Here is a 72,089-nt window from a genome sequence, read left to right on the forward strand (position 1 = left end):
CCTTCAACTCAGGTCATGAGCTCGGTGTCTGGGATCGATTCCTACATTGGGCTCCTTGCTTAGCAGGGAGCCTGCTTCTCCCTCTGCCTGCCACTCCCCCTACTTGCTCAGTCTCTCTCTAACAAATAAATAAATAAAATCTTAAAAAAAAAAAAACCCAAAAACCCTCGCATTTCTGGAGCACCTGCCTGGTTTAGTCAGTGAAGCGTGCAACTCTTGATCTCAAGGTTGTGAGTTCAAGGACCATGTTGGGTGTAGAGATTACTTAAAAAACAAAACAAAATGAACAAACAAAAACCACCCACATTTCTAATTCCAGCAATATTTGGCATGTAAGAACAGAGGACAGATTTTTTTCTAGTCTCATATACAGTGTTATACATGTGTTGCTGGTCTTGCTATGCTCCCAACATTGGGGAAATATGATGAAAAGACTAGAAGATTTAATTTCTGACTTTTATTCCCTGCTAGGTCATTTAATGGACATCAGGCCTGGGGCAAAGGACCTTCCCAAGTTGAAATCTCCTCTTTATAAAGCAGGGGCAATGTGTTTGTTTTGTTGGGAAATAGGTAGATTCATTTTGTTGATGTTTATCTGAAAGTTTGAAGAAGCCTAAGAGATGCAAATTGTAATATTTTACTGCAATGAGAGAAATGCTAAAATTTAGAGACGTGAAGGACATAACATAACTTTAAAGCAGAGAATGGGAAAAAATGACGCACCATGGCTTTTTCCAGATACATTTCTTAGATAGCGCTGTCCGTTTATTTATCAGTCTGTTTACCTTCTCTGCCTCTGTTTCAGAGTTACGATAACATATAAGAGGCTTCTAAAAATACTTATCAAAATCAGTTGGACACAGTGCAGCGATTTAACTCCTAATGACAACCACCTCTAACTATGAATGACATATAATAAATTATGTTTGAACTGGATTTTCAGCTGCAGATCTGTATTCCGCCACCCAGACAGGCCTATAAAGTTGCACTTGTGGCCTTAATCCCACTTGGATGTGTGCCCCGCTGCCTCTACTTTCCATCATTCTGGTGCTTTAGTCTTCTTGAATAAGTGAACAATCTTTGTTTCTGTACCTTATTAGGCCAAAGACCATAACAGCTAGTGATGGCATCGGCAAGCCCTGCGGGCAGGATTCTCCGCAGACCCAGCCAACCTCCAACAAACCCCTTTTTATACTCCTGTTTCTAGGAAGAATTATGATGGCGGTGCCCTGCTGTTGATCAGTCAAATCTGTGGTAGGCCTAGAGATAAGTCCTGTAAGTGTGGTGTACTGTAAAACAGCGGCTCCCATTCATTAGTAGCTTGTGTGTAATAAACCACCAAAAAAGGGGGGTGGGGCGGGGCAGCAGCTGCAGCGTGCAAGGGCAAACAACGCATCTCATTCTTGGGAGCCAAAACTTTGTAATTTGCTACTGGGCAGCCTGCTCTGGCTGACATTCTTTCTGATAACATAGTAGTGCCCTATCTGTATTTACAGTTTGACTACTCACCCCACAGAGTCCATGTGGTAACTATGTATATATATATATATATATTATAACAGATTGTTAGTAAGGAAGACATGAAAATAATGTCCAGCCGGCTCTGGCAAACAAAATTGCGGAGTTAAAGAGACATTGTCCTCCACCAGCTGATAACCTTACAAACATTTATGTTAGCCATTGTTTTGAGAATACTGGCTTTATAAAGATGATACTTCAAGAGATAACCAGCCAACATGCACCCAGTGGGAACAGTTCTTCGGGATGAATTATGTTTCTTTGGAAATACGTTTTTTAGACATAAAAATGTTCATCAAATAGAAGGGTATTTGTGGGATGCTTTTTTTTTAAAAAATTAAAAACAGTCAATAAAAGGATAAACTCAATTTTATTTTTTGGCTAATTAAGGATCTAAGAAACACTAACTTTGCAACACTACTACAAATTACTTATCTGCCTAAACCAAAACGTAGGGGGCAATTTAATTGTGAGAGGAAGACAATATACCTGATGGGGAAAAAAACAATGAGCACACTCTCAATAGACCCTTTTCATTCAGGATGGGTTAACCTAATAAAAGGGAAACACACTTGAATTTGCTCACCACTGCTTAATGAGAAGATGCAAAAATGCTGCAGTTTCTGTCATAAACTCTTTCTTTTTAAGTCCAAAGCAGGTGCATGGCATTGTGATATCAACACTGTACTTGTTTCTCATCAGCCCCCCACCGCTCTTCCAAATGGGAAGGGACTACTGTCCATTCTAGGCATTTTTTCTTTGCCACTAGGGATTCAGGGTCAGGAGAGGGGCTATAGACCTGCCAGTTGTTTTGGAATTCTTGCAGGTGTTTAAGACGCAAAGGATTCTTTTCCGAGGCACATCTGCATTTGTCATATGTCATTTGTGCTAAAGCCTGTGGTGTTTTTGTTTGTTGGTTTGACAGATTGACATGTAACGGCCAGGACCATCGGGCGGCTGTTCCCCACAAAGTCATTCTGATGGCTGGAGTTCTCTAGAAATCAACCGCCCTGAATTACCCATGATTTTTCTCTGCCCTTCAAAGGAAAATGTGTTGTTCTGATGTTCTTTTGGCTTTTTGTTTGCTTTCCCAATTTTTTTTATGGTTACATTGTTTTAAATTCGAAGTTCAGATGAAAGAGGGACTTTGATAGGATGGTAATAGCCGGAGTTTTCAAAACCAACCCGTCCTTAAAATTTGCGCTGAAATTGTTCAAGAGATTTGTGGCATTTAAATATAGATTGGAATGTCATAATATTTAAAAGATTAAGAGAACACCTTCATGTCAGGGAGGAATAAGGGAACTTGAGAGAGGGGAGAACCACAACTTTTCAACTTTTAAATATTCTTAAACACCAAAATAAAGTCCTCGTTTCATTTTTGAAACCTCTTTTCCTTTCTCATATCAGCAATTAATATACCTGAGTTTCCATATAGGCCTGTGTCTTATCAGTCATGTTACCACCACGCCAAGTAAACACGTGTGAAAGCAAACTTTAGTACGGTGTCTTTTGTTGACGACGCGACCTCGGAAACTCTTATTAACATTCTCCAGACATAGGTAGTGTGTCACAGACATAAGAGTTCAAAGCTCACACTTGAAGTGTTAACTTTATCGTTGAGTAAGTTTCTGAATTTTTTAGGCTGCCGCGTCAGGCTGTTGCCCCGTCACCGCGGAAGACCTAAAATAACAAATGAATACCAAGTGTTAACGAAGCAGAAGCAGAATGTCACAGACCCGTCCGGAATACCACTTTGCGTTTACTCCATTGACCTTCACATGAACATGCCTCTCCCCTCGCCTACATAATACCGCTTTGCTGGGGGGAGCCATTCCTTTCGCGGGAGAATCTCCGCTTGGGTGTCCCAGTCGTCCGGCTGGTGTCCGCGCCACAGGTCCGTGTGCATACTCCAGTTTCCATGGAGCCCTGCCCTGGGAGAAAGAGGAAAGGCAAAACAAAACAAAACCGTTCCAGGCCTGGTTGTGGCTGGCTCAGAGCTGGCCGAGGGAACCTGGAAACAGCACATCGCCATGGTGTGGGTGCGAGATTATTAAACACCGAAGCCACGTGGCTAACTGTGAAATGGGAAAAGGGCAGTTGCTTTCCCTGTGATAGCGATAAGTCACGTTCTGGGTATTTGAGACAATTTAATAACATGAATCTCATGTATTAATTTTTTACAAAAACTTTCTGAAATAAGGATTCCTGCCCTTTGACCACCATGGGAACTTGGGCTAAAGGGCATAGGAATGAAACATACTCAGGTTTTGACTGTTTGCATTAGGTTGCCAGATTCAGCCAAAAAAGAAGGAAAAAAAAAAAAAAGGAATGAATCAGTTATTTAAAATTTCAATTTCTATTTAAATTTTAGATAAACAACAATTTTCCAGTATGATATTGCATGGGACTTCCTTACACTAAAAAATATTTGTTATTCATCTGATATTCAGATTTAACCGAGAGTCCTGTTTTTTCTTTTTAATCTGGCAACCCTATTTGTAGCCATTTGATTAATGACAAATTCATGACCCAAAACCTCACAGTTTGAAGGGCTTAGGGTGTTTTTTTTTAATTAGGTTTTATTTTCCTGGGGTTTATAATTTTCTTAAGAATTTCTGTTACCTATTTAGAGTAATGGGATTAATTTAATAGCTGTTAGGATTGGGCACCTGCCCAAATGCTCCATTTATTATCTTACTTAGTCCTCACAGCAACCAGAGGAGGCAGATGATGATAACCCCATTTTGCAGATGAGAAAACTGAGGCCCACAGACATTACATAATTTTTCCAGAGTTAGAAGTAATAAGTATAAGAAGTAGGACTGGAAACCAGGTCTATCAGCTTCCAGGCAGAGGACTGTCGGGAAAGGACTCTTCCTTTTATCTGCACTAACTTGTTAAATGGGGAACTTTGTGAAAATCACAAATAATGGTGGAATCTGCTAACTACAATCCATAATGATCAGTGTCATATTGCTAGTCTCTTGTCAGTATGTGTCCTTTCTTTCTTGCTGATTTCCAAGACTGTGTCAGTGTCTCCTATTTCTTAGTATCTTCCATTAGATAAGTAGTGACATAATTTTATATAAAATGTCATTTTAGTTAAAATAGTTTGGATTGAACCAAGTGTGTCTTCATTATTATTCCAAACTTAAAGCATATTGTCACAATAACCCTCACTCGGTCAACAACCTCTGACTCTATTTGTCCATTGTCTGTATATTCTGTATTGTTGCACTTCCAAAGTTTTACTTGCTTTATAAACTCCTCACAAAGCTCGAACATCAGCATTTCCCTTGCCAAAATACCAAAATAGACACAATTAGTGCTTCCACGCCGCATCCTTTCTTGCCTTGGATGGGCCAGCGCCATAAAGTATTGAATTTTAGGCTCCTCTCCCCCTAAAGATACTTCAACCTGTGTTTACCTTCACCTGCGGTGACTTGTATGATGTAAATACTGTTACACAATGACGCCTTTCCCCTTAGTCCTTTTATGGTTCTTTGATATTACTTAGAAGGTGATTACATAGCTTCATTTATTTCTTTGAATGCATAGGTTTCATGGTCATTAAAATAATCACAGACTCATCAGCTCTCCCCATGTTTAAATAAGATCAATACAAACCAGAACAAGGGGCTTCTTCACTCCTCTGTTCTGAGATTTCTCTTTTCCTTCTTTCACTCCCCCTCTCCCTCTACTCTAAATCCTTCCCCTCTTTCCCTACCCTCAAACCCGGCATATAGGAAAATACAGTAATTTTTCCTAGTTCTTTCTGTAATGGGTCACAACGTATATTCACCTGTTTTCCAAGACACAGTGAAGCTTTGCCTTCACACAAACTGTTAGAAGCAGCAGTAGCAATTTGGGTGTTTGCTAAAGAAAAAAAAAAAAAAAAAGAAGAAGAAGAAGAAGAAGTCTGCTGGCCTTGCCTTACAAACCAGTTCAGCAATGAAATGGTTAATGGGATGAGTAAAGGCTATTTTTAAGTCTGGCTCCCCTCTCTGATGCACTCTTGAAAATTCACCCTGTACTGCAGAAATCCTAAATTGCAGTGCCCTGCACCCCACTGAAACTCTTCAGTCTGCTGTAAGTAAGCCTCAGCATGGGCAAGATTGGGGGTGAACAGCTGGAGGAGGGGCTCAAGCCCTGGGCCTTTGTAATGGAGGGGCGAAACACTGAGATCCTGCCGAGAAGGAACACAGAAACCCTCAAGGCACAGAGAAATAGACCCAGACAAAAGCCCCGTTACATGGTTGCAAATCACCCCACTGCTGTTATTTTATTTATTGTGGTCTGCAGGAGGATTGTTTTCTCTCTGCAAAATTTTTAAGCTTCATGGGCTTTTCTCCTCCACAACAGCGGTCACTTATACCACAGTGCCACATAGAGACCGTCTTCACCTTCGGTTTTCTTAAGGAAAGGGGGGAAAATCTTGCCTAGTCAGGAGGCAACAGAGACTGAAATTGGTGAATTTCTAGTCTTCCAGTTCTTTTCCCAGGATGACAGATTGAAATACTGTGTTTTTAAAATACTGTCTTATATTGGGTCTCTTGGTGTGATTTTGCTCTGTGTTTTTCTGGCTTTATTTGATTATTTTTCTTAAAGATGACACCTGCATTCATGCTTTTGGACTTAGGTTTATTTAGATGTGGGAAGGAAAGACAAGGCAACAAAAATTTTGTATTGAATCAATTACAGTTATATAAATGAGTAAACATTTTTCTCCAGCAAGAAACATTTTTTTTTTTTTTTCAGTTTCAAAATTGATAGAAATACCATCCTGTCACTGAGGCCAGACATACGCTTGAGTTTGAGGTTTTTTTTCTGTTGGAGGGTTATGAGAGGAGGAAGGCTGACAGAAACAGTTATTTTCAAATCTGAAGGGAAAAAAGTGAGTGCCATTCTCTTTTGTACAAGCTGTTTCGGGTATTTGCAAAAAGGGGCTCTTGCCTCCCTGCAGAGGGAGGGAGAGAGGCCCTGGAAGAAAAAGCAGCTTACTTCTCTGTATAGAAATATGTGGCTGACTTTGGTAAACATTTCTCTACAACTGAGCCAGAGCTGCAAGCTATGCCTCTGGGGAGCTGAGGAGGAGAGAGCATCACTTCCCTGTAACCAGAGCAGCAGAAGGCCTTTATTGTCACGATTGGGAAGTTAAAGGGGAACTTACAATAAGTGTGCTCAATTTAAGAAAAATTAAAAAAAGTGAAATTTTCCTGTGACAAATCCACGGAGGTATTTATAAGGTGTTTGAGCAGGTAATTAGCACCCAAGCCAGGTTTCAGGAAATAGTTCTGGTCACCTCAAATGAAGAATATATAATGAGCTGAAGAGCTTGATTTTCAATGGATGATTTACCCAGGACAATAGGCCAAACAGAACCGGGTAAAGGGTTTACAAATGGTAACTTGAGAAGCAGTAGGCTTCCTTCCTGGGAGCTTAATTCTGTCCCCGTCTTCTAGTGCCCTGTCCCTTCTCTTCAGTGTCTCTTCTTCCATCACAAATACACAGAAACCATAAGTTTCCTTGAAAGATTGAATGAAGTCCTTAAAAAAAATTCTGTCAAAGAAACATGGAGCGTATACAAAAAATACAGAGTAAAATGTGTCTGTTGGCGTCTACATCTGGAGTACCTGAAACTTTGGAGACTGCATTTTAGCTTCCGTGCTGAGGGAGGTTGTAGAGTCTTTCCCTATTGGTCTCTTGCACTGAATAACAAGTGAGGCTGAAAAGATAACTTATTCTTTCCCAAGGCTGTTCCAGGACTGACAATACCGGGAACTGCAGATGACCATGTTCAAAATGGTTCAACATTTAACCGACATCGTTACATGATTTTGTCAGTTGAAGAAGGACTCCTCCTACCACAGGCTCAACGGTTTGCTCTGCTGCAAGCATTAGTATTTCTAGTAACATAGTAAAAAAAATGCCACAGTAACTCTGGTAACAAAATGAACACTAGCAGTTACCTTTCACCTACTGAGCCTCTTGTATACGGAGAGGTGAATTTTACTTGATCATCATCTAAAATGTTTTCATGATTCTTATTTTGCTCATTTACGTTTAAGTTCTCCCCTACCTCCCAGTTACCTTGGGTACACATTGAAGGCTAAAAGAAGATAGCTTAGATGTCATGTTATAAACTAGGAAATAGATTTAGAAAGTTCAGCTTACTGCCCAAGATCACTTAGTGTCACAACTTAGACCAAAATCAAGATTTCCTAATTTCTAATTTTGACTGCCCCCCCCCCCAGGGCATTCGACCATCTTCCTATGCGGTTAATAATATATGAGAGCTGCCTAAGAATACCAATTTCTACTGAGGCATGTTCTCTGTCATTAAGTGCTCCAGCAAACTGTTAATTAAGATTGTTTTGAGCTGTTTACCAATTTAGGTGATGTCAGATACTTCTTCTCTTGGATTCTGTTAGCCTCTTGGGATGGCAGAAAATTCTGTTGATTCTGCTGCCTGCGGTTTGGCCATCTGTTCTAAATCATGATTGCGGCTCCCATTTGGAAATCCATAATCTGACACCGTTACCAGAATTGTACATTTAAATGCATTAGGCTCTGTGAGAGTCACAAGTCCTTCATAAGATCCCCTCAATTTTATAGGATGTCCACAGAGAGTGCTAAATTTTAAAGTTGAGGGGTATAGTGAAGAAGTTCTACTCTTGTTCTCCTCGCTAGGCATTTTGTTAAAGAGGTCTGAGATAGAAAATAAAACATTGGAAGGTACAGTGTGATTACTAAGCACAAAATGGTCAGGAAGGGTCAGAAATAGAAATGAAATCATAGGTATTTCAGTCAGGCTTACAAAGTTCTCCCTCAAGGCACCCTGGAAATGATCAACACGATTCTATGTGCATTGATTTATGGAAGACTTTCGAGAAGTATTCTGTCTTAATATAAATGTTTAGTTAAAGAAACAAATTTGGATGTCGCATTTTGCAATTGCCAGAGTTAATTCGTAGTTCCTTAATCTTCCTAATATTCTTTATCATTTGACTTAACTATTAAGCCCTTAAGGGTTAAAACTTCTTCTGATATAGTGAGTTAATACCAAGAAAATATGTAGAACACTGTCGGATACATAGTAAGTGTTCTGTAAATGTTTGCCATGATTATTCATTTGTTCATGTACCATTTACTGGGTGTGATTCTAGTCACTGGAGACTCACTAAAGGAGAGTCCTTAATAATGAATGAGGTCCTGCCCTCAGGGAGTTTATAGTGACCTGAAAGAGGCAGGTAAGTAGGTTATGACACAGATACCCAGAATAGTCTACAGAAGATGTTGTGGGAATACGGGGCACCTGGGTGACTTAGTTGTTAAGCATCTGCCTTTGGCTGGGGTCATGATCCCAGAGTCCTGGGATCTAGCCCTGTGTTGGGCTCCCTACTCAGGGGGGAGCCTGTTTCTCCCTCTTCCCCTCCCCCTCCCCCTGCTTGTGCGCCTGCTCTGTCAAATAAATAATCTTTTAAAAAAAAAATTATGTTGCGGGAAACAGGAGGGGCAAGCAGATTTCCTGCGCCCACCCTAGATTTGCTAAATCTCAACATTAAACTCCTCAGGCAATCCCAAGGTAGCCTGGGGTGTTTCCCTAATCTCAATTAGGCTGGAAGAAAATTTCTGGGAGAGCTATTCTAGTGAAGTTGGAATCTGGAAGAATGGACCCAGGCTGAGGGAAAGTTGTTCAAACAAAAGTAGTTAAGAGCCTCTCTTATTTGGAGACCTGCTGGTAGGTGGGTGTGGCTGGAGGGAAGGACTTGTGGGAAAGGCTCTTCGTGAGCCTGCCTGAGCCGTACAGGTAGGATGACCACAGGTATCATTACACACATTAGGATACTTCTGAGAATTAAAGAAGGTGTTATTAATAATTATGTGGGAGAGGAGTTACCCTCTGTAGGAGATGATGCAAGGGAGCACACAAGAGCTCGAAAGAGATCTCCGGGGTCCTTCAGAGTGCAGCTGTGGAGTATTGCCCAAAGTGATGGCCGCCATTGAAGAATGGAGCAGGCTGGCGACAAGATGAGAATCTGTACCTCAGAGTTCTTCCTGCTGTCTTGCCAATGGGATATTATTCTGAGCGAAATTGTCAATTTTGGAGAATAGTTCATGTTTATATAATTTGAGTATGTCATGGTTATTCTTTTGTTTTTCTTTTAAGATTTTATTTATTTATTTGACACACAGAGAGAGAGATCACAACTAGGCAGAGAGGCAGGCAGAGAGAGAGGAGGAAGCAGGCTCCCCGCTGAGCAGAGAGCCCGATGCGGGGCTCGATCCCAGGACTCTGAGACCATGACCTGAGCTGAAGGCAGAGACTTTAACCCACTGAGCCACCCAGATGCCCCTCTGGTTATTCTTTATAAGGATCCTAATGTAATGCTGAAAATGAATTTAGCAATTAAAAATCAGATGTAAAGGTGACAGTCTGGGAAATCCACGGTGCTAGCTAATAACTGGTCCTAGAATACTATAATTTCATTTGTAGAATAATACCCACATTCACTCATTCATTATTTAGTAAACACCTACTATAATTTCTTTTTAATTTTTAAAGATTTATTTATTTATTTGAGAGAGAGAGAGAAAGAGCCAGCACTGGGTGGGGGTTGGGGGGATGGCGCAGAGAGATAGGGAGAGAGAGAATCCCAAGCAGAATCCTCACTGAGTGTAGAGCCTGATGCTGGGGTGGACCAGGACCTGAACCAAAATCAAAAGTCATACACTTAACTGACTAAGTCATCCAGGTGCCTCTAAATACCTACTATTTACTATTCATTCCTTTAAGTACTGGGAAACAGAATGAATAAGCAGATGAAGTCCCTGTCTTTATGAAGCTTACATTCTAGCAGAAGAGATAGACAGTAAATAAATAAATATGTAATATAATTTCAGATATTGTTAAGTGTTGAGGAAAAAATCCAATTAAGATAAGAAGCTAAAGGATTAGAGAGTGACTAGTAGTCATGGAGATGGCATTTTAATTAATTTGGTTATAGACAGCCTCCTAGAATGGCACTGCATGCAGTGAGGGAATGAGCCGTGTGACCACCTGAGGTTCACAGTTCAAGCAGAGGGAGAGGAAGTGCAAAGGCCCCAAGGTAGGAGCAAGCTCAATGAGTTGGAGAAGCAGAAAGAAGAACCTCAACGTGCTTCTGATCAGGTGACTCCGAACTACACGTCATGGCCTACAAGGCTTCACGAGTTCTGGCCTGTATCCACCTATCCCTACCTCCTAAGTTTGGGATGGAGCTATGGCCTATATGTGGACAGTCCTTGAGAAGTGTGAGGGAATCCTGGTAAGTCAGCTTTCCTTAACCTGAGTCTTCTAACTCTGTTATTTTGAAAGCATTTTTTTTTTCAAGAAAAAGAAAATAATTCTAACATTGAGCATGTATAATCTACTGGCAGAGTGCTTTACGAATGTCATTTATTGAAGCCTTACACCAGCCCTTGTGGGATTAGCAATATTGTCACCATTTTGTAGATGAGGAAACAAACCCAAAGAGGTTAAATAACTTTTGCATGGTTAGATTCTATTAAAAGGTGATTTCAGATCTTTTTGCCACAAAATGTCTTTCAGTTCTGTGTAGCCATAAGTAATATGAAATAGGGTATATCGGTAGTACACTCTACCTAAGCATTGGTTCCTGACAGCAGCTCCAAAGCACAGTTTATAGGATGGTACCTTTTTTTCTGCATGAGGAAATCTCAAAGACTAGTATATAAACCTTGTACAGAATGTAATATCCCATTTCCTCCCTCAAAAGTAGCCCATAATAAATAAGAAAGCCAGATTTTAATTCTGGTGCTATCACTAATTAGGCCTGTGACCTTGGTGTGTCCTTTGGTCCATCTGAGTCAAGTTTTCTGATCTGTAAAATGGGTGCTATAATTTAAATCTAGCAAAAGTGCTTTGAAATGGGAATGAAATACACATAAAAGGAATTACAACTTTACTGTAAATATATTTGGCCAATTTAAAAAAACTGCCCTAGTGAATGAATGATGGGCTCAATTTCCGAGGTTGGGAATATTAAAGCATACATAAACACAAACAACTGTTGGAGTGATAAATAACTGTAAATTTCTGTTAGCTTAACAGGCTATTTTCACCCTTCATTCTTTTTCATCTTTGAACTTGAAAGTCTCTATAAAGGGAGATGACTTCACCTGGAGCTTGTATTGCTGCAGGCGGGTTATCCAAGACAATGGCCAAGAACAAACTAAAAGGGCAGAAGTCCAGGAATGTATTTCATATAGCCAGCCAAAAAAATTATAAGACTAAAAACAAAGCAAAACCAGTTATCACGAATCTTAAGAAGATAAACACTGTGAGTGATGAAAAAGTTAACAGAGTGAATAAAGCTTTCATAGATACACAAAGGGAACTTCCACATTTCTCAAAATTGAACCTTGAACCTGTACAGAATCAGGTGATTCCTCAGCATGACTTTCAGTCATGAAAATGAGCCAGTTAATGTTGATGAAGCAACAAGATTAATGTCTCAGCTATAATACCCTGCAGATACATCAAATAACCCCAAAAGAGCAATATATTAAATGTTTTGTACAGTTTTATTAAAAAAAAAGAAAAAGTCGGTGGGGGTTGGTGCCTGGGTAGCTCAGTTGGTTAAGCCTCCAACTCTTGATCTCAGCTCGGGTCTTGATCTAAAGGTTATGGACTCAGGTTCCACGATGGCCTCCACTCTGGGTGTGGAGCCTACTTAAAAAAAGGCTATACAGAAAGGGTGAGGAGCTGTTGAGGCTACTGCCAAGTGAGATGAGCTGTGGGGTGCCTTCATTTTAGGCAGTAGAAAAAGAACAATTATTTCTAGAAACCAAAAATAAAAGACAAAAGGAAAGAAAAGAGAATCGAGGGCAGATAAGAACAAAAAATTTCCATCTATCTAGGGCCATTTGGCCTTCTGTGGAGTGACTTAATTTTAATCAGCTGGTTTGGGACAGTTGTGGTCTACCTAACCTATAGTCAGAGGTAGGCACGGAATAGAACCCGATGCCTTAGTGCCGTTGCTATTCTAAGGTGCTGTCCATTTACATCTACCCAGCGAAGAAGTCTTTAGCCTCCGTAGGCACTAGGACTCCTGGGTTGGACTTACAGAGGCTCTCACCATCCTTTCTGCAGTCCAGGGAGGGAGGCTGAACTAGCAACAGAAAAGGTTCACTTAGGAAGAGTGGGGTTTGGGGAAGGCTGTAAGATGTGGAGCTGGTAGAGAAAGATCAGTTAATACAGGAGATGGCTATAGTCTTTCAAAACAAGGTCTGAACGATGGAACTTTCTTTCCTAACTTTTTTCATAGTTTTAAATTTCTGTGTTTCCTCAGAAAAGTATAAGTGCTACTAAAAGAAAGGAGAATCCAAGTCCTCAAAAATGTCCCTGTCAACAGTAATCTTTTAAAACTGAAAAAGGAAGGTTGTCCCTAGAAGAGTCTAAATGGAAAGGAAGGTCTCCCACTATTAGACTGATATGCAAAAGATTGAGCAAGAAATTAATCATTGCAACATTTTTCTTCTCAAAAATGTCCCCTTTACTTGAAGAAGATCCCACGTAACCCTTGTGTTTTCAGATGAGGATTTGAGGTCTCTCCATGAGAACTAACTGGGTGCAGGGGGCTGTGGTGAGGCTGGACAAGAACATGGGCTCTGAAAACATACCATGGTTTAAATCCTCCTAGCTCTGTTACCATAGGGTGGTTATTGGTCCTCCTTGAGCCTCAGTATCCCCATCTAGGACACGAGACTATTCATGCCTGTCTACTAAATTAGGATTTAATAAGACAATGGGGAAAAAAGATGCAAAATCACCAAGATACATTCAATGAGGTAACGTGTATTAATTCCTTTTCTCTTTCTTCTTTATTTGGTAAAGCATGCACATGTCCTCGGTAACTCTTTCTAAAGGGTGATCAATAGGCAAGTTTTTTTTTTTTTTAAAGATCTTTATTTATTAGACAGACAGAGATCACAAGTAGGCAGAGAGAGAGGGGGAAGCAGGCTCCCTGCTGAGCAGAGAGCCCGATGCAGGGCTCGATCCCAGGACCCTGGGATCATGACCTGAGCCAAAGGCAGAGGCTTTAACCCACTGAGCCACCCAGGCACCCCAGTAGGCAAGTATTTTGATCTGAGATTTGCATAGCTAAATCTTTGAAGTTTTTCAAATTTTAGGGTCAGAGGCAAAAGGCAGGGGTTTTAGAATAATAATTCATTAGGCTGTAAATCCCTTAGCTTTGGGGAATTTTCCTTTCATACTTTCATATTAAAGCTATTCACTCAGTATGTATTGTGTGCCAAGAACTCGTTTTAAGTGAATTATATTTATTCTTTCACTTAATTCTCACACACCCTAAAATAAAGTCTCTCTCTTCCCATTTTAGAGGCAAGAAAACCAAGGCTCAAGCTTGTAAGCACTGGACAGCTTCCTTGGAATCTGATGTACAGTTGATACTCAGTAACTAATTCATGGTCAAATTAATACATTGCCCTGTTATACTTGTAGAGCACTTTCAATTTATACATCCTTTTCACATACAAGATCTTGTTTTATCCTGCTTTAGGCAATCAAATCATTCTTTCCTTCTTCTTTCACAGGCTGGGAGGGACCTCATTGCTCTTAGATACAAGTAAGAAACTTAAAATATTAAGGTTTTGAACAGAGTAAGACAGGTTTTCCAGTTCAGTCCTTCTGATTGGTAAAGTCTTCCAAAGGGGGGAGGGAGAAATTGGCAGGAGCGTGCCCGATTCTAAATAGCCCAAACCTGCTGCTTGTATGCTCTATTCCTTGCTAAGAGTGGAAAGCCAAATGACAAGACAAAAGATGAAAGTCAGTTTTGATGTTAAAGTCTGCTTTGGCGTCCTTGTAATATTGTCATAGATCATTTATATTAACTTAATATAATTACTTTAATAATGATGCATATTATAAGTAGACCACTCATCTTGAATGCAAACCGTAGAAATGAGACAAATGAAGTGTTTAGCTCAAAGGTTTTTTTTTTTTTTTTTTTTCCCTTCCTTCTCTTCTTCTTCTTCTTCTTCCTCTCCTTCTGTGTCTCTTCCTGAACACAGGCAGCCAGAGATTCAGGCCCCCAGATTTCTCTCTGCAGAGTGTACTTTACCTTTTGGATGGGACTTTAAAGACTTTAAACAGCTTGAGACTTATAGTTTGCCACAGGAGCATGTAGCAAATTCCTGTTTCTACTTTTTGAACCAGGAGCTGGAGTATAAGAGCCCCGCGCAGGAAGTCGCAGGTGGTGGGAAAGGGGAAACAAGGTCATTTTCAACCATGTACATTGAGGTTGTACCTTTAAAGTCAATTCTAAATTTAATTGAAAGCTGAGGGCAGAGAAGCCAAGATCGGAGCAATGTGGTGATTTATTCTGAAGCCTGTAAGAAGTCATGCGGCTGAATGTGGGATGAGCTGGGGCTTTAATAAAAATGGCACTGGGGAAGCCAGCGGGAAGAGGCACAAGAATGGAACTGGGTTAGATGAAGGATCTCCAGGCCTGAAAGGGAGCGGGGGTCTGAGAGAGCAGTGTTTGCCCAAACTCTGCTGTTTTTACCATGATGGATGCACATAAGTAATCCGCATCAAAAGCAAAAACCAAGATCAGACAGAAGCCACCAAGACTCTTCAGACAGTGAATTTTGCATGAAATCATTAAGGCGTCCAAATTGCAGAAAAGCTATGGAATGAAGGGCAATGAGAACTCACCTAATATTATTTCTAACTGAAATTTAGCTGAAGAAAAATGACACGTTCCTTTATTAAAACACTACAGGACTTGACAGCGAAGTGCCCACACATTTCTACGGGTGTTATTGTCTACTAAATTATACTGGACCATTGCTACAGAAAAATCTATAACGTGTTTTCAGAATCAAATCTGTGTTGACAAATGTTTAGGAACTATCTCTCCGAGATAAGGGGTGGGGGAGGAATAAACAGAAACTTGTTAGCAGATATTATATTAGAAAGGAACTGAGCTAGAAATTGTACTTCCTGCCTGGGTTCTAGGCTCTCCGATCTGAAGAAGGAGCTGTTTGTCCCTCCAGCAGTGGGGACTCCGTGTTCCCATGACTCTAATTTTTATAGTTTTTTTTTATGATCAACTTCACGTCCTATTCAGCATCACTATTATTGATCTTAATCTTTTGGCAAACATATTACATGCTCTTTGCAGAAAACTCAGACAATGCAAGAAAGAATCAAGAAAAAAATAAACATCAGTTGTAATCTTACCCTCCAGAGATAACCACTGTTAACATTTCAGTCAGTATCGCTCTGATTAAGATAATATTCAAAGGACCAGGAAGGTTTCACTTAGAGAACCAGGCACTGCTTCCTATTGAGGAGTAATTGTCACATTCAGCATTTGGACATGGTGGTGGTGGCTCTCGCACAAATCTTTAGATAAGTGACTGCTAACTTTGCGTCAGGCTTTTCCTCATTGCTCTTTTTTTTCTAGTTGGCTGGGTAGCTATGAAGATTTACATCTCCACAGATGAAGCCACAGGAGGGTCCATCTGGATTCTGTGAATCACATGCTTGTGACTACCAACTTTTGGCCCCCCCAAGTTTCAAATAACTTCCTAGGGGAGTTTAAATCTTTATTTGTGTGGTGTGTGTGTGTGTGTGTGTGTGTGTGTGTGCACGTACACATGCACGCTTTTTGGGTAATATTTGGGCAGGGACTGGATGGCAATAATAGAAACCTAAAAATAATTGATATGTTGTGGTACAAGAATGATGAGTGAAGTTTCTTCTAATTATTTCCTTTATTCTTGTCACAATATTTGTGGAACAAATGAAAATAGTAAGAAAAAAGGTGACAGGAAGAGGGGCAGATGAGGATGAGGGAGTGGGCATGAGCCAATTCTTTAAAGCAAGCAGTTTGGTAATGCGCAGACTTTCAGCTTTCTATGTTCAAAAAAAGTCACAATAGCAAGGCTTTTGCATTGACGTTTACTAAATTCAAAAACAAAAATCCGGGTTCCAATCCCACGGCTGGCTGCTGCTTAGTTGCTCTGAGCTTCCGTTTCTTCATCTACAAACGAGATTATAATACTGCTCTTACCTAATTGACTTTACAAAAATGTAAAAGGGAAGTTCGGATGAGGTAATTATGTGAAGAATAATGTCATTTTAGGATTCTGAGACCTTGTGTTTTATAATTATATTTGATGGTTAGAATTACTTTGATTTGCCATAGAATTTCTATGTTTCTAGGGGATTCCCCTCATGATAATGTTGCGTCTGTTATAGCTGATGGTATTTAAGTTCTTTTTTTCAGAGAGTCAGAGTAAAGCCCGGGGAGATTTAGGCATGAATTTTGAGAGGCCTTGAACAAGTAACTTAGACTCTCTGAAACTCAGTTTCCTGTCCTGTGAAATGGGGATAGCAGGACCTGCTTTTCAGGGCTGTTAAAAAAATGAGGAATAATGTGTATAAAACACCAGTTGGCCACAAAGTACCCTTTCTATGGTGGCTATTACTGTTATAACAGGTTCCATTTTTAAAATATTCCCCCTCAGCTCTCTAGTCTCACAGTTCATATGTAAAAACACAAGGACGTGTTGCTTAGAAACTCCTGACACACCACCCTTCCAGACTTTGGGAATTTCTTTTTCCTTAGGAAATTTTTCTAAAACTCAGTACTCTCAGAGCAAGGCCAATACCTTACTCTTCTAAGGGATTCTGTTTGCTGATGATTTTGTTTGGAGAAGGCAACCAATAAATACAGTCAAGATAAAGTTTAGTTTTACCAACAAATTCTGACCGCGCTATCAACTATTAGCCTAGAAATAAGACTAGAGAAACTCATGGCCATCTGCCCTCTTATACCAAGAGAAAACAGGCACATAGTCAAGAGATTTGTCAGTATGTTCTGCTTCTGCTTGTTTCCTCAAAAACATGTTGAACCCCTGCCATCCACCTCCCCTCTGGTAACCATCAGTTTGTTCTCTACATTAAGAGTCTCTTTCTTGGTTTGCCTCTCTCTGTTTTTTCTCCCTTAATCATTTGTTTTGTTTCTTAAATTCCTGTGGTCACTTTCAGTTTTAACTTTCAGGGTTGGTATGGGAAGGAAATGAGTTTGAATCCCAGTTTAGCAGCTTAGGGGACCACTGCTCTACGGGCTACTAGCTGAGCCACATTACGCCAACTGACCAATCTCTCTGAAAATGAAGTGTCTGCTTCCTGGACAAAAAAATGAGTTGAGAAAATGAGTTACTCCCTCTCCTCCCCTCCTGTCCGTCTTGTGCTCTGGGAAGGATGGGAAGCAACCATTTTCTTTTTATGGCTCTGCCTGGGTCTGCCGTCTGATAGGTACTCGGAAAATTATAATCGTGGTTGTTATTAGTCAACGATGAGATGGCGGGAAAAAGGACACGAATCCACCCCAAATAAAAGCTCATGTGTGCTTCAGTATTATGGAGATGGAGGTAATGCAGCCTGTGTGAAGAGAATAAGATCAGGGGAGGTTTTAAAAGAGATATTTGGGTCTCACCTGTGAAGATGGGTAGAAATTCTTCAAGAGGAGAGGGGAGAGGGTGATTGAGGCAGAGGAGGAAGCACAAAGTGGGCAAATGGGTACAAAGGAGGATGCTTGGGCAGGGGCGCTGTCCTGTGTCTTGAGTGGAGCACGGTCCCAGGGTTAAGAACGGTGGAAGGGCACTGTGGCTCCAGACTGGAGATGGCTTTGTATATACTGTGATGCTGGGCTTGGCTTCTTGAGCAGGAGACAGACAATGCAGTTGTGCTAGACATCCTCCTCTTGCTCCTCCAGATTCATCCTCCTACTGCTATCTGCTCATGACCTAGAGGGCTAACATGCTGTGGACCTCATCAACAGGCTCCCTTGACCTCTGGCTTCCAGGAGGATCTGGCCAGTGGGACACAGGGAAGAAATCAGAAGGAAGAAGGCTGAGATTATTTATTCCTTTGATGGAAGTCATAGCACCTGTCAGTTGGCTCTCCCACACAGCTCTCTACAAATACTCCTTCTATTACCCCTCCCTAATTTACCCAGTTTGAGATACCAAATGTTCTGTGCTAGGACCCCGACTGACACATAATTTAAATAAGTAATAAAAATCAATGTGTTTGTGGGGGTGGACAAGGGCAGAGAGACCATGGTGCTAATGCCGAAGGACATGAAATTCCAGGGCATACGATTAAAATAAAGAATAATGGATTGTCCGCTCCTGTGGTTGCTAGTCCGGAACAACATGGAGACATGGTATGGCTTCTTGGAAAGCATCCTCTTATCTCTAAGCAATAATGAGGACATGACTGATTCCTGACATGACTGAAGGGTGCACCCTGAAATGCTGTTCACCATCCCTGTGGGTGGACTGAGTTCAAGAGGAAGACTTTGAGATAAGCAATCTCATATCAAGATTGTGTTTTTATTAGGCTAGCCACAGAGGATAGATAAAAGGTAGAAGTGACTTTGGTGACTGAGGTGGCAGATTATGAAGACCCCCCCCCCAGGCCCAGTTTTCCTTTGCAAGGAACCCACAGAACTTCTCTTCTCCATCTCTGCTCTTCACCTCACCCTGGGTATGGAGGAACCATCTACTCCCTCTCCTCCCCTCCTGTCCGTCTTGTGCTCTGGGAAGGATGGGAGGCAACCATTTTCTTTTTATGGCTCTCCTCAGGAGTTTGAATTCTGAGCCTCAGCTTTAATTATGTAATAAAAACATATGTTTTCTGTTGCGAGAATTTTAGACAGCAGTGAGGAGGAGGAGGAAGGGGGAGGAGATGGGGTGAGGATGTGAGGGTAGACAGGACTAAGTGACTTCCACTGAGCAGTAATTGCAGTGGAGAGTAGAAGACCATTCTCAGACCTCTGGGGCATAGCTGGAAGCATTTCATTCAATAATCATTTCAGACCGAGAGCTGTGTATGCAGGGTACTGCTGGGCTTTGGGGAAATGCAAAGTGGAGTGGAGGGGGGATAACGTGGGGAGAGGATGAGACCTACACACATATATGTAAGTAGATGAAGGAGATGGGATGGGGTTCAGAAGACAAAGAGATGAGACCAGCTTGTGGGAACTGGACCACAGAGACAGTATTTGAATTGGGTCTTGGAATGTGGGCAGATGTGGAAATATCAGGGGATTTCTGGGCCCTTCTTCTTCATCCTTGCCACCTTTCTTGCCCTTTCCCCAAAGCAATGAATCTGCTTCATTTTGTGTAGAGAACAGTTTCAAATATTTAATGAATAAGTATTACATAGATAAAATTAACCGGGATACCTTTCAAGGCATATGTGGTCTAGCACAAATCGTATTTTGCATCAGTTACCTTCATCATCACCTCAACCACACCAGCAATGAATTAATATCTGCTTTTTTTTTTCTTAAAGATTTTATTTATTTATTTGACAGAGATCTCAAGTAGGCAGAAGACGCAGGCAAAGAAAGAGAGGAGGAAGCACGCTCCCTGCTAAGCAGAGAGCCAGATGTGGGGCTCCATCCCAGGACCCTGAGATCATGACCCGAGCCGAAGAGGCTTAACCCACTGAGCCACTCAGGGGCCCTTAATATCTGTTTCTAATTACAGAATTAATACATGAATACTTTTTGGTCTTTAAAAAATTGAACCATTTTAGTCATTACACAAGTTCCTGTTGAAATCGCCAGCCCCAAACCCATATTTACTTCTAGAAATACATTGTTCTGTGTGTGGGTCTGTGGTTACATAATGGTATCATACTGTGTGTTCATTCTGCAGTCTGCATTTATCACTCAGTATACCTTGGAGCTCATTCTGAGTTACTTCGCAGAGATCTACCCTCATTCTTTCTAATCCTGCCTGGCATCTGTTTGTTTCGAGAGTTTGGGAAACACTTTTCCTGAGTTTTTCCAAAACATTCCTGATTATAAAAATCACCCAGACCTATCCACGGCCTTTCCCAAGAGAATCTGTTTCTGTAGGACTGGAAAGGGAGTTGAAAAGATTATTTTCCAATATCCCAGGTGATTTTAACTTTCACTACGTCTGAAAACACCCTCACGGTTTATTTAACTATATCCCTGTCAAAGGGCATTTCAGTAGTTTGAATTTTTTTGTATTACAAATAATGCTGCAGTGTGCATCCTTATACCTTCTTCCTAGTGCTTGTGTATTTTCTGAGGTTGACACTGAGAAATGGAACTGATGGGTCATCGGGTATATGCATTTTAATATTATATTAAATTAATGTGGCTAGAGCAGTGTTTGGTCCTATCACTGTCTCAACATTTTTTTTCATCATATATTAAAAAGATGAATTGCATCTGCTTTTTCATTATGTCCTAACATCAAGTTGTGCCAGAAATTATCATCACACCTCTCCCAGTCTGTTCTTTACTATTCCAGTAAAAGGAACTAAAGCTCACCCTGCTACTGGCTGGCTTAGTCGGTGGAGCATGCAACGCTGATCTCAGGGTCGTGAGTTCAAGCCTCATGCTGGGTGTAGAGATTAGTAAAAACAAAAAAATAAATAAACTTAAAAAAAAAAAAAAGAAAGAAAAAGAAAAAAGAAAGCTTACCCAGATAGTTAAGCCAGAAATCTAGGAGGCTTCTTAGCTTCCTCTAACTTCTTCTCACTCCCCAGCACTAATTGGTCACAAAGATTTGGCAAATTTTATCACTTTATCATCTGACGACTCCTGCATGTCTCCCATCACTACATAATTCAATCTGCCTCCTTTTTTGTTTTTTTTTTTTTGCTTTAGACAATGTAATAAACTCCTCATGGATCTTTCTTCTCCTCCTTCCACAACCCCCTAATAGTCATACATATTAATTATATCAGCACACTGATTACAACTCTTTTTTTTTTTTTTTTTTATAGATTGCTGGGGGTGGAGGACGAATGGGGTGGCTGGATAATGGACATTGGGGAGGTTAAGTGCTATGGTGAGCGCTGTGAGTTGTGTAAAACTGATGCTTGAAACAAATAATACCTTATATGTTAATATAAAGCCCGGCAGGGACAAATAATAAAATAAAATAAAAAAAGATTTTATATTTTTGTTTGAGAGAGAGAGAGAACAAGTGAGGGAAGGGGCAGAAGGAGAGGGAGAAACAGACTCCCTGCTGAGCACGGAATCCCACTGAGGGCTGGATCTTAGGACGCTGGGATCATGACCTGAGCCAAAGGCAGACACTTAACCCACTGAGCCCCTGATTACAACTCTTTAATGCCTACCAATTACCACCCAAATCACCTTTGCACTTACGAATTTGCAAAGAATACAAAATCAACCAACCACTTTTTGTCCAATTCTTGTCAAAGTCCTGCTTGATAGAAATGTGATCTATGAAGAATTGCTTAAAGGACATGCAGTCTGTCTATTCTTCAAGCTAGTCTAGATTTTGGTTCATTAAAAAACCATACACAATACACTATTATAGTTCCCTGTAAAATTGCTTTCTATGAGTTATTTGCTTTGTGTATTTACTTTTAAGAAGCACATCAAAAACAAAACAAAACAAAAAACCCTCTCTATATTCTCAAAATCTAGACAGTGTTTTATTTACATAAATATTGTCATATATATATACACACATATATATCTACACACACACACACACACATCAAATTGAAACCAATAGGAAAAACCCAAACTTCAACATCTTCCCTAGGATGTCTTTTCTGGTTATTTTTACCTACTATACATTACGTAACCCCAGACCTACTTACTCTTCCCTGCGTGATCCAACCTTTGTTAAGCCTCTGTGCTATATCCTCTGCCTGGACTCCTTCCCCCGCCCCCCTTCTTGTCAAGCTGAGGACTCTATTCAGCCAAAAGACCAACTCAAAGTCACTCCAGGTAAGCTGAGTTGCTCCTTCCTCTGTGCAACCATAGCACATTATCTGTCAATCAGCACTCCTCACACTGCTTTGCGGTTACTTGCTTTTATGTCTATCCCCTCCTCTAGAAAATGTGTTTCTCGAAGTCAGGGCATGGGTCTTCTTCAACTTTATATCCCTCACACTGCCTAAGAGAAGCATGGAACTTCACACAGTAGTTGTTTAATAAGTATTTATGGAATAAATGAATGGATAGCACGGCTTTGTGGTATGAAAAGAGGCAACTCCTTTTAATCTTCCTTCCATCCAGTGCAGCAACCTGGAGCTCCTGAAATGGCCACGGTTACTCAAATTGTCATAACAGCTATGGACAGCTGTGATTGCAAAAAAGAGAAGTCTTGAGCTGTGAAGGACACTTTACCCCCTGGCCTTTGGCACAGAATATATGCGGCTGAATGTCTGTGGCCAGAGGACACAGCTTGCCATGTCTGAGATTATCCTTCTGCCTAAAAGCCTGGCTTTGGGGTATGAGCAGAGGCTGAGTTGGGGAAGTTTGGATATACTATATATTCTTTTCTTTTGATGGTGCCATGTCTTCCTACAGAAGGCTTAAAAACCTTGGAAACCTGTGTTTGTTTTTAATACATCAGAAACATATATACTAAATTAGATTAAAATACACAGATTTTTGGGGTGCCTGGGTGGCTCAGTTGCTTAAGTGTCTGCCTTTGGCTGAGATCATTCTGCATTGGGCTCCCTGCTCAGCGGGGAGTCTGCTTCTCCCTCTCCCCTTGCTAACCTCCTCAGCTGGTTCTCTCTCTCTCTCAAATAAATAAATAAAATCTCTTAAAAATTACATGGATATTTTTTAGCATCAAAGAAGTCAGTAAATATTTTCCATCATAAGGTGAAGTTGTGTCTTTTTAGCAATCAGATACCATGTATTTGGTTTTTGTCCCATGTGTCAGATCAATGTCATAATATGTATTTTGAAACAGAAAGCAAATGTAAATGAAAGAAAGCAAACCAAGGACCCATCACAACCCGTACAATGGAATGAGGAACAACTGGGTGTGGAAAGAAGAATTCTTTGTCCCATGGGTATGGTTAAAGCATAATAAAGCAGCAGTTTTGGCTGGACCCTGTGGAGGAGATGGGTGGGTGGAGGGCGGGTGGGGGGGGTGCAAGGTTGGTCCTGCTGCCTGGAAGAGCCTGACTCCTAACTTTGGGGTAAAGCTTCCCGGGAGGCCTTAACTAACCTCCAGGGAGTTCCAATCAGGGATTTTACAGTTTTGCATAGTGATTTTTAATTTAGAGTTTTTCTCAATGTTTGAGCCCGAGTTTCTGTTATGATTAAGTTGGTGCCAAATTGTGTTACTTTTATTGTACCTGGCTAACAAGGAAAAAGCATTAATAAGATGCATAAGAGACATGCAGCACCATGCAAAGATGTAGGAGTCCCACAGCCAGCTGTGGCAGGAGGGTTCACAGAAAAGCCATGAGAAATTGGATCATCACCTAGCACCCCGAGTGGCCTGTGCTTGGGGACCAGTGAGATCCTGCTATTGAGTGTGCTCTGGAAGAGCCATGATTTCGGTTCAGCAAAATTCTACCAACTGTCACATTAAATTAGCGTTCACTTGGGGGCTCCTTGCTGACTCAGAAGAGCATGTGGCTCTTGATCTCTAGGTTATGAGTTCAAGCCCCATGTAGGGTGTAGAGATTACTTAAAGAAATGAATAAAAAAATAAACGTAAAAAAATTAGTGTGCACTTGAATTCCACCAATTTTGGATTTGGTTTTTATTTAAATTTATTTTCACTGTACTGTTGCTTAAGTTCCATGTATTGAAGAAGTTAATGCCTATATAAATAGTATTATCATATTTAAATAATATTATAATTAAAATAGCCTAAGTCAACACTGGGCCCTGAAGAGTTTGGTGCTTTATTTTGTTTCTTCTTTGAAACCTTGTTCAAGATTGAGAAACATTGATTTGAAATCTCCTTCCTCAAACAATTGGATATTGGCCTAAGTAGAACTCTGCTCGAAGGGCAGAAAACCTTTGGCTGCTAGTGGTCTACAATGGTCATGTGAGAGCGTGAGAGCCTTGGCCATTTGATGTATGAGCTGACATGACCTGTCCAAGGTGGATAGAAGACCTCATATGATTTTCACAACCACCATTGTCCTGATTTTATGGACAGAAACGAATAGGCTTGGAGACATAGTTAAGCCCGGGCAGACTTAGGTACTGGGCTACAGTAGGATTCCAACCTAAATATACTTAGAGCTCTAAATGCCAGTTCCAGTCTTTGTTTTTTAGTTTTTCATTTTTTTTCTAGTCTCCTATCAAAATTATATATGCCCATGGTTTAAAGAATAAAATGGTTCCACAAGGTTTATAAAGAAAAGTAATAGTTTTCTACCTCTCTGTCACTTTCTTCACCCCAAAGGCAATCACTTTCATCTATCAGCCGTGGCTTTTAATATTGACCTCCATGTTTCTTTCTTTTTTTTTTTTTTTAAAGATTTTATTTATTTATTTGACAGAGAGAGATTACAAGTAGGCAGAGAGGCAGGCAGAGAGAGAGAGAGAGAGAGAGAGAGAAGCAGGCTGCCTGCTGAGCAGGAGCCTGATGCGGGACTCGATCCCAGGACCCTGAGATCATGACCTGAGCTGAAGGCAGCGGCTTAACCCACTGAGCCACCCAGGTGCCCAACCTCCATGTTTCTATCTCACAGGCTTATGTTGCTGACTTCTTGATTTTTTTTTTTTTTTTTTTTAGTTGTAGGTGCTAAGTAATAACTTTTCACTGTAGAAGGTGAGGGTTGGCTGTCTTCCTCTCTGCCGCCCCAGAATGCCCTCCCACACATACCACCTTCCTCATCCCCTCTGTCCTCCCAATTTATGAGACTGACTCGCTAACTATTGTGCTAAAGAGGCACCTTCTCCTCCTAATTTAATTATGTCATAATTTTTGTTCCATTTGCACTACAATTTATACTACAGTGACCACAGCTGAGTCATTTTGTAAACTATAATATCGCTTACTTTTCCATTTATGTTGTGTTCTGTGTTTTGTTTTATTTTCTTTGAATCATTTCAATCTATACTTTTTGGGATTTGTCTTCACTCAAGATGTGCAGATAGGTGACATACTTTACCAATTTTATCCCCTGTAGATTCTCTCCAGGGACATTATGGTTTGCAGCAGTTTGGGCTAATTGCTCACGGAGATTCCTTTCACCATCACCCCGTAAATTCACTTCAAACTCCCCTGTGTGGAATATTGCTTCCTGTATCTAAGACTTCCTTTTGCTAGTGCACTGACCAATTCTATACTTTCTTGAGAAAGTATAGGAGAGATAACTGTTCTTGAAACCAGTAATTCTGAAAATGTCTTTTTTCCCATTATCCTACATGATGAAGTTTTAGTTCTGTATAAAATTCCACATTAATAATCAGTTTTCTTTGGACTTTTAAGGGCTTTGTCCCATTGCTTTCTAGTTTCCAGTTTTGCTATAAAAAAATCTGAAAAATCTTGTTGTGACCTATATATTTTTTTTAATTTTATTTTTTTTCTTCCCTTTAGGAGCTTGGAAGATCTCATCCTAATGGTATTACATTTTTCTAGAATGTGTTTCAGCATGGGTTTGTTTTCATCCTTTTTTGCTGGACACTCAGAAAGTCCTTCTGAATTTGAAAAATCATGCCTCTATATTAGGAAAATTTTTAATTTTTTTTAGAAGATTTTATTTATTTATTTGACAGAGAGAGAGATCACAATAGGCAGAGAGGCAGGCAGAGAGAAAGGGGGAAGCAGGCTCCCTGCTGAGCAGAGAGCCCGATGCAGGACTTGATCCCAGGACCCTGAGACCATGACCCTGAGACCATGACCCTGAGACCATGACCTGAGCCGAAGACCGAGACTTTAACCCGCTGAGCCACCCAGGCGCCCCAAATATTATTTCATGGTAAGTTCCTATCTTCCATTTTATCTGTTCTTTTTGGAACTCGTATTCTTTGGATATCACACCCTTAAGATTATCTTCTATCTTTTCTTTCCTATGTTCTACCTAATTTTTCTTATCTCTAGGTCTTTTTGCTTAATTTTCTGGCGTAGTTTATGGGGCACCTGGGTGGCTCGTTTTTTGCCTTTGGCTCAGGCTCTGATCTCAAGGTCCTGGGATCCAGCCCTGCTCATTGGGGAGTCGGCTTCTCCCTCTCCCTCTGTCCCTTATCCTACTTGTGCTCTCTCTCTCTCTCTCAAATAAGTAAATAAAAATCTTTATTAAAAAATGATTTTTTGACATAGTTTTATCTTCAACCCTTCTGTGGTGTTTTTCATATTTTTGATTTCCAATCCTTCTTTTTTGTTTTTTGAATGTTCATTAAAAGATAATGTTCTATCCTCATTTTATAATTGTGGTATTTTATCTGATAGTATTTTCTGGTATTTTTTTTCTTATCATATAAGCTTTGTTTCATTCAAATTGCTATTTTCTGTCCATTTGTTTTAGTTACTGTTTTAATGTTTGAGACTTTTCTTAGCAATCTGACAATCTTGTCTGTCTGCTCTTATCTAAGTGGCTGGGGGTTTATCGATTGAGGTTCACTGGGGGCCATGTGGCCTTTTAGTTGGGGAAACTCTAGGATAGGTTTGTATCTTTAGATTTTTTTTTCCTTTTTGGTTGTCAGAGAGGTGCTTGCATTTTTTGGTTGGAGGGTGAAGGCATGGCGGCTGAGGGCAGAGAGGGACTGGCAGTGTGCACCATGGTGTGGTGCCCACGGAGAGATCTCAGGATCTAGATTCAGACACCCTTTGACTCTGTACAGTACTTCTGTTTTCAGCTGTGCTTGGTCTGTCCGCACTCCAGAGACCCTCTGTTTCACTCTCAGAGAGCACATCTTCAGTCTTTTGCAGGGATGGGGGGCAGTTTGTAACCAGCTAAATGGGGTGGGGGCAGGATTTGGAGTCTCCCAGGGAGGAAAAATAGCCTTAAATATATTTAATTAATTAATTAATTTTATTATTATTATTATTAACATATAATGTTTTATTTGTTTCAGGGGTGCAGGTCTGTGATTCATCAGTCTTACACAATACACAGTGCTCACCACCACACATACCCTCCGCAATGTCCATCACCCAGTTGCCCCACCCTCCTCCTTAAATGTATTTTTCTCAATAAAAGGAAAATAGTTGCTAAAAGTAGAAAAATTATAAGCAGACCAAGGCATAAAGTAAAAAATAAAAACGATTCCAAATCTCAGTGTCCAAAGATAACCACTGTTAACTTGTTAGCATATTTCCTTCTCATCTTTTCACCCGTGTGTGCATTTATATATGTTTGTTTTATTTCTTAAAGCAGAACTGTGGGAATGCAAGGAATATTGCTTCTTCATTGTAGGAGATTTTTCAGGAATGGCTTTTAAAGACTCTTACCAGTTGTTTTGTTTTGGTTTTTTTTTTTTTTTTTTTTTTTTTTTTTGGTAAATGCCTTTTGGAATCTAGTAACAAACATGACTGAATTAGTAAGCCAGTCCCTGAATTTGGAGGTCAAATGCTACCCCTGTTCCCATGTGCACATTTTATCCTTTTCAGTTAGTTAGTAGGGAAAGAAGAAACATTCAGTAAAAAGAAGCAAAACGCCCTTAAACTCACCCACCAAAGGTTTTAGGAAATGCACTTGGTTGTGTTTTTAATTCATTCTTTTTCACTAGCAACACCAAAAGTTGAAAGTGTCAGGAACTCACTGGGAGAGAGAAAAAAGGATTAATTTGTTATCAAAAGTAATAGGATTTGGGCGCCTGGGTGGCTCAGTGGGTTAAGCCGCTGCCTTCGGCTCAGGTCATGATCTCAGAGTCCTGGGATCGAGTCCCGTATCGGGCTCTCTGCTCAGCGGGGAGCCTGCTTCCCCCTCTCTCTCTGCTTGCCTCTCCATCTACTTGTGATTTCTCTCTGTCAAATAAATAAATAAAATCTTTAAAAAAAAAAAGTAATAGGATGAGACCTTGGTAACTCAATTCCATTGTTTTGTAGAATTAATTTCAGCAGGTCACAGGCTCCTTGCATTGATCTAAAGACAAACAGGGGCAGCACAGAGTGGGCATAAAAGAAATGTGTGTTTCCTGATCTATGGGGTTGCAGGAGACAGGTTTTGACTTCTTCCTTTGGGGAATTCAGCCCCCCACATTTGGCCCCTTTCCCCCAACCGACTGCCTATCCCCCAACAAAAGAACAAAACCTTGTCTCACTAGTGTGCCCTGGAAGAACTCAATAAAATGGGCATTGCAGATTAAGAGTCCTTCTGGATGTTAGTCACACAGGGTATAACTATCTATGCAGGGATTCAGGCGAATTATATATTCTAACCAGGGCTGTAGCTTCCCCTCCTCCTCAAGCCTTGTGGGTTGTTTATTCTCTAGGCAATTGTGTACGACTTTCTGCTTGTAGATAACTGCATTTGTTAGGTATGTCCCCATCGAGGATAAAGTGTATCATGAACAGGTTTATAAATATTACCATAGATAGAAAATACAGGAGTTTCTTCAACTACTCAATTGAAGTACCTTAATGCAAAGTACCTTAATATGCATGCACAAAAAAGAAATGAAAAACAAAGGAAACATATTGTCTCTCCTACCCATCTATGAGCTCTTGAAAGCTGGCTAAAACCAATCTTATCAAAGTAACCTTTCCCCAGTGCACCTTACAAAGCCCAGCCATGGTAAGGTCCTGATAAACACGGAATACATGAGTGAAACTGAAAGTGACTTCCATTTTTCAGATTGGCTTTAGAACCGAATTCCATGTTAACTCAAAAGAAATCCGTGGGAGGGACTCATTTGCGAGGAGGCACCCGTGGGTGGTTGTCAGCACAACGCAAACATTCTTTGCTTTGTCACCCTGTCTCCTTCTTAGCACTGGCCAATTCCCAACCTCTGTCTGGGTGTCAAGAAGGTAGAAGTGGAGACGCCCTTTGCCACTTTCCCTGCCCTTTTCATCCTCTATTTTCCCCGGCTCTCAGTCGCATTCCGGCATGCGCCACGGTCTCCCTTTACAGCCCCTCGATCTTCAAGAGCAGCCTCCCACATTCCCGGCTGCTTCCTCCACTACCCGGGTTGGACCAAGCTCCTAGCCCACGTTGGCATTCGGGCTTCTCCTTGTCCACTGTTACTTGTGCACCAATAATCCTGGCTCTGAAGGAAGGCATAAGGAGGAGGAATAGTCGATGAGCAGAAATGATAAAGTGGAAGGGTGGAGGTGACAAGGTTGGGAAGGACGAGGGGAAAGCGTTGGAGAGGAGGCAGCGTTGGCCACAATGCATCCCCCAATTCACACGGAAAAGTTAAACAAACAAGTAAACAAAAACAATGTCTGGAACTTTTTACACAGTTAAATGTATTTAATTATTTTACTCGGAGATGATGAGCTCTCAACAGTTTTTGCGTTAGCGTGTTCTTTTATGAGCAAATGGCAATGAAATAAAGAGTTGGTAAGTCGGTTCATAATTTTATTATTATTTTTTAATGAAATTGTATTGGTCTGGGGAATCCCAATGCTTGGCAGAGAGATTGAGAGCTCTTAATGGCTTGGGAGTCAGAGTCTAGGTTTTAATGCTGCTTTCTGTCCTTGGGCAAGTGATTTAACCTTGTGGATTTCAGTTTCCTCATCTGAAAATAATAAGTGCCTCCGGGAGGTTAAAGACGACCATGAAAGGTCCTTAGCACCTCGTGGAGAACATAGAGCTTACTGTTAGATTTTATTATTATTAATATAATGATAAATGGAAGCGCTTGTATTTAGGTGCCCGTTGAGGGACTAACTTCATGTGTAGGAGTGGGTTGTAAGTGGTGGCAGACTGGCCACCACTTCGGGAGGACCAGGTTGGTTTTTCTCTGGTGTAATTGGAAAGGTGATGGACTTCAAGGCAGATCGGTTTGCAGCCCAGTTCTGTAATGTACTAGCAGAGTGACCTTGGGTCGTTTAGTTGACACTGGAGCCTCATTGTGTCATCTATAGGATGGGATAATCATGCTCACGATGCAGTGCTCTTGGAAGGCACTGTGTTCAGTGATGGGGAGTGGTAATGACCTAACACAGTAAATAGTTGTTGGCATAATTAATTTTCACACAAGCCTTTAAGGAGGTTTCGTGATTACTCCTGGTTTAAATATAAGGAAAGGAGTTTGTAACAGTGTATGGTTTGTCTGGTGATAGCTACACTTAGAGGGGGCATAGCATAATGTAGTCGTCCATTGGCTAAGTTGTATACCTGAAACTAATATAACATTTGTGTGTGAACTGTACTTCAATTTAAAAAACAGATAAGTACAAGAAAACTGAGAATAAGGTCAGGTAATTGCCCAAGGTCACACAGGTGGCAGAGCCTAAATACGAACCCAAACTGTCTTTATTTTAATTAAATTTAATTTATTTATTTTATATAAACCTCTGACCAGGTTTATTAAACATAACAAAATTCTATGTACAAAATAACTTGGTCCTGCCGCTTCAAAACGTGATCCTTTCCTACTAATATTTTGATAAATCTGTTAAAAGCAGCTTACTCTAAAATTAATGGAGGGCGCCTGGGTGGCTCAGATGGTAAACTGTCTGCCTTCAGTGCAGGTCATGATCCCAGAGTCCTGGGATAGAGTCCCATATTGGGCTCCCTGCTCAGGGAAGAGCCTGCTTCTCCCTCTGCTTCTCTCTCTGTCTCTGATGAATAAATAAATAAAATCTACAAAATTAATGGAAAAGTGCCCACTGTACACTAAATAAATGGCCTAACTACTGGAACTTTAATACTTCTATGATACAACTAACATAGGTAGGATCAAGCCCGTGTGACAGGCTGCTGGAGAACTGATATGAGGCCATTTTGGGCACTGCTGCTGGGATGCTGTCAAGTTTTTGGATTCTAATGTTCCCATTATCTGATTCTAGATGCACCACAGGAATATCGGTGGGCTCTGAGGTCTGTTTAGCTGCTTGCTGGGCTAGAACCGATATCACCCCTGCAGGCGCATCTGATCGGCTCCCATGGCAGCCCAGAGTCCTTGGGAATCTGAGCACGGGGCTCTGACAATGGATGGATTCTTCTCTGTGTCCTCCAAGTGCTGTTCCAAGGTGGCCTCCATCCCGTCCACCCTCACACCCCCTTGGCCTAAACCCAGACTGTCTTTAAAGGCCACTCCCTTAATCACTAAGCAACAGTCAGGGTAAAGGCGCCATGTGGAGATGATCTGAGGATGCTCACCAGTGAACTAGATTTGGGAGGAGATGCAAATCACAAAGGTAAACAACATCTATTTGGAGAGGAAAGCCTTTTTTCTTAATTTTCTTGATTCGTATTTCTGAGGGGCTGTAATTTGTTAAATTTTTCTATATACACATAGTAAGCATCTAATAACATTTGTGTGCTGAGTCAGTATCCAGTTTGGGATTAACATACATTCCTAGAGTAAGGGGACTAAGGCACCATCCCTGCCTCGGGCAGTGGGCAGTTACTGGGGGAGAACAACACACAATTGCACTGTAGGGACACAAGCTTTAGAGTCCAGGGTTGGAGTGCTAGGCCGGCTGGGGGTGGGCGGGGGTGGGGGGGGGGTGGTCGTGGTGGTGGTGGAAAGGGGCCAGGTGTGGGGCGGGGAGGGGAAGTGAAGAGGGGTGGCTGGAGCAGCTTTCCCCTCACGGTTGCCTCTAGAGGTGAGTACTGGAAGTTTAGGAGGGCCCCACATGATGGTGAGATGAAGACCCTCCCACACCAGAGGCTGCAAAGTGGCAGCTCCCTTTGGGTCCTCAGAGATGTTTTGATTACTCACAACTACAAGCCAACGTTTAGAAATTGGGAGCTTTCACATAAATAAGATGATTTCTGGCTTTTTCTAGAAAACTTGGAAGCTCTAGAGGCCCTGGGCCCACCTTCCAGCCTGACCTCAATTGCTAGGCCAGGGTAGGGGACACCCTGAGTGGGCCAGCTCTCTTGCACTGTGCCTAGTAACTGAGTTTCCTACCCCTCTCTAACCCAGGGCCTGAGAAGAAAGGAGACAACATGGGATTTGTGCTGGCAGCTGTTTGAAGTTGCTCGGATATTAAATTTTCTGACATAGAGCTTCAGAAGAGGGGCCAAGCAAAGTGATTAAAAATCTTAATGGATTTATACATGGCCAGCTGATTATATTAAATGACAACAGGAGGAATGGCAATAGTAAGAACGATTTCCTTTCTCTTTGATTAACTTTTCAGCTCAGAGGACGGGAGTTTCTTTTACCTTAATTTATCAAAGGCATAAATGTGAATTTTGTATACTTTAAAATAATAATCCTCAAGGTTTGCTGATTTTAAAAATACCAAGTCCCAGGCCTTATCCCAGTCCAATGATATGACACCCAAGCATTCAAAGAGTTTTTTTAAAAACTCCCCAGGTGAGTCTGTTGAGCACCTAGTCTTAGTTTTGAGAATTAGAGGTCTGGTGCCTGCTTTTTTCTCTTAGTGTCCCTGGAGCCTGGCTCATTTCCAGCACCTTAAGAGTCCGTGGCAATGCTGTCTTTCAGAACACCAGTTTCCAGACTGCTGGAAAGAAGTCCACACGTATTGGTCCCTCTGATTCAGAGGAAAGCCCCATTCTAAACCCTAGGGAAAAGCAACTTCTCTGCATGTTGAAGAGGATTGTTGCTTTTTGGCACCTGGAGCATTTTTACCTGAGGGTTCTGACAATTTAAATAATTGGTATGCTATAACTATTCTGGCTGACAGAAGTGTGGTTTTGCTGATGAGCTGTAAAAACATGTAACAAATAGGCTTCAGGCTAAAGATATCTGGAGAGAGAGAGATCGGGAGAGAGAGGAGGAAAGAAGAAAGGAAGGAAGACGGGCAGACAAAACAAGTAAGCTAGCTCTCTCATTTTATTCCATTGACTTGTGTAAAACATTTTAGTCAGATTTCTTCCTTCAGGGTAGCAGCTTAGTGAAGGTGGCCACATTTCCAGATGTCCAGGTTCTTTTGGGTGACTAACTTGTATAAAACTCGGCTAGTGTGCACAGTAAATTATTTCAGTATAAACTAAAACAATTTCTCATAGAAGTATACCTGTGAAAAAGAATTGCTGAAAAATATCCCCAGTTATCTAAACCCAATCTATATTTTTGACTAAAGTACTGAATTCTCTAGTCCCCAAAAGGAAATATCAGTGAAAATTGTAGCCTCTGCCTTCATATAAGTAAGCCATTGTAATAATACTTTTTGGCCAACGTACAAATGGATCATTGACTAAAAATGATGAAAAGGGAAGACTTCCTAAGCCCCCTCTCCCCCCGCCATAATCATTTCATGTCTTGGAGCTGAAGTATCTTTCTGTGAGACTTAAAACTGAAAGTACATGAGTTACAAATTTAGCGGCTCCGGCTTCTCTGCTAAGACAATGTTTGGTTGCAAATCTTATTTCTGGGGCAGATCACACACTTGTTCGATACTTGAAGAAAATGAGTCAAGATAATGTCTTACATTGAGGAAACTTGGCAGTCGCTGGTTGACTGAAGAACTTTTAGAGCTAATCAGAATGTTGAGTTGTCTTCAGCTTTAAAAATGATTTTGTTTTAACGTATGTTAGCTGAAGCAAAAAATAATACAGTAGGAGCTACGTGTCTATCAGAATGACTGACAGATTGAAATTCTCTAGAAAAATAGATTATTTTCCCTCAAAGAGAGTAAAGTTTTGGTTTTCAAAGTCAATCAGAAAACTAATAATTTGGACAGGAAAGGAATCAGCTTCTCTTTTTGAGACAGTATATTTCTAATGATTTTTATGGAGACTATAATAAGGATCAAGAAACAAAAGCTTGATATGGACATGTTTTTAGCTAGCAGATTGAAAAGAAATAATGGCATGAAATAAAGTGCTTTTTTTAATACTGACAAAATTCTCATTTCTTTTATATTGTCTGAAATAAAATCGATAAATGAAAAAAAATCTGTAATAGTTCAGGTCTCCAATACTAGCTATTATTTTGTGTGATTAAAACCTTATCAGTTATGTTCATATGTATTTTTTTATATTTTTGGGGAAATTCCGTCTTCTAAGTATTAAGTATTTATATACACATATGGCTTTAAAATTAAGTTTCAATGATAAGAAAATTTCCTGATATTCAGATTTCGACACACAACTTAAAATGTGATAGTTTATCTTGGCAATACTACTTCTAAGACTATGCAAGCAAACATTTTTTTTTTAAAGATTTTATTTATTTATTTATTTGACAGAGATAGATCACAAGTAGGCAGAGAGGCAGGCAGAGAGAGAGAGAGAGGAGGAAGCAGGCTCCCTGCTGAGCAGAGAGCCCGATGCAGGACTCGATCCCAGGACCCTGAGATCACAACCTGAGCCGAAGGCAGCGGCTTAACCCACTGAGCCACCCAGGCGCCCAGCAAACATTCTTAAGGAGACATTTTAAACATTTATATTTGTAAAAATATCAGCATTCTTTGATGAGGAAAGGGGAAACTCCCTCACATAGCTGCCTGCCTTATAGCCTTTAATTTCCTTTCCATTAATTGGCACTGATGGGCCTGAGTGAAAAGTAGGCCAGCACGTGGAAGAAAATTTCAGATGCAAACAGCATTCTTTCTCATTTCTCCTTGAGCTTGCCATTGCACCTGGGTGTGCAATGGCACACAGTATACTTTCTGTATGGTTTCTACAGCCTCCTTCCTTAATGTCTTTGGGCAGATGTCTGTCTTCTCCCTCATCCCTGAGAGGAACATGCGTGTTTTAAGCAGTGATTGTGTCACCGCCATTTTGTCACATCTTGTCATGTCCAGCCTCAAGCTCTCCCCTCCCTTCTTCACCCCGCTAACTCGATGAGTTGAGATGTCATGGAGCCCTTTTCAGGGAGACCCTCCCTGACCATCCCTTTCTGGATAAAGTCTGGATCGGTGCTCCTTGTCCAGGCACCCAGGCCCCCTGACGTCTGGTTGGTATCACAGTCCGTATGGGCCTATTGTCATTCTTTATTATTCCCCTTTCTTTAGTCTGTCTGTGAAAGCTGTCTTGTTCACTTCTGTATTCAAAGTGCCCAAAATGGTGCCTGGCGAATAACAGCCCTCAATTAATAGTAGTGGAATGAATACATAAATGATAGCTCTAGAGAAGGATTCCCAGATAGAGATGTAACGGAGCCACAGACGAGGAATACTTCAGTGAATCTGGTTAGCAGTTGGTTAGCAACGTCAGTTGACCACACAGCTTCCTTCCATGGGAAATGACAACATCCACGTCCGTGGTCTGCGAATTTAGCTTTGGAAGCTACTTCCTTTAAATCCGTCTCTCCCTTTCATCTGCATTAAAGAGCCTCCCTGGATCTGTAATAGATGAGAATATAAAAGCATCATTCTCTTTCTCATCCCATCCTGTTTACTCAGCAACCCCAGCTCCCGCCTTCGCCTCGGCCCACATGTTCTCTATTAATAAGACTTAGAAGAGGCCAACCTCACCCAGCACAGTTTCCCCCCTTTCTTTTCTCCTCAGGGAGGCATCAGCCAACTGCCAGCACTCATGAGTGAAAGGCTTTGCCCACTCTTGGGATCTTCTGGGGGAGGGTGAAGACAAAGGTGATGTCTGGGCCTCCAGTGTCTCTGGGACCCAAATAACCTTAAGTGTTTTCAAACCAGCGAGCAGCTCATTTAAAATTTGGTGATAAGCCATGGCCCTCATTTGGGAAAATTTAGAGGCACATTTTAGGGAGTAAACACATTTACTATAAGTGGAAATGGGGCCAAATTCTGTGCCTTTGGAAAAGTCAGTAAAGCAGTCACACCCTGGTGCCTTCTAAGTGAATTAATGTACTGTATTCCGTTTGAGAGTCATTTCTCTCTTCATCTTTAATTCCTGCCCTGAGGAGCCATCTGTACTTGGAGGGTATGTGCACAGGGTAACTCACTGTGGACCAAGGACCTTCGTGCTCAGTCCTCAATGAATGACCCTTTCATAGGCTGGGGGCTCCCTCTGATTTTTGGACTAACCCGAACTTAGCTGGGCGTAGAAATTTCTACAGCCGAAAGGTTCACACAAATGTAAAAACAAAAGGCAATGGGTAAATTTTCTATGTCCTTTTGGCTGGTGTTGTTGGTGTGGTAGTTTTTTTTTTTTTTTAACCCATAAATGCCATCTATTAATTCATGATACAATATTATTCTTCTCAGGATCTCCTGCTTACCTTTGAAAAAGACAGATTAAAAGTTCAAGTTATTTTAGGGCTTTGGGGGAGGGACGTTGCATGAATTCTTCTTTCAGTAGAGGCAAAATCCTAGAGTCCAGGAAGAGTTAATGCCTTTATAAGGTGAATGGTATATTTTTTTTTCTTACCAAGGCTGTGGCCCAATGCTTGATTTAAAAAAAACAATCAATTAAGTAGCTGGAGTCATGCTGTCCATCAATATGATTGTCAGTCAACTATACCAATCAATGGGCTTATTTACATTTGAATCTCTTCCTTCTTTTGTATAGACTTTTGGAGACTCTTTTTCTTTTAAGGTTTTTACTTTATTATTTTCTGTTTATGCATTTATATATGCCTATTGTAGAAAAAAATTAGAAAGTATAAAAAAAAAGCATAACGAAGGGGAAAAGCCCACAATGTTACCACCCAGAGACATACAGACACCATTAACATAATGGCCCGTTTCCTTGGAGAATTTTTTCAAGCCTACTTTTTGATTCCTGCCTGCCTGGCTTCGGAAACACTTTTTTCCTTTTCTCTTTCCGCAGTATTTTTGCCAACAAAAGAGAATCCTTGTTGTGGCCGCATCTGAACGTGCATAAAACGGGACAGCGGCTGGTTCTCATGTAGCACGTAGTAGGCACACGGGAAAAGTTTGTTTACTAAATAGGACTGATTATTTCCAGAAGCCCAGTGAACTCATTCTTGACTAATGGGTGCTATTCATCAGCTCAACCACATGAGATGGGAAATTGCATGTAAGCTAGAGAGAACGACATGTTATAGAAATGTTAGTAAGTATGATTTTTACTAGTTAGCTGCTCAGCAGTTAGGATAAAGAAGCTCAATTAACGAGGACGGCTTCTACTGATCTTCTCTTTTCTTGTCAGAACCCTTGTGAGGCGTGAACTCGGGAACGCCACAGGACCCTAAACTCTTCTGGAGTCCCAGCCTGTGCATTTGGTTTCCACGTTATATGTCACCCAAACCTACTCGAAGTCTCCATTAATGACTGCGAAAATAGCCCTTGTTTCACATAGAATAAAATTTGGGGTTCTGAATTTCTAATTTATGCCTCTTATTTAAGTTCCCACACAAAACCTAGCATTCAGTTTCTGTAGCACCTCCGCTGGGCTTCAGCATATCCTTTTCAGATCATTCACCAGACAGCATCCTACAGCTCTCATTCATAAAGTCCAATTATAAGACAAGAAATGTCAGGAATATACACTTTGAGAGTGGGAGGCAAACAGAACAGTACATTGTGACTTTGTAAGCACAGCCATGCATTTCCTCTGGGCTTGTTTTCAGTTCCTTTGTCAGCTGATTACATGGTCTTTTATAATTTCTCATCTACAGAATGAAGCTATTTGCTTGTGGATTATTTGAAAGACACAGGCTTATGCAAAAGAAAAACGAAATCATCATGATGTAGAATGATATTTCTGGCTACATGTTTTTGCTTTTCTTTTTCTTTTTTTAACATAATAATAAGAATATAATTTATACTAGTGACTCTTTAGATGTATGAGATAAGAAAATATTTTATGAATTCAGTCTTAATGCATATGTAATGTTATATATGTATTTGTGATTTATATGATCCCATTTATCAATATTTTATTTATTTTCATGTAAGGAAGAAGAATGCTACCATACACACGTTTTATTTGGAAAGCGCACACGTTTTTAAAGCACACACCTGTGCCCCTTGATTCCCAAAACAACATTTTAGTTCAGATAGTACTTGATAGTTTACCAAATGCTTTCATTAGATGTTATGTTACTTAATTCCCAGACTGCTCCCCAAATGTCAAAGTACTCTGGGCTTGAAATCCTCATCTGGGGGAGACTTGCCTGGCTTAGTCAACAGAGCATGTGACTCCTGATTTTAAGGTCATGAGTTTAAGCCCCATGTTGGGCTTAGAGCTTACTTTAAATCAGTCAGTCAATCAGTCAGTCCTCATCTGTGGCTTTCCCTTTTGATCCAGCCCCATAAATAAGTTTCTTCTTCTCTCTGCCTGACATCTCTTTACTCGCTTACACTTTAAGAGGTACATACATAGTTCATGATAATGGCTCCTCCATGAATCCTTTCCCTAATTAATTAAGTGGAAGTAAACTTATCTGTTCACTGTGTCCCTTCACTACTCCATAAATTTAATTTTCATGTGAAGTCTAAAAAAAAGCTAGTTATTTTTTCAAATTCTCGTAGAACAGGACTATATTCTTTAAAAAAAAAAAAAGATTTTATTTATTTATTTGACACACAGAGAGAGAGCACAAGCAGGCGAAGTGGCAGACAGAGGGACAGGGAGAATCAGGTTCCTCATGGAGCAGAGAGCCCGATAACGGGACTCTATCCCAGGACGCTGGGATCATGACCTGAGCCAAAGGCAGATGCTTAACCAACTGAGCCACCCAGGCCTCCAGCACATGACTATACTCTTATAAAATTATTATAAAAACCTCTTAGCTTTATGAGTCAATAAGCACTTAAATAAAAAGTGAAAAGCAAACAAAAAACTTGTATCCTTCCATGATAGTATATAGAGATCTTCTGAAGTCTGTTAAAATATAGTGTAGAATTTCATATTATATCCTATGAATGTTCTAGATCAGCACCATTCAATGGAACTTTCTGTGACAATGGAAATGTTCTGCATTTGTACTATATGTTTTGGTTATCACTAGTCCCATGTGGCAACTGAGTACTTGAAATGTAGCCAGTGAAACTGAAAAGCTGAATTTTTAATTTAATTTAATTTAAGCTTAAATAGACTTATGTGGCTGATTGTTACCATATTGGACAGTGCAGATTTATACTTTATGTTAAAATCTGTTGTTCAATCTTTTCCTAGTCCCAACCCTCCATATAAGCAAATCAAGTGTTATAACTAAGTAAAGCATGAGACCAGAAAGGAATTATTCTTACCTTGTTATATGTATTAATTCTTGGAAAGTTTGCATTCATTCTGTTTTTCTTTTTTTTTTTTTTTTAATATTTTACTTATTTATCTGACAGACGGAGATCACAAGTCAGCAGAGAAGCAGGCAGAGAGAGAGGGGGAAGCAGGATCCTGGCTGAGCAGAGAGCCCGATGTGGGGCTCGATCCCAGAACTCTGGGATCATGACCTGAGCTGAAGGCAGAGGCTTTAACCCACTGAGTCACTCACCTAGGCACCCCTCATTCTGTTTTTTAAAAAAGATTTTATCTATTTATTTGAGAGAGAGAGGGCAGGAATGGGGTGAGTGGTAGAGGGAGAAGGAGAAACAGACTCCCTGCTGTGCGCAGAGCTTGAAGCAGGGCTCAATCCCAGGACCCCAGGATCATGAGCTGTGCCAAGAGGCTTAACTCACTGAGCCATCCAGGCACCCCAAGTCTGTGTTCATTCTATGCAGCCTTCTTTGAAGCACTACCAGTTGTTATTACATCCAGTAGATAAAAGGGCCCTTCTATTACAGGCATTTTCTATGTGAAAGAATGCTTTAGAATGTGCAGCAAATAAAAATATTTGTGTCAGTGTTTATCATTATAGTGATATGCTAGAATCAATCCTGTATCTAACAGTGGGAAATTGGCACCAATATTTTATGATCGCCCATATAATGGAGGACAAGATAGTCAGTCATTAGACATGATGATGAAATTATAATTTATTGAGATGAAAATGAGTCTAGGATATATTTTCAACTGAAAGACATAGGTTACTAAACATGTGCATAATACAGTCCCATTTTCATAAATATATATGCAAATATTTATGTAAGTTTTGGTTCAGTGGTGAGTCAGTGTACCTAGTTAAGAAGATAATCTTCAGAGTCACACTGACCAGGGTTTGCATCCAGGCTCTACCATTAACATCTCTGTGTCTTTGGACAAGTCTCTCCCTTCTCTGAACTTTGGTTTCCTCATTGCTAAAATGGGATGATGAGATATATATATATTATATAATATATATATGTGTGTGTTAAATAATGTATGTAAGGCACTTAGTACATATGTAGTATTTAATCCATGTTAGTCGTTTTTCTAAGACTAGTAAATGCAGGCATAGAAGGAAATCAGAAATGATATTGCAAGATCATATTCTGAGAAATTATATTCCAAGATATTGAAAATGATCATCTCTCAGATGTCAAGGCACGCTTGATGTTGTTAGTTTAATTAATTGGATAGAACCTTGCTTTCTTAAATATGAAAAAGTCCATTAAAATTATGTATACGTGAAACTAAAAAAAGTGAGTAAACTCTGGATGTCATGGAGAAATATGCCAAGATAATGAACTGCAGAGCAGTATGGAGAGTGTGGTCTCATTCATGTTTAAAAAAACCCCTTTTTTAAAAAATGAAAGATAAAGTCACTTTTGGTAAGCGACTCTGGATGACCTAGCAAGGAGACGCAGAGAAATCTTTTAACTTTTACCTTATGACTTTTGATTCTGTTGTAAGTTTTTACATGATTTTATTTAAACATTTTTATTAATTGTGAAAATAATAAGTGCTGTGAGATCTTTGAACAGAAAGAAAGATAAAAAGAGTGAGAAAGAAAAAAAATTGCTTTTCATTCAAGTCTATCTTTGCCTACTCTGAAGAAACATGGTTTTCAAAGCCATATAAAGGACTTTGAAATTTCTTCAGTATTAGCAAGTTTCCAATTCAGATGAAAACCATGACAATTTTGCCACTGTATCAGAATATTTGTGCAATGTCTTATTTGCTCTACCGAAGTACTACTGATATTCATCGAGCATTTATTAAGATAAAAATGAGAAAGGTGAGAAAAGGTAACTCTTTCCCCATTTTCTTGTATTAAAAGAACATTACGGAAAAACAGACATGGCACTTCATGTATGTTCTTTTGGCGTCTTTCTATAATTTTCTGCCTTTTCCCTTCAATATAACATTCTATAGACCAAGTTCCACAGACTAAAAAATGTATGTTTTTCGTAATACAGTGGAATACGTGTTCCTTACAGGATAGAAAAAAAATAAAACATTTATGAGGCCACCCCAGGGACAAGTTATTTTTGTATGTTACTGTATTCCTTTATACATGATCTTTAATGACTATATAGTATTACCTTCATGAATTTACAGGGATTTACATAAGTAATCCCTTATTGCTGGACATCAAGATTGTCTCTAGCTTTTGGTCTTTGTGATGCCCATACTTACAGTTGGTATTTGTGAAGATGACTATTCTTTGGAATAAATTCCTAACGACATAACCGCTGAGTCACAGTTCAAACAAGAATTTGGGATTTTGATGTGTCTCAATAAATAATCGCTGAAAATGAATCAGTGAAGGGCTGTGAGTTCTGGCAAGCAGGGGACATCTGTGGAGGCGGCATCTGGAGTCAGGCTCAGAAGTTAAGTTGGTGAGTGGGATAACTAGGGGACGTTCTTAACCCACTTTGGGGTCAAGAGAGTAAAAAAGTGTGGAAGAATGTCCACATTCCTATGAAGGCAGTGCACTAACTGCTCAAGAAAGGAGGCTTAACCTTCTTATTACAGCCAGTTCCTGGGGCTGTCCTCCAGTGTATCTTGTAAAACAGTATTTAAAACACAGGAAAAGGGCAAGGCTTCATCCAGCCTCTCTCCTGCAATGGTGACTCTGATTCAGAATCTACTCATCTTTCAAAGAGTAATTTAAGCCTTACCTTCTTCACGAAGCATCTCTCCTTTTCAAGGATGTCTTCCTCTATTAATGCATAGTGTCTCTCGTCTTCACCCCTGTGTTCAAGAATCATTTTGGAAACTACTTTGTGCCAAGCACTATGCTTATTTGTCACTCTAATCTTCACAAACACCTGGGAGGTGGTTGTCATCGCTCTCTGTTCACAGATGGGACCGATGAAGCTGGGACAGATGAAGTAAGTTGTCACTGGACTACAAAGAGGCTGACTCAGGAGGAAACCAGGGTCCTTCACTCTCCCCGACATTGCTGAAATCTAGTTTTCCTAAGGGGTAAAAGAGGGGTCAGAAGGAGAAGCATATGTATAAGTAGAGGGGGAGTGAAAGTGAAAAAAAGAGCAGGGGACTGTGGGGGAAGGGCCCAGTGAGTCTGACGTGGAGAATTTGGGATGAAGTGGCAGGACGTGCAGCTGGGAAGGAAATTGGGGTCAGGGTCGGGGCACCTGGGTGGCTCAGTGGGTTAAAGCCTCTGCCTTCGGCTCAGGTCAGGATCCCAGGGTCCTGGATCGAGGCCCGCATTGGGCTCTCTGCTTAGCAGGGAGCCTGCTTCCCGTCCTCTCTCTCTCTCTCTCTCTGCCTGCCTCTCTGCCTCCTTGAGATCTCTGTCAAATAAATAAAAAATCTTAAAAAAAAAAAAGTTGGGACCAGGTGTTAATGAATGCAGAAGTGCATAGTACAGCTCTTGGAACAGTGAAATTCAATAAAGGCAGTTGAGTTTTATAATCTGTTCAGGATTTAAGGTGTCCCTGTTAAATCGTGTCCTTTTCTAGTTAGACTGTGAGTCCTGTGAGGTCAGTGGTAGTTTCCACAGACTTCATCTTTGTATCCAAAGGGTCCAGCACAATGCCTGGCATGGCATAATGCCACGTAAATCTTTTTTGAATAAGTTAATCGAGTCATGAACATCCTTTTGGGAAGCAGCATCGACAACACCAAGTCAAAAACAAAGCAAAATACTGGTTTTAGAATCAGAAGACTAGGTTTCAAATATCTTCTGTAGCTTACAGGGTGTGTGACTTTGGGTAAGTTACATAACCTCTTTGAATAGCATATTCACCTGATGATAATACTCACCTCAAAGTGTTATTATGAGGATTAATTGAGATCACACTTTTGAAATGCTCGCGCAGTGCTTGACAAATTGTAGACATTCAACAAATGTCAGTTTCCTACTTCCACCTTTCCACTATCCAGAACTGAACCGTGCGCTAGGAGAGCGTATGTGCAAACTGAAGGGAAAGGCTTCGTTTCTAATATTTGTCACTATTGTCAGGTCATGGTTCTCAATTTAATATTTAAAAAAGATGGGGTGCCTGGGTGACTCAATTAAGCATCTGCCTTCAGCTCGGGTCATGATCCTGGGGTCCTGGGATTGAGCCCCTGGGTCGGGGGTGGGGGGTGAAAAAAAAAATCCCTGCTCAGCAGGGAGTGTGCTCCTCCCTCTCTCTCTGTCTCTCTGCCATCAATCTCCCTCTCTCTGTCTCGTGCATGCACATGTCCTCTCTGTCTCTCAAATAAATGGGTAAAATCTTTAAGAAGATAAAAAAATAAAAAGATGACTATTCTTTAAAGCATAGGTTATAAAGTGCCATATATGGTTCTCAATAAAAAAATGTTTTGAATGAATGGATGGAGGGATGGATGGATGGAATTGCATCTGAATTCTTAGAATTTTGTCAGAGTATCCACAGCACTCTCAAGATCCAAGATATATAGGGGTGTCTGGGTGGCTCAGTTGGTTAAGCCTCTGCCTTCAGCTTAGGTCATGATCCCAGGGTCCTGGGATGGAGCCCCACATCGAGTCCCACATTGGGCTCCCTCTCTGTCTGCTGCTCTCCCTGCTTATGCTCACTCACTCTCTCTCTCTCTGACAGATAAATTAATAAAAAAATCTTTAAAAAAAGATCTAAGATATATAAACATGTTAGTCACTAGTTGATTAAGTCATTCGTTAGTTGATTTGGAAGACCCATCAAAAATTCCTTTTATTTTAGTGCTCACTTCAGCAGCACATATACAAAAATTCCTTTTATTTTGATTCCATCTGCAAGATTTAATCAACCAAATAAACTTGTGATGACCTAATTAGTTTTCTAGCTTTCTTGATGCCAGAATAAGAGGACCCTGGAATCAATAAAAAGGAACAAATATTAGGAAAATACCTGTTGTCATCTGGCTTAAATATCATTTCTTTCTTTTCTTTTTTTTTAACAGCTTTATTGAGATAAAACTCACATACCATGCAAACCACTTTCATACAAAGCATTTATACATATATATTTAAATGTAGCACATTTAAATACATATATACATTTAAAGTGTACATTTCAATATCTTGTAATATATTCACAGAGCTGTGCAAGTAGCCTTACGAATGAGTTCTAGATCTTATTATCATCCCCCAAAGAAACCCTGTGCCTGTTCATTGCCCTTCTCTCTCCCATTTCCTCAGACCCCGCAAACACTAATCCACCTTCTGTCTACAGATTTGCCTATTCTGGACCATTCACGTGGATGAAATCATATCATATGTGTGTGTACGTGTGTGTGCATGTGTGTACGTGTGTGCGCGCACGTGCACGCGCGTATTTAAGATTTTATTTATTTATTTGTCAGAGAGAGAGAGAGAGAGAGAGCACAAGGTGAGGGGGCAGCAAGACTGAGAAGCAGGCTTTCTGTTGATCAGGGAACCTGATTAGGGACTCAGTCCCATGAACGTGGGATCATGCCCTGAGGCGATGCTTAACTGACTGAGCCACCCAGACGTCCTGCCTTCTAATTATTTTTAAGATGATACTCAAAACACTTATGCAGTTTTCTGTGCAAGTTTTGGCCCCAGTGATTGCTCTGGTCTGGCCTTACACTCTTTACCTCTTAATTCTCTGTGCTCTATCCACACCATCATTCTCTCATTTCTGCCAAAGAACTAAGTCAAGATCTTCGCCTGTATTTTATACGCTCTTCCTAGAGACAACCACCTCTTTACTCATCCACCTCTCCCCTCCCTCACTTAGTTAATTCCAATATATGGTTCTTATCTGAACTGAATATTTTCTTAGAGAAGCATTGTCTGAAATTGATCTCATTGTCCCCTCCCTTCCCTTACCCCCAACCTGGTGTAGGTTCTGTTTCATTCTCTCAGCTTTGTATTTCTTTCCCTCAATACATTTATCTCAGTCTATAATTATGCATATATTTGTGCAGTCATTCTTAATGCATTTTTTAAAAAGTTTATTTGTTTTTGGACTCTCTACACCCAATGCGCGGATTGAGCTAACAACCCTGAAATCAAGAGTCTCTTGGTTTTCCTGCTGAGGCAGCCAGGCACCCCAGTGCGATCATTTGATCAATGCCCTTTTCTCCACGTAAATGGGTGTGGAAACTGGTTTTGCCCCTATTGCCTAACAATGAACACAGTTCTTAGCCTTTAGGGGATAATAAGTACATTTCAGCTGACAATATGAGTAAGAAAGACCACCAAATTTTGGCTTGAATATCAAATGGATCATGAGGTCATGAGCTAAGTTAAGGAATGCAAGATGAGGAATATCCCTGATTGGGGCCAGGAAAAGAGAGATGTTAAGTAGTAGGAGGAAGGTTGGAGTTGAGGATGTCCCAGTGAGCAATAGCAGCGGGAGGTTGGACTACAGATTTAGAGCTGTGGGAAGAGATCAGGGGTGGAAACGCAGGTTCAGAGGTTATGAGCACAGAACTTTTGGTTAACATCTTAGGAGTGGCTGAATTTGCCAGGAAGAACAAGTGGCATAAAAGGGATAAAAGGCAAAAGACTATACTTTACAGATACCCATATTAAGAAACAGGCAAAGGAAGATATAGAATAAAGTTTGGAGTGAAAAGTCAAAGTTATGGAAGAAGAACTCTGTTGCATGCTTCAGAGAAAAGCTTCTCATTTGGTCATTTAGGTGAGGTGATGATCATCAGATCTTTCCATTTTAAGGGATTTTTGAAGATCCATAAATGATCCTTGATTGAATCAGTTATTTCACTGGGGTTTGCTGAATGGTGATTTTCACATTTCATTTTGATTCCTTCAAGAACTTCTATCACTCCATTCCCGCCCTTAACAAAAAGTCCTATGTTCCTCTCAGAGGGAGATCCCCTGGGGAACCTCCCTCTTACACTAGCCCATGGCTGAAAATTTTACCCCATGGGTTCAGGACAACAAGGCTCCTTCCTGAGAAGGCTGTAAGGGAATGGAGCATACACTGGAGTGAGAACTGCTTAATTTTCTAAAGTATATCTAAAGGGATGAAGACTATTCCTTTTGGTAAATAACATGACCCCTTCCAGCCTTAGACCTCATCAACAAAAAATGTGAAGAGAGATGGGATTTGCACAAGGTCACACACCACATCCCTCTAGAGCCAATCTCTAAATACAATCTCATTCTTCAGATGGCTTTCCGTCACGTTCCAAGTCTAAGTCAGCTGCCCCTTCCCACACACCTTTAATGGTACCTTGGTCTTTCTGTTCGCATCAGTCAGCACCCAGAATGGTAATGGCCACTTTCCTCCCCTGAGCCCTCCTGTAGACGTCAGGATTTTTGACAGCCGGGGCCGCATCTGTCCGGTTCCATAGTTGCTTCCCAACATTTAATCCAGGATCTCATACATAAGAGGGACTCAAAAGTTTTTGCTGGGTGTATGAATGATTAAGGAGACACAAGCAGGGAAAACCACCCCTAGGGAAGTGTGAGTAGCATTCTATGGCTGGAGTCTGGGGAGAGAGAGACAGAGGGAGCGTGCAGAGGTTCACGAGGAGGCCTCCAGCAGGGTTGGATTTTACCAGGAAGGCACAGAAGAGCCCTGGGGGCCTTCAAGGAGTAGAAGTCAACATTCTATTGGATTGGCGATTCAGAAAGATGTCATTTAATCCTCTTAACAACTTGATGAGATAGCTATTCCTATCTCCATTTTACTGATAAGGAAATCGGCCTCGGAATTGAAGCAACTTGTTCAAGGACACCCAGCTAGGAGGTAAGTGGAGTCAAGAATCAGGACTGCCTCTCTGGGCTTTTGTAGGAATGAGCATAGATTCAACAACAGACAAGAGACAAGAGCTATCTTGATCATGACTTTGACAGGCTTATGGTCTGGCTTCTCAGTATTCAATCCCTTCAGTCTTTCTTTACTCATGTGGGTCCAAGATGAAAACAGACATGCGTTTGATTCAACATGATATAAGCTGCTTGGGGGATAACTGTCCGTTTGAAAGTTTTTCAGAGTTTGTACCTGGCTGCACCTTCTCTATCCAAGATCCCAAGGTGAAAATAAGGTTTAACTTGGCCCAAGGTCAGCGGCAAAGGTCTGTGTGGAGCCACTGCACGTTCCCACAGGAGGTAAGACTTAGAAATTTTGTGCCAAAGAAAAAGACTCCTTTCTTCCTGAAGCCCTCCTCTTATGTAGCTTAAGAAAATGAGATCAATTTATATTGATTGATTGATTGATTGATTGACTGAGAGATTTTATTTATTTGACAACAGGTAAGCAGGGGGAGCAGCAGGTGGAGCAGCAGAGGGAGAGGGAGAAGCAGACTCCCTACTGAGCAGGGAGCTGGATTCCAGGCTGGAATCATGACGTGAGCCAAAGGCAGCCACTTAATCTCCTGAGCCACCCAGGCATCACCAAACTAAATTAAAAAAAAATATCAACTATGTGTAATATTGCACTGGTCTTGGCTCCTTTGCTTGTTAACAGTGTGAGATCACTATGCCTCAGTTTATTCAACTATAAAGTAGAGCTGGTACCTTCTTTCGCCTTGGGCAGTATGAGGATTAACTAGAAGCACAAGTAAAAATCTAGCACATGGGGATGTCTGGGTGGCTTAGTCGGTTAGTCTGCCTTCGGCTCAATGGAGCCCCACATTGGGCTTCCCACTCACCTGGGAGTCTGCTCCTCCCTATGCCTGCTGCTCCCCCTGCTTGTGCATGGGCTCTCTCTTGAACTCTTTCTCTCTGTCAAATGAATAAATAAAATATTTTTTAAAAGAAACACATTAAAAAAAAAAAAGAGTCTAGCAGGGCACCTTGCATATTAGAAGTATTCAAAGCATGCTAGCTTCTATCATCATAATTTATGTTTAACCCTGTAACAACCACCTCCTGAGACAAATGGCATTACTCCCTTTTACATAGGAGAAAACAGGGAAGATAAATAACTTGACCAACATCCACCAGCTATTAAGACAAAGCTGTTGAGATTTAAATTCACATCTCATTCCAAAGCCATTTTCTTTATTATTATTGTAATTTTAAAGTAATCTCTACTTCTAATCTGGGGCTCAAACTCACCATCCCAAGACCACCAGCTGTAGGTTCTACAGCCTGAGCCAGCCAGGTGCCCCTGTTATTATTAAACAATATATTGTCTCCCATAGGCAGAACAATAATAATGCAAAATGTTCAGGAATTCCTCATTTGGGGAAATATAATAAAACAGCTCCAAGTGTCCAGATCAGAATTTTGCTTAAATTTCTGACACGTCGCTGAGAAATTTGCATGGGCTGAGTCTTTGAATCCTTCTGTGTGGCACTCTCGCCACCTGAGTAGGGAAATGGCAGATTCCACACCCTCCTGGATTCAAGCAGAATCTTTTCTTCAACTCTTTGAAATAACTCATTATTTCAGCTAAAATAAGGTCTCCAAAAGTGTAGCATGAAGTTTAAGATTGCCCCTTCTTTTAATAAAGGAACAAAGAAAGAAAATAGTCTAGTTACTTGTCTGATACAGTCCGAGTATCTAATAGGGATTATGCATTTTTTTAAAATATTTTATTTATTTATTTGACAGAGAGAGATCACAAGCAGGCAGAGAGGCAGGCAGAGGGAGAGGAGGAAGCAGGCTCCCTGCTGAGCAGAGAGCCGGATGCGGGACTCCATCCCAGGACTCTGAGATCATGACCTGAGTCGAAGGCAGCGGCCTAACCCACTGAGCCACCTAGGCGCCCTGGGATTATGTATTTTAATCAAATAGAGAGTTTAGATATTACCAGAGTTGCCATTGTTCTTTATTTTCGATTTTCCCTCTCAACCGCTTACTCATTATTTTTGGCCTACCAGTTAATAAAAACAATAGAAGCAATAATTGGCTAGCTCATTATTACTTGTGAAAATGCTTTCACATACATGATTTAATTTTATTCTTACAAGAAATTTGTGGAGTGTTTATTCAAATTCCCTTTTCACAGATGGGGAAATGAGGCTCAGAGAGGCTAAGGGACTTATTTAAAGTCATTCTGGTGGAAATCCAGAAGCAGGATCTAGGCCCTTTCTAGATGCTGGATAAGAGTGTGAGCTTTGGAGACACACTGCCTAAATTCAAACCTCAGCCTCACCTTTAACTTGAGTGCGGTGATCTTGTCTGCCTCAATTCCTCATCCAGTGAACTAGGGATGACAACAGTATCTACCTTAATGGTTCTTTCTTTCTTTCTTTCTTTTTTTATTTTTAAGATTTTATTTATTTATTTGACAGAGACAGTGAGAGAGGGAACACAAGCAGGGGGGTGGGAGAGGGAGAAACTGACCTCTCACCAAGCAGGGAGCCTGATTCAAGGCTTGATTCTAGGATGCTGGGATCATGATTTGAGCTGAAGGCAGATGCTCAAGAACTGAGCCACCTAGGTGCTCTTAAAGGCTTGTTGAATGGGGAAAGGAGTTAATATGGTTATAGTAAATAGAAATGTGTTCTAGCTCTGACATATCATCTGTCCTGGTTGTGACAGAAAAGGATTGGTGATGATGATGATGATGATGACTCCAAACCCTGCTTTGTTCCATTATCTTATGCTAGATGGACACCATGTAATTATGGAAATGAGTTAATCCAGGAAGCAATGGAAACCTCCAAGTTAAGTTGGCTCAAGATTTTAAGAAGAATACAATTATTAAAAAAAAAAAGTACAGGGACGCCTGGGTGGCTCAGTTGGTTGAGCAGCTGCCTTCGGCTCGGGTCATGATCCCAGCGTCCTGGGATCGAGTCCCACATCGGGCTCCTTGCTCGGCGGGGAGCCTGCTTCTCCCTCTGCCTCTGCCTGCCATTCTGTCTGCCTGTGCTCGCTCTCTCCCCCTCTCTCTCTCTGATAAATAAATAAAATCTTTAAAAAAAAAAAAAAGTACTGAATTAAACTTAAAGAAATCTGTAACACCAGTATTAAGTCTACAAACCCTAAATAAGGAAACTAATTAATTGTTAATTAATAAGCAAATTAATTAAAAACAGTGCTTTTATTGATTAATGCAAAAGATAAATTATTCTATTTTAAAAAATATTTTGTTTATTTATTTGAGAGAGCGAGAGCACAAGCAGGGGGAGCAGCAGGCAGAGAGAGAAGCAGGCTCCCCGCCGAGCAGGGACAATCCCTCATACCCTCCCCACCCCCCAGGAAGGACTCGGTCCTGGGATGATGATCTGAGCTGAAGGCAGAAGCTTAACCAACTGAGCCACCCAGGTGCTGCTGGATAGATGCATTTTTGCATATTGAGCCCACATTTATAAGTATCTCTGAAAGTTAGTTATATGAAATTAAAAGCATCCATGTCTTGCCTGTGCTTACTATATGCGATTCACAAGAAATGCCATCTCTTTATGAATTCATTTAGAGGTAAATTAAGGAGCAAAGACTTATTTTACCTCTTAGGGATAACTAAATTCTCTGCTAGATCCCAAGTTGTATTCCTAAAAGAAGATTATAAATATGGTTACTCTGATTTTTGTACAAGTGATTTCCCAAAGTCATATTATTTTCTTTATGTGTCTAATGCTTTCAGCTAAGTTAGAAAGAGGGTTTCATTTAGTAGAGTAGAAATGTGATGATACTGTTCATTGAGTAGATGATCCTGGATTAAAAATAAATTCTTATAGTACGCTCACTCACTGACTCCACATTTATTGAAACCCTACTATATATTAACTACTGTATTCACAGATTTTACCACAATAGCAAAAAATTGGGAATTATTTAAGTGCTCATCGTAAGAGGATGCTGAAAAAATATTATAGACCATTGAAATTATGTTGTAAATTGTATTTAAAATCATGCCACTTAACAATGTGGAAAGAGTTATAATGTTAGATGAAAAATGAGTTATAAAAATAAATATGATCTCATTTTACAACTGGAAGGATATATAGTAAAAACAATAACAAAGATTCAAATCTATTTTTCCTACAATAAGCTGGCATACATTTTGTGATATGAAAAAATATATGTATTTATTTAAAAGTCTATAAATCAGTTAGATGTACATGCCACGAAAAAGGAAGATATATCTTTTTTAAAATTTTTTTTTTTTTAAAGATTTTATTTATTTATTTGACAGAGATCGTAAGTAGGCAGAGAGGCAGGCAGAGAGAGAGAGGAGGAAGCAGGCTCCCTGCTGAGCAGAGAGCCCGATGCGGGGCTCGATCCCAGGACCCTGGGATCATGACCTGAGCCAAAGGCAGCGGCTTAACCACTGAGCCACCCAGGCGCCCCTCTTTTTTAAAATTTTTTATTTATTTGAAAGAGATAGAGCAAGTGCAACTAGGAGAGGCAGGGGGAGAAGCAGACTCCTTGATGTGCAGGGAGCCCGGTGTGGGGCTTGATCCCAGAACCCTAGAATCTTAACCTGAGCTGGAGGCAGACACTTAACCGACTGAGCCACCCAGAAGCCCCAAAAGGGAGATATATCTTTAGAATTTGTTTTAAAAAACATAGGTAGTACTTAAAAACTTGGTGTAAACAGGTGTGTCTTCAAATGAAAAAATATGTGGGTCCCTGTGTATGTATTTTTTTTTTTTTTAAGAAGAAAGCAGTGCCTAGAGAAATATGTTTTGAATAATTCCATATTGTAAAAAAATCAAAACAAGACCAAAGAACTTATATGGACGCATATTCATAAAAGGAAGATAAACACTGGAAGATAAACACTAAAATATAAAAATATTTCTAGAAATATAGTCAGAATAGTTTTTTAAAAAATATTTTTTTTCTTTATTTGAGAGAGGGTTTGAGAGCACAAGCAGAGGGAAGAGGCAGAGGCTGAGGGAGAAAGAGACTCGGCAGAGAGAAGAACCCGGCACGGGGTTTGATCCCAGAACTCTGGGAGCATGACCTGAGTCCAAGACAGATGCTTAACTGACTGAACCACCCAGGCACCCCTAGTCAGAATAATTTTAATTTTCCCTATCTTTTGTTTTTTGCTTTCGTTTTAAAATGAGCATAAATCTGTAAATCTGTAATAAGTTTTTAGATAGGAAAAAACTCAGCAGATGGTATAAAATAAATTAAACTGAATGGCAACCAAAGCAAATCTTCGCTTTGTCAGGCTCCTGTTAGGTGCTGTGCATTGTGTTGGTGGACCACACACAGCTTTATACACTCCTTCCTTGTAGGAAGGAGACACATATAACAGAGAAAAAAACTTAAAAAAATAGTCCCATCCTCTTGTTTATTTCCTGCCTGCAAGGTTCCAGATATTGTGGTAGACAGATCTTTATATACTTAATTTTGTATGCTATAGCATCCCTGCAAAGTAGGTCGATTTGTACTTATTTTGCAAATAAAGAAAAAGGACACAAAGCAAATGACGTGTGGGACTCAAGCTTTTCTTGCTCCACAAAGAGGCATATAACGCTAAGACAGGAGAGAAGAAAATCCTGGCAGTGGTTGCAAACTGGTGACTTGTGTGGCCAATGTAGCCTGTAGATGTGATTAGCCAGCGCAAGTTTTTAAAAAAAAAAAAATTAAAATCTGGATATTTTCACTCATGGCTATATAGTGGTTACGGATGCAAGCTCTGTAACTAGACTCTTCTGATTTAAATCCTAGGTTTATGTCTCAATATAGAATGGAGATTAATAATTTACATCATATAGTTTTAATAAAGATTTAATCAGTTTCTACATGTAAAAAGTGTTGGCACAGGACTTGACATGTGGTAAGAATTCAGTATGTAGCTTGTCTTCCATTGCCCATCCTGGAGATCTTCTATAAGTGGAATCATATGTGGACTTCTGTATCCAACTTCTCTGACTCAGTATAATGTTTTCACAGCTCACCCATGTGTAGCATGCTTCTTCATTCCTTTTTATGGCTGAATAACACTCCACAATATGGTTTTACCCCATTTTGTTTACCTGTTTATCAGGTGATACACATTTAGGTTATTCCCACCTTTTGGCTATTGTAAATAGAGAGGCTACAAATATTCATGTCCAAATTTTTGTTTTCACTTCTTTTGGATATATACCTTGAAATGGAATTTATGAGTCATATGGCAAATCTCTGTTTAACTTATTGAGGAGCCACCAAGTTGTTTTATATAGTGGTTGCTCCATTTTACACTCCCGGCAGCAATTCATGAGAGTTCCAGGTTCTCCCTAGCCTCATCAATATCTGGTATTTTCCCTCTTTCTCTCTTTCCTTCCTCCCACCCTACCCCCTCCTTCCCCCTTCCTTCCTTCCCTCCCTCCCTCCCTCCCTCCTTCTTTTCTTGCCTTCCTTTTCTTTTCCTCTCTTCTCTTTTCCTTTCTTTCTTTTGGCCAGTCTAGTATGTGTGAAGTGGTATTTCACTGTAACCTTGATTTGCATTTCCCTAATGACGAATGAGGTTCAACAACTTTTAGTATGCCTGTTGGCTACTTGTATATCTTCTTTGGAGAAATGTCTATGCATGTCCTTTGCTCATTTTTATATTGGATTGTACGCCTTTTTGTTACTGAGCTATACATGTTCTATGTACATATTCTGGGTACTGGGCCCTTGTATGATACATGATTTGCAAATAATTTCTCCAGTTCTGTGGGTTATCTTTTCAGTCTCTTGATAGTGGCCTCTGTAGCACAAACATTTTAACTTCTAATTCCTATACATTTTAAATGTGTCACTGAAGATGTTTTTGAATGTGTGCCACTAAACCTGTTTTCCCATAAACCCTGTGGTTTTTATTACACACTTCTACATAACATGGTAGTTTCTAGGACCACATGTGTCTCCTTAGAGCAGAACTAGGAAAAGACCCAGGGACAAGGAAGCTTGGCTCATTTGGCTGACTGGAAATGGTTCAACATGCTGGGGCACCCACCCTTTGCAGACACTCAGATGAGAGCTCACGCTTTCAGCTCGTACTGTATGTCAGGCAGTATTGGAGGCACTCATCACACGTGTGAACTTGCTAGATCTTCATGATTGGTGGCAGGTTTTATTTAAAATATTTTTTAGGGCTCCTGGGTGGCTCAGTAGGTTAAGCAACTGCCTTTGGGTCAGGTCATGATCCTGGAGTCCTGGGATGGAGTCCCACATCAGGCTTCCTGCTCAGCGGAGAGTCTGCTTCTCCCACTGACTTCTCTCTTCTCATGCTCTCTCTCTCTTTCAAATAAGTAAAATCTTTAAAAAAACCAAAAACAAAACCAATAAAATATTTTTTAGATCAGAAACGGAGGTGTGGAGATTTGAAGGACCCTTTTCAAGATCACACAGGGGTAACCAGTAGAGAGAGTCTCTGAACACAAGCTGCCCCAGAGTGCATGTTCTTAACTAGACCCCAGCACAGAGGTTATTCTGTTTCTCTCTTCTTTCTTTCTCTTAAGATTGTGCTGGGGCGGGGGTGGGGGCTCGGGGGTGGGAGGGGGTAGGGAACCACACACACACAAAACTTAAAAGAACAAAAACTGTTCTTCTTTTCCATCTCTTTTACCATTCTCTTCCCAAATCTTTTGTACTTATTTTCCAATTATACCTGAAAGAAATACTTGCTAGTTCCCATCTACTAGAGAAGAGGCTAAGCGCTTAGTTCAGTGCCTATGAGTCAGACAGGCTCAGGCAGTTCTAAGGCTTGATACTTGAATACCTGTTTTTCAGCCTCAGTTTCCTTTTCTATCATTTATTGCTTCTCTTAGACCTCTAGCAAAAATCTCCAGCCAAAACAGAGCTCTCGATTCTGAGTCTCTCCCCCAGCCCATAACACAGAACTGAATCCCAAATGCTTCCTTACCAAACCTTCATCAATTCAATCAATACCACCAATTGCTACCTAGGTGCTCAAGCCAAGACATCAGGGTCATCCTTGATTACCTCCCCCTGACTTCACACGCATTCAGTCTATCACCAAGGCCTTTTAACTTGACCTCCAAATGACATCTCTGACATGCCTACTTGTCTCCATCCCCGCCTTTGCTCTCCTACCCCAAGTCTGAGCAATCATCACCTCTGGCCTAGAATCCTGGAATAACTCCTTCATCTGTCTCCTGATCTCCTGCTCTTTAATCCACTCTCAGCAGGGACCAGAGTGAATGCCTTAAAATTTTATTCTGACCAAGCCAACTCCCCTGCATAAAACACTTCAAAGACTTCTAGCTCAGAGTAAAATCTAAACTCCTTACTGCACCCCGGTGAGGTCCTTCATACTGGGGTCTTTTTCCAACTTCATTTCATACCACTCAACCCTGCTCACTATGCCCCAGCCACGTTGGCCTTATTTCAGTTCCTTAAACAAGCCAGTCCCTCTTCCTCTTCTGCTTTTCTCAACTTTCAGATCTCAGCTCAAGTGTCATCTTCTCTGAGAGAATGCTCCTGATCTTCCTGTGAAGAGTGACCTCCCCCCAGCAGGCTCTATTTCATCAGCTTAGCTCCTTCATAGCAGTGATCTCAATGTGTAATTATCTTGTTTGTTTATTTACTTTTGTTTATCACCCCATTTGTTTGTTTTGTATCTCCCACACTGTAATGTAAGCTCCCTGATGTCTGTGACCTTGTCTGTCTTGGTCACGGTGAGAGCTTGACTTGATATGGTGGTATCCAATGAACAAATGAAAGAATAAATGAAAGACTGTCTCATCTCAAACTGTTGATAAGAACAATGGAGTGTCTTCTCAATATGGGGCACTGTACTTGTGGCTGTGATTATTAAGATTGACAAAGTATCTTGGTGTTGAAAGGGAAAGTGGAGACAAAACAGGTAAACAACTATATAAAATATCCATATAAATATGAGTATAAAGCAAGAGGAAAGCATGGATAAAGGGGGTATTTAAATCTGGGAGAAGAGGGATGCAGAGAAAATAAAGAGAACAGCATTAGCTGAGCTTTGAAAAATGGTAGTGCCAGGGAGACATGGAAGAAGAGGCTTTCCAGGACAGAGACAATAGTGTGAAACAAGGTGTGGAGGTGTAACAAGGGTTCATGGTGCATCTGAGGAGCAGCAAGGAGTTCAGAGTGATTAGAACTTAGGGTGCTTTGGGGAAGATGACTAAAGATGAGGCCAGAAAGATCGGATAAGCCCAGTTACCCAGGATTTTGGAGGGTCAGCAGAGTTTGGAAGGTGTTGGACAAGGCAATAAAGCACTCTTCCGTAAGCAGAGGAATGACATCTTCATTTTATTTTTTTAAAATTATTTTTAAAAAGATTTGAATGCAGTGATGGGGAGGGCTAGAGGGAGAGGGAGAAAGAAACTCTAAGCAGACTCCCCGCTGAACACAGAGCCCCGTGTGGGGCTTGATCCCATTACCCTGAGGTCATGACCTGACCAAAAGTCAGATGCTTAACCAGCTCTGCCACCCAGGCAGCCCTTTGACATCTTCCTTTTAGAAAGATCTCTCTAACAGCAATATGGTGGGAGCCAAGTCTGGAGACAGGGAGCTCTAGTAGGAAGAGACTTAAAATATAGCAGAAGACAGGGCAAGGAGATGTGAGGTGCATTTCAGGGACAGAATCCACATGACTTTGTCCAACTGGATATGCTTAACGGGTGAAAAAGAAAAGACAAGGAACAGGCTGTAGGTTTTAGTTTGGCTAAAGAGTGATGCTGTGAAAGTATGGCGGTATGGTTAAAGCCCAGTGACCCCACTCCCTTATTATAGATGTGGAACTCATACCCTTTGCAATGAAGTGAGTTGTCCATACAGACAGTTGATGGAAGAGCAAGGCAATAGCCCAAGACTCCTGAATTCTGTATAGTGCTCCATTATCTGTACCAGTGTTTCTTAGACAATCTGTGGGTGTCCAGATTTTTAAAAAAATGCTGTAAACCTCAGCCAATATATACTTAAAAATATATAAAGTAAAAGTGAATTATTAGAAAAATGATTTTAAATAAAGACAAGCCTAATCTTTAAATGATTAGCTATAACATTATACTTTCTGATTGCTGATATCATTTCTAAGGGCTTACTTCCAAGTTCTACACTCACAGTTAACCAGTAACAACCAGAGGGCAAACCTGCATGGATCCCCCCGACCATATTTAGAAGTCTCTGGTCCACACAGTTCTGAAGAAGTGGGCTCTGAGTTTCCCGAAGTGATGAGGCTAAACAAAATTGAGATGAGCTTTGCTGGGTTACCACAGAGAATGATGCGGCCTGTCTGTCCAGTTTACTAATTATGATTTTACTCTCTAGCAAAAGTGTTCTTCACGCTGCCCTTCTTGTGCAGGAGAGGTCTTACTGTCATGACTACACTGAATGGGGCCCCTTACAGAATTGTCCTCATAAAGAACTTGTTTCCAGGGATGCCTGGGTGGCTCAGTTGGTTAGGCATCTGCCTTCAGCTCAGGTCATGATCCCAGGATCCTGGGTTCAAGTCCTGCATCGGGATCCTTGCTCAGGGGGGAGCCTGCTTTTCCCTCTGCCTGCTACTCCCCCTGCTTGTTCTCTCTCTCTCTCTGACAAATAAATAAACAAAATCTTAAAAAAAAAAAAAAAAAGAAAAAGAAAAAAAAGAACTCATTTCCAGTAAATCCCACTAGAACGTTAGCGGCCATCCTGAATTTCAGTCCCTAGGTTATTAGACACATTCCATACCTGGATTGCCAGTCTGGCAGGCTTCTCAGTTCAATATTCCTGTCTGCCAAGGGAAAGGAAGGTATGACTCTTTGCTTGCTCGTTCTATCCCTCTGTAAGGAAGGGAAAAAAGAAAAGATCTCAAACCCGGCTTGCTGGATTAGCACTGTAGGGAAGAGCTAATATGCATTTACACAATCCGACTTCTACTTGCATAATCTATTGAAGGAAACAGCAGAATGACATTTGTACCTAATCCTTCCATGGGGCTATGACTAAGACTGCAAACAGCAGAGGGAAAGCACATAGTTGCCTGGAACGTGGGGGCAAATGAAAGTTATTTGATAGGTAAGGGGCACCTGCAAAAAGAGGAACACTTTTTTTTTTTTTTTTAAAGGGCCTTTTACCTCCGTAATCCTCAAAACCACAATAAACAACCCGATTGTTTACAGAGCTGGGATGTGAGGCACGGGGCCTGGGCTAGAAGGGAGATGTAGGACAATGAAGGGAGGGAGACGTGAGGGGGCAGAGAGTCACAGGGCTAGGACGCCATGTGGACCTGGCAGAGTCAGGCGGTGCTTATTTTACACAAGTGACTGAGGTTTTTCTCCTGGTATCCTGTCACATCGTGTAGGTGGCATTTCCTTGTTCCTTATTCAGACGAGAAAGGAGGGCAGTGGCCTGTGTGTGACTGCTCTCCGTCCTGTGAAAAGCAGATGTGAGGCTAGAGCACGGGAACTCCCTGAGCTGGTGTCCTTATTCCGCCTTCAGCCATTTCAAGTTTGAACCGCCATTGCTGTCATTTTGCTGGTCTCTTGAATGCTGATATTGTTTCAGCGACAGAATGATAGCATTCTGGGGCCTGCATGATGATTTTGGCTTTATTGGTATCTACATCAGTGTCCATTTGGGTGCAAAGTATTGAATATTTGTTGTGTAAACCCGAATTAGCTGTCACCCACCAGCTGTTCTAAGAGGAGGACACCTCGGAGGGGCTCTTCCTGTTCACTGTCTGCCTTCATACTCCCGACACACTTGAATGGTTCACCTCCATCTCCCCCCAGATACAAGTGGTCTCTCACCAGCCCTCCACCCCCACCCCCACCTCACCTCCCGGTTATCCAAGACAGAGACTTAGGAGACACCAGGGACCACTACCTTCTCTTCATTTCTGCCCCCATACCTGCATGTTCAAGCAACTACAAAGTGTTACCAGCTCTATCCTTTGTATATTTCTGATGGCTACTGCCTGATTTCTTACCTTTATTATCTCTGGGACGATTATACTTCCTGTCTCCCTCCCCGTACCTTATGTACATCTATATCACTACCTCCATTCTTGCCCCTCTCGGGTCCGCCATCTTCACTGTCACCAGGAAATTCATAAAGCACAACTCTAACCATATTGTTCTCTAGGTTAAAAACTCCAATGGCTCCTCCTAGTCAAGAAGGTAAAGCCCTGGCTTTCAGCACAGTAAACAAAGCCTTCTTTGTCCTGCTTTCTTCGTCCTGCTTTCTTCTTACCTCTGTAGTTTCTTCCCTCCAGATCTTTTGCTAAGGTCTAGTGACACCTAGAAGTAGGGGACTTGGAGTTGCCTGGTATACCTTGCTACTTCATACCACTGCTCCTTTGCTTGTCTTACCCCTTTCTGCTGACTCAGCTCGGGTGTCCTCCCTGACTTCCCAGATTGGATGAGGGACTTAGTGTTCTTCCATCACATATGGTAGAAGTTGTTCTTCATGGGTCTGTCTTCTCTGCTAGGCTGTTAAGTCTCTGAGAGCAAGGATTATGTTTTCTTCAATTCTGTGTCCTTAGAACACTGTTTGATACTGAATACTACTAGGCATTCAATTAGTATTTAAATTTTTTTTAAAGTTTATATTTGTTTTTAGTAATCTTTGCATCCAATATGGGGCTCGAACTCACGATCCTGAGATCAAGAGTCACATGCTATTCCAATGGAGCCAGCTGGGCACCCCAGCATTTAATTAGTATTTATTGAAGTGAGTAGAATTCACATTCCTCTGTTTTTCCTCATTTCCTCATTTTATGTTTATTCTCTTGCATGAGCCAAGTAAACCAGACTTGTTTTCATATACTAAGAGCATTTACTTGTGAGAGATTGATTGTAAGGGGGAAAAGTACTTGTAGTGAAATTGTGTGTGTTGAGCGTGTGTGTGTGTGTGTGTGTGTAAATGCTGGATCTGAGTGCCCTTAAATTTAGATATCACCAGTGCCTTTAATTGTTCAGTTTTGTTATTTTTGATTTATCAATAACAATAATAAGAAACAATTACATTGTATTTCAGATGTACTTTTCCCTTCATTATCTCATTTGAGCCTCACAATAGCTAATGTCACTCTTCTCATCTTTGAAATGAAGGAACAGAAAGATTAAATGGCTTGTCCAATGTCACTCAGTTAGTTGACTGAGTATTCTAACTGAAGAACTGGTGCTCTGACTGCTCCATGATGTTGAAAACTCTTTAAGATTAGGGACTGGAATGATGAGATCTCTGTCACTTGTCATGTAGAAACGTTGTAAAAAATTGGAGTGAATGAATATATATTTTTAAAGATTTCATCTAATTATTTGACAGAGAGAGAGAGAGATCACAAGTAGGCAGAGAGAGAGGGAAGCAGGCTGTCCACTGAGCAGAGAGCCTGATGCGGGGCTTGATCCCAGGACCCTGAGATTATCACCTGAGCTGAAGGCAGAGGCCCAACCCATTGAGCCACTGAGATGTCCCTTGTGTCTTATTTTTTGCCTAGTATTAATAAATGAAGACCTTGGGGTGCCTGGCTGGCTCAGTTAGTTAAGGGTCCACCTTCGGCTTCAGACTCTGGGAGCAAGCTGAGTCCAGCTCCCTGCTCAGCAGGGAGTCTGCTTCTCCCTCTTCCTCTGCCCTTTCTCCTGCTTGTATTCTCTCAATTTCATGCTCTCTCTCTCTCTCTCTCTTTTCTCTCAAATAAATAAATAAAATCTTGAAAAGCAAAAAACAAAAAACAAGGGGAGACCTTAACCACATGCATATATAGACTATATGGCACAGTGTTTGTCACATGGTAACAGCTTAACAAACTATTTCTTCATATAAATTGTAGAATAATCTTGTCTATATCTATAAAACATCTTACTGTGATTTCAACAAGAATCATGTTAATCATGTTAATCAATTTGGGGAGAATTGATCTCTTTACCATGTTGAATCTTTTAACTCATCAGCCTGATATGTTTCTCCATTTGCTTAGATCTTCTTTGATTTATTTCATCAGTGTTTTTAACATATAAATCTTCTACATATTTTCTTAGATTGACACCTGAGTGGGACACCTGGGTGGCTCAGATGGTTAAGCATCTTCCTTCAGCCATGTCATGATTCTAGGGTCCTGGGATCGAGCCCCACATTGGGCTCTTAGCTCAGTGGGGAGCCTGCTTTTCCCTCTGCCTGCCACTCCCCCTGCTTGTGCTCTCTTTCTCTCTCTGACAATTAAATAAATAAATCTTAAAAACAAGAAAAAACGATTGACACCCAAGTATTTCTTCCTAGGGGGAATGATTATAAATAGCATTGTATTTTTAATATTGGTGTCTGCATGTTCATTGCTAGTAAAAAGAAATAAATTGATGTTTGTAGTTTACATCCTGCAATCTTGCTGCATTCACTTATTTGTTCTAGGAGGTTTTTTTTGCAGATTTCTTGGGATTTCCCATGTAGACAGTCATGTCAGTTTCAAATAGGAATAGTTTTACCTTTTTCTTTCTGATCTCTATGCCTTTTACCTGTGTTTTCTGACCTTTTGCACTGGTTAAAATTTTTAGCATTACGAGTAATGAGAATGGCCATCCTTCCTTTGTTCCTGATATATTAGAAGAAAAACATTCAGTCTTTCTCCATTAGGTATAATGTTACCCGTGGGTTCTTAGTGGATGTTCTTTATCGAGCTGAGGAAGTTCTCCTCTAATACTTTTTTTTAAAAAGTTTTTATTATGAATGAATGTTGAATTTCATCAAATGATTTTTCTGTATCCATTGATATAATCATGTGATTTTTTTTCCTTCTTTAACCTGTTAATGTGGTAGATTACATTATTTGATTTTTGAATATTGAATCAGCCTTGCATGCAAGGAATAAAGCCCACTTAGTCATGTGAATTCTTTTTTATATATGCTGAATTCCATTTGCTAATGATTTGTTAAGGGTTTTTATGTTTATATTCATGACGGATGTTGGCCTGTAGCTTTTTGGGTTTTTCATTGTTGTTTTGTACTGCCTTTGTTTAATTTTGAAATAAAGGTAACACTTTGTAAAATGAATTTGGAAGTTTCTCTTACTCTTCTATTTTTCTGGAAAAAATTGGCATTAAATCTTTAAACATTTTAGTAGAATTTTCTAGTGAAATTACTTGTGCCTGGTAATATCTTATGGGGGAGTTTTAAAATTATGAATTCAATTTCCTTAATAGTCCTCAGACTATTTAAATTATCCATATTGTATGAGTAGTGTATTATTTGATGGCTTATTACATTTTATTTAACTTGTCAAATTTATGTGTATGGAGTTGATCATAGTACTCCCTTATTGTCCTTTTATGTTCAGAAGGATTTGTAAGGATATTTCCTCTTTCGTTTCTGATATTAGAAATTTGTGTCTTCCTGATCAAAATACCAATGACATTTTTAAAAGTGCTAGAACAAACAATCCTAAAATTTGTTTGGAATGAGAAAAGACCCTGAGTCACCAGGGAAATGTTGAAAAAGAAAAACAAACCTGGAGACATCACATTGCCTGATTTCAAGCTATATTACAAAGATGTGATCACCAAAACAGTATGGTATTAGCATAAAAACAGACACATAGACCAATGGAACAGAATAAGGAGCCCAGATATGGACCCTCAACTCTATGGTCAAATAATCTTCAACAAAGCAGGAAAAAATACCCAATGGAAAAAAGATAGTCTCTTCAATAAATGGTGTTGGGAAAATTAGATAGCTATATACAAAAGAATGAAACTTGACCATTCTCTTACACCATATACAAAGATAAATTCAAAATGGATGAAAGACCTCAACGTGAGACAGGAATCCATTAAAATCCTAGGGAAGAGCATAGGCAGTAACCTCTTCGACATTGGCCACACCAACTTCTTTCAAGACACGTCTCCAAAGGCCAGGGAAACAAAAGCGAAAATGAGCTTTTGGGACTTCAACAGATAAAAAGCTTCAGCATAGCAAATGAAACAGACAACAAAACAAAGAGGCAACCCATGGAATGAGAGAAGATATTCACAAATGGCACTACAGACAAAAGGCTGATATCCAGACACTTCTCAAAAGAAGACATACAAATGGCCAATAGACACATGAAGAAATGTTCATCATCATTAGCCATCAGGGAAATTCAAATCAAAACCACAATGAGATATCACCTTATACCAGTTAGAATGGTAAAAATTGACAAGGGAAGAAACAACAAGTGTTGGAGAGGTTGTGGAGAAAGGAGAACCCTCTTATACTGTTGGTGGAAATGTGTACAGCCACTTTGGAAAATGGTGTGGAGGTTCCTTAAAAAAATTAAAAATTGAACTACCCTCTGACCCAACAGTTGCACAGCTGGATATTTACCCCAATGATACAGATGTAGCAAAAAGAAAGGCCATGTGCACCCCGGTGTTCATTGCAGCTATGTCCACAATAGCCATACTGTGGAAAGAGCCGAGATGCCCTTCAACAGATGAATGGATAAAGATGTGGTTCATATATACAATGGAATATTACTTAGCCATTGGAAAGGATGAGTACCCAATTTTTACATCAACATGGATGGGACTGGAGGAGATTATGCTAAGTGAAATACATGAAGTAGAGAAAGTCAATTATCATTTGGTGTCACTTACTTGTGGAGCATAAGGAATAACATGAAGGACATTAGAAGAAGGAAGGGAAAATGAAGGGGAAGAAATAGGAGGGGGAGACAAACCATGAGAGACTATGGACTTCAAGAAATAAACTGAGGGTTTTAGAGGGGAGGAGAGTGGGGGAATGGGTTGCCTGGTGATGGGTATTAAGGAAGGAACATATTGCATGGAGCCCTGGGTATTATATGCAAACAATGAATCATGGAACACAACTCAAAAACTAATGATGTACTGTATGGTGACTAACATAACAATGAAAAAAAAAAAAAAGAATACCTTAAAAAAAAAAAAGAAATTTGTGTCTTCCCTCTTTTCTTTGTCAGTTTTTCTAGAGGTTTGTCAATTTTATTGATCTTTTCAAATAACCAGCTTTTGGCTTCACTGATTTTCTTTATTTTTTTTCTTTTCTATTTCTTTGATATCTGCTCTTAACTATCCCCTAAATATAACTATATTTTCATTTCCATTCAGTTCAGTGTATTTTTTATTTCCCTTGACACTTTCTCTTTGACTTAGGGATTATTTAAAAGTGTGTTGTGTAGTTTCTAAGTCTTTGGAAACTTTCCCATTACTATTATTGATTTGTAGTTTGACTACATTTTGGTTGGAGAGCACATTTTGTATGATTTCAACCTTTCAAAATGAATTTTTTTTAAGGAACAAGACACAATCTATCTTATTATGTGTTGTTCCATGGGCATGTGAATAGAATATGTATGTTGCTATTATTGGGTGGAATGCTCTATAAATGGTGATAAGGTCCTATTGGCTGAGGGTGAGGACGTTTATATCCTTGCTAGCTTTTGTCTACTGTTCTACCAGTTGTCAATATCCAATACTGAAGTCTCCAAGTATAGTAGTGAATTTGTCTATTTCCCCTTTCAGTTCTACCAGTTTTCCTCATCTGTGTTGTTTGGTGTATACACAGAATTGCTATCTCTTCTTGATGGATTAACTCTCTATTGTTATAATGTACCTTTCTGTCTCTGATGGTTTTCTTCACTCTGAAGTCTACTTTATCTGATATTAAAATAACCACTTCTGCTTTTCTTTGATCAATGTTTACATGATATATATTTTCTATCCTTTTACTTTCAACCTGCTTTTATCATTATATTTGAAATGAATTTCTTGCAGACAGCATACATCTGGGTCGTGTTTTTCATCTAGTCTGCCCATTTTTTGTCTTTTCATTTGTGTATTTAGACCATTTACATTTACTGTAACTGTGGTTATATAATAGGGTTTTAGTCTGCTCTTTTGTATTTTGGTTTTCTGTTTTCCATTTCTGTTTTCTTCTTCCTGCCTCCCTGTGGGTTTTTTGAATATGGTAGCCACTGAGCATATGAAGCTCCATAGTACATATTATGTGGTACAACTGAGGAACTTTTAATTTAAGTTAAATTTATATAGCCACATTGACTGGTGGCTACCATATTGAACAGCATAGTTTCAGATAAAGGATAAGGTAAATTCTTTAGCTGAGAATAAAGCTGGGAGGTGAGAGTGTGGAGAGAAGTTGGAAGTTTCAGAAGACATGGCAAGATATAAAGGAGTCCTCTTGATTAGTGACCATGACTGGTCAGCATAGCTGTGTGATTTTCTTCTGCCTAATTCAACTGCAGGAAAATCATGTGATAAAAATATTATGATACCAAAGCTGAAAATCTCTTTAGAGAGACAAATCCTCACCCTCTAGTTTTCCAGTTGGTGAATCAAATGGGTGTTAAAAAAGTTACTGGCCCAAGGTTGTCATGAGAACTAGCTGGCATAATTGGGTCCTTTGGCATTATGTTCCCTCAAGATTGGTACTTGTTCATCAATTCATCTGCCTCCCTTTGGCACTTTCTATCTGAACAATTCATGGCTATGGGCAAAAGCTTTAGTATTCTCTGAAATTAGACCTGCTCTGGGACCCAGACTAATTTCAGCAAAAAATGTGATTCCCAATATTTCTCATGTATAAAATGTGAATGGATATGTTGTCTCCTTTCATGTTAACCTATATTTTCTTTTGCTTCTTTTGTGCCCACCTAGAGTTCTGATACCTTAACAAAGAAGAGAAGGTGCAACTAGATAAATTTTACAAGAAAGTGATGCCTAGGGAATGGCAAGACCAATTCTTCAATTGCTTCTTCATAGTTTCTAAAACATCTGCAAGGTGATTGGTTGTGTTCCCTTATTCCCAGATAATTTGGACACTGAGTCTTCCATTATTTGGCCCAGTCTTCTAGGGAGTATATTGCAAGACAACCTGCCTGTGTACCTGCCTATAACACTGTTGGGAATCTGGAGAGAATCCTTTGCCTCCATGAAAGAGGAGCACAGTTGTGTATCTCTTCCATTTTAGTCTCAGTGTTTAAGTCATTTATTTGAACTATTTTCTGTATTCTATAATAGACAAATCATTAGCCTTTAGTAAGAAAGGAAAAAAGGAAAATAAGTAAGCCATTTATTAAGATCCCACTTTGTGACAAGTGGTATCTGATAAATCATTTATTATCCAACAAATATGGTATACACAATCTGAAGAAATGAATAGAGGATACCTAAATGATGACAGGAGGGTACATGTTTATTTTTTATTTTTTTTAAAGATTTTATTTATTTGAGAGAGAAAGAGTGAGAGGGAGAGATCATGAGCAAGGGGGAAGGGTAGAGGGAGAAGCAGACTCCCCACTGAGCAGGGAGCCCGATGCAGGACTCACTCCCAGCCACCTAGGTGCCCAAGAAGGTCCACATTTAAAAGGAAATTATAGTAGGGGCACCTGGGTGGCTCAGTGGGTTAAGCCTCTACCTTCAGCTCGGGTCATGATCCCAGGGTCCTGGGATTGAGCCCTGCATCGGGCTCTTTGCTCAGCAGGGAGCCTGCTTCCCTTTCTCTCTCTGCCTGCCTCTCTGCCTACTTGAGATCTCTGTCTGTCAAATAAATAAAATCTTTGAAAAAAAACAAAAAAAAAAGTAAAAGGAACTTATAGTCTACTGAGAGTGACAATAATATTTAGGGAGAAATAACAGAACAAATAATATTATAAATAGTATAAATAATACTATAAGAAAGTTTAACCATCAGGTGCCTCCCATTCTTCTCTCTCTTCCATTCCCCTTGCTTGTGCTTTCTCTCTCTCTTTCCCTCTCTCTCTGTCAAATAAATAAGTAAAATCTTAAAAAAAAAAAAAAAAAAAGAAAGCTTGACAATCCTGAGAGTTAGTGCTTTTCTTCCCACTTTATAGATCTAGAAACTGAGGCCACCAGAGGGCAAGTGATGAATTCATGATTAGAGTCAGAACCAGGATTTCAACTCAGATTCACATCACACCAAAACAACTTTCCTTAGAACGAAAACAACAAAAAACTTTCAGAAAAATGCACTTTACATTGTATTTGAAATGTCAGGTTTAGAATATAAGAAATAATTAATATATATTATTAATTTTTTTGTTATTCTCTAAAGTACTATCAGGAAAAAATCATCGCTTTGACTCAATCTTTAAAAGACATAATAGCTGGAGTCTTTTTTTCTTTTTTTAAATTAAAGATTTTATTTATTTATTTGAGAGAGAGAGAGAGAACATGATCCGGAGGAAGGACAGAAGGAAAAGCAGACTCCCCACTGAGCAGGAAAACCCAAGCTAGATTGAAGGACCCTGAGATCATGACCTGCTTAACCCACTGAACCACCCAGGCATCCCAGGAGTTGGCGTTTGATAAAATGAGTACCAGGACTGAGTCAGGCGGAAAGTCACTGAAATTCACCCCTGACTTCCAGGAACTATAGCTGTGTGAATATGGACTTATCATGTAATGTCTTCTAAACTTGAAGACTATGCAAGATATATCTAGGGAGGCATATTATTATTATTATTATTTTTAAGATTTTATTTATTTATTTGAGAGACAGAGATTACAAGTAGGTCGAGAGGCAGGCAGAGAGAAAGGAGGAAGCAGGCTCCCCGCTGAGCAGAGGGCCCGATGCAGGGCTCAATCCCAAGACCCTGAAACCATGACCCGAGCCAAAGGCAGGGGCTTTAACCCATTGAGCCACCCAGGTGCCCCATGCAGGAGATACACATTAAGTGTTGGATGAATTTGAATCAAGCAAATTCGTTATTCTGGGTTTCCCCCAGGATTTAATTTTACTTTCTTTGGTTTGTTTACTTGTTAAAAAATATAGTTAAAGGGATGAACAGAGGGAGGAAGCAGTGGGATGGAGAAAGGAATGAGGGGCATTCCTGTTAATGAGAGGAGTATGGAATTGTAATTTGTAAAATGGAAGTTTTAGCTTTAGAATTGCAAAGTAGATGCTGACAGAAGGTGGTGCTCCACGGGGCTTCACACCCTGGCACCTGCGCGTGACTTCACAAGAATTTATAGACTGAACAAATTAAAACCACTGGTATCTCTAATGCTATTTCTAACCAGCATATCCTATGCAGTAATATGAGGCGTTTTTGCTTGGAACCACAGGATGAGCTACAGATTGACTTAAATTAGTTGACACAGGCAATTTTGGTTGAGTCAAATTGACCTAGGAAAATGCAAAATCATCCTAACAATGGGGTTGTTCATTTCACTTTGGGGGGCCTGAATGCAATGGGAACCCCCACACTGTCTAATGACATCTCTGGGTGTGCCGCTCCCCAAATTAGTGCTTCCCTGAATAATAAAGCAGCACTTTCTAGAAAGTGCTGAATGGCCATCCCTAGGAAGCCATTATGCAAATTATTGCCTCCAGAAATGGATTGCTTCTTGAGGATGCCAAGCCATAGCAAAGACACTTTTGGGGACCTGCCCATAGATAGGTAACTTGAGAACACGGGAGTCTCCACAAAGGCCTTAGGGGAGGACACCAGTCTCCCCATATCTACAGTCATTTGGACCTAGGTAAGCATGGGCTTGAGTACAAAGGCAATGAATTCCCACTTTCTCCATCCTGGTACTAGGATAATTTGTGCACTGGAAAATTTGCATCCATAGCAATGCCCTGAGTGGGACCTGACCTCTCCATCCCAGTTGGCTGTGGAAGGAAGCCAAGGGAGGGGTTGGGGGTGTTAGTGCATTTATTTGCATTTGCCATTTTTATTTGCCTCAGGGACATTAGACTGCAGGCCTCCTTAAGCATGAACTGTTTGTCAAAGTCTGCTGTTAGCTTTTGTGGACCGGTCTAGCCAAGAGTTGTTTTAGCTCAAATGGGGAGATGGGGGTGGGGCTGGGGTGGGGTAAGACATCTGCAGAGCCCAACAACCGTTACCAAGGCCTACCCTGGCTCTGCCTCTACCTGCCAAACGGTAAACAAAGCCCCTGGGAGAACTCCGGCGAGCTGAACACCTTGGTCAAACACTAAGCAAACCACCACCAGGTGTGCTTGCAGAACAGACTCTCCATCAGCGTCCTGTCATGCAGAAAATGTTTATCCAATTTGTCAAGATAATCTTTCCTCAAATAAGCCTTGGGCCTACTCCTTGGAACAGCCTGAATTTGGTCGGTATAATGTAACTCTATTTTTTTCACCCATTTTCCTTTAATCGCTGTGTCAACTTTTCCCTGGCTTTAAGCAAACTGAAAGTAATTATATCATTCTTAAGTGAGTAATCTTTTGACTGGGTTAGCTGATTCGTGAGTTACTCTAAAATTCTTCTAAACTGTGCAGTCCTTTTCCAAACACATTTTCTTAGATGTTTCACAGAGTTTGGCTCATCGATGACCCATGGATGTGTTGATTCTGTCACATTTTGTGAGCTACCCCATGACTCTTTGAGGACATTTGAAGAGAAGTTGGGTGTAGAAATTTGAGAGAGGGGAGAAAGGTAACTTCACCTACTGATTTCAGTATTTCTTGGAAATATTACAGTCATTGTAAATAATTCACAGCCTCAAGCATGAAGAGGATTTTGATTCGTGCTTTGAATCATGGTGTAATATTAAAGGCTGGGCTTGACGGACTTAAAAGCATTCACTTCTCTCATTTCATTATATAATTCCTTTGCTATTTGACACCCTGTGTGATATTGTTTTGTTTAAAAAACAGAAACACTCAAGGTTACTACATTTTTCTTAGCCCCACTCATTGACATACTGCCGCAGAACTCATGAGATATTTAAAAATAGAAAGCTCAGCCATCTGGCCATTTGATGGTTTCTATTTTTGTCTCTCTTTGCATTCACAAACTCTGTTGAGTCTGAAATTTCCTATGTTCTGCCCTATATGTAATTGTGTATGTGTACACATACACTTTCTCATTTAAATTTAGCCATTATCAATCTGGGTTTGTTTTACCGACCACAGTGGCATGTTGGTGGGGATACCCACCTTGTTTAATCTAAGCCATCATTCAAATCTGCATTAAGTCCTGGCTCTGAAGATTGTTATCCTGAATCTAGGGGGTACCAAATCAAAGGCATTTCTCATGAGTAGGTACCCATCCATGCTTACTCAGAAGTTTCATTGATAGAAAAATGCTTCTTGCCTTGGCTTTGATGAAAAGATGGAGCCACAGGACTAGAGGGAACTTAAAAGCTTATCAGATTCATCCTCTTCATTTTTATACTTGAGAAAACTGGGGGCTAAAGATGGGCAGAGACCTGGCTAAGGTCATATAGCTGATTGGTAGCATAGTTCCCTTTACTTATTTTTAAAGATTTAATTAATTCATTCATCTGAGAGAAAAAAGGGAGAGAGAGTGAATGCCTCTGGGTGGGGAGGGGCAGGAGGAGAGGGAGAGCTAGAAGCCAAGCAGGCTCCAGGCTGAGCGCAGAGCCCTACATGGGTCTCCATCTTGCGACCCTGAGATCAGGATCTGAGTTGAAATCACGAGTCGGACGCTTAACTGACTAAGCCACCCAGGCGCCCCCAGAGTTCCCTTTAGAACCTAGGGCATCTAACTTTTGCTAATGCTCTATTTTCATAAAACTACATAGAGAAGAGCTAATAAAGCTATTTTTGTGATGCTCACAAATATGCATTTTAATTATATTCATTATACATCTATAGCTTTTGTTATTTATAGCATTGTGTTTACAAGCAAAATAAAATGCATTGTTATGCTTTGATGGCTGAAGGAAGGATTTCTTTCACCCTCAAGTGACATTGTACACCCTCATGTGTACAAAGTTTATTGTACACATGAATGAGTTGGTTAAAAAGGCAGATTTTCAAGAGAATAAGAAGACAAGCTACAAATTAGAAGAAAATATTTTCAAAAGACACATCTGGTAAAGGATTCTTATCCAAAATATACAAAAAACTCTTAAAACTCAAAGGAAAATGAACAGTCCAGTTAAAAAATGGGCAAAAGAACCAGACAGACACCTCACCAAAGAAAATAAGCGGAGGACAAGTAAGCACATGAAAAGATGTTCAATATCATATGTTATCAGGAAATTACAAATTAAAACAATGAGATACCTCTACATACATATTAGAATGGCCAAAATCCAGAATGTGAACAGCACCAAGTGCTGGTGAGGATGTGGAGCAACAGGAACTCTCACTCACTGCCGATGGGAATGCACAATGTACAGCCACTTTGGAAGGCGGTTTGACAGTTCCTGCGGAACTAAATATTTTTTTACCATGCAATTCTAGCAATCACACTTCTTGGTGTTTGCCCAAATGAGTTGAAAACTTCTGTTCACACAAAAACCTATACATGGATGTTCATTGTAGCTTTATTTATAATTGACCAAACCAGAAGCAACCAAGATGTTGTTCAGTCAGAGAATGGATAAACAAACCTGTACATCTAGACAATGGAATATTATTTAGTACTGAAAAGAAATATGCTATCAAGACATGAAAGGATCTTAAATGCGTATTATTATTATATTTAAAGATTGTGTTTATGTATTTGATAGAGACACAACGAGAGAGAGAACACAAGGAGGGAGAGAGGGAGAGGGAGAAGCAGGCTTCTCGCTGGGCAGGAAGCCGGATGTGGGACTCAATCCCAGGACTCTGGGATTATGACCTGAGCTGAAAGCAGAGGCTTAACCCACTGAGCCACCCAGGTGCCCCTTAAATGCATATTATTAAGAGAAAGAAACCAATCTGAAGAAACTACTTATGGTATGAGTCCAACTACACGGCATTCTGGAAAAGGTGAAA

General features: G+C 40.3%; 1 long non-coding RNA gene and 2 pseudogenes across 3 annotated transcripts; 1 reads left to right on the forward strand and 2 right to left on the reverse strand.

Moving 5' to 3' along the window:
• Positions 1-2,880: 2,880 nt before the first annotated feature.
• LOC309871614 lies at positions 2,881-4,555 on the reverse strand. Its single transcript, XR_014315377.1, has 2 exons — positions 3,333-4,555; positions 2,881-3,201 (listed from the first exon to the last, which is right to left on the reverse strand). It is a non-coding gene; the product is annotated as an uncharacterized lncRNA (long non-coding RNA).
• Positions 4,556-11,733: 7,178 nt separating this feature from the next.
• Positions 11,734-11,996, forward strand: LOC309857232 (ribosomal biogenesis factor pseudogene; annotated as a pseudogene). Its single transcript has one exon. The product of its transcript is annotated as a ribosomal biogenesis factor pseudogene (transcript).
• A 19,162-nt stretch (positions 11,997-31,158) lies between these two features.
• On the reverse strand, positions 31,159-31,508 carry LOC309859906 (ragulator complex protein LAMTOR5 pseudogene; annotated as a pseudogene). The gene has a single exon. The product of its transcript is annotated as a ragulator complex protein LAMTOR5 pseudogene (transcript).
• Positions 31,509-72,089: the final 40,581 nt, after the last annotated feature.

The sequence above is a fragment of the Mustela nivalis genome (genome assembly GCF_964662115.1).
Source record: "Mustela nivalis genome assembly, chromosome: 1".
In the NCBI taxonomy this organism is placed as follows: Eukaryota; Metazoa; Chordata; class Mammalia; order Carnivora; family Mustelidae; genus Mustela; species Mustela nivalis.